Raw genomic sequence first — 72,089 nt, 5'->3', positions numbered from 1 at the left:
CATGGGTTCAAATCCCAGCTCTGCCAACTGTCAGCTGTGTGACTTTGGACAAGTCCCTTCACTTCTCTGGGCCTCAGTTACCTCATCTGGAAAATGGCGATTAAGACTGTGAGCCCCCCGTGGGACAACCTGATCACCTTGTAACCTCCCCAGCGCTTAGAACAGTGCTTTGCACATAGTAAGGGCCTAACAAATACCATCATTATTATTAAACAGGCAACTGAAGTAGTTTAAAGCACTTGGACAATGGGTGAGGTAGTGAGATACTGTGCCACCTTATCCACTCATCTTGGAAGACTTGGTCAAATAAGAGGGTTGTAGTTCACCATGATTGTAGTTCACAATGATGGCAGTCTTCTGAGGAATCATTTTACCCAATGCAACTTGCTGGTATAATAATAATAATGATGATGGAATTTATTAAGCACTTACTATGTGAAAAGCACTGTTCTAAGCGCTGGGGGGATACAAGGTGATCAGGTTGTTCCACGGAGGGCTCACAGTCAATCCCCATTTTACAGGTCAGGTAACTGAGGCACAGAGAAGTTAAGTGACTTGCCCAAAGTCACACAGCTGACAATTGGCGGAGCTGGGATTTGAACCCATGACCACCACGGGGGCAGTGTAGCCCTTCTTTTTGTAATGGCATTTGTTAAGCCCCTACTTTGTGCCAGGCACTGAACTAAGCACTGGGGGAGATACAAATGAATCAGGCTATACACAATCCATGTCCCACACGGCACTCCCAGTCTTAATCTCCATTTTACAGATGAGGTAATTGAGGCCCAGAGAAATGACTTGCCCAAGGTCACACAGCAGGCAAGGTGGTGGAGCAGGGATCAGAACCCAGGTTCTGCATCCCTGGCCTGTACCACACTGCATCTATTCACCCAAGAAAGCCCATTATCCACTTATCTCTATTAGCTGGCTTTTAATCCACACCTACAAATAGTCCTTCAGAGACCCCCTTCCAGATTTACATAACACAATCACTTTAGTCCAGCTATCCTGTAGTTAAAAATAAATAAATAACACCCCCCCACACCTCACCCCGCACAAACCCACACTGAAATTTACCCAGGACCAAATCTGAAACATCGTAAGGGGATGAGGAGAGGAAAAAAAGAACAGGAGATTTTTGCTTTTCCCAGTCACTTTCAGTTCCGAGAGGAAGTCTCCATCCCGCTACTCTTTGGGGATTTCAAACATGCAGAGGCTCTTGTCTTTCTGCAATAGTTCATTTCTGGTTCGGACTTGCTCCCTTAAACTCTGTTGTTGCTGTTCTGGACTCAAGTTAATGCCAGGCATTGTGCTGATCACTTTTCGCATTTCCTGGAACTTAGTCTTCAGGTTGCTCAGTTCCTGGTGGATATCAGGACTGTCCTTGTCAATGCTTTTGATGATGTCGTGGACGAGGGGCAAAAATGAGTAGCTCTCCTTGTTGTCCTCCTTCAGGCCCGGGAGCGGCGGCCATCCCAGTGCTTAATGAGTACTAGGAAAATACCAGTACAAATACCGCAATTACTGTTTTACCCCCACTTTCCTCTGAAGACTGCTACAAGTTCCTCTGGTTCCGACATCCAGAAGATTATTTCAAGAAATGCGGCCCTGCTTCCTTTAATCACCTCGCCCTTCCCCAGCCCCTCATGGCAGATTTTGCAGATTGGCATCCTGGGTCTATAGCTAGGGGATAACATTAAGACTCCAAATTGGCAGTTTTGTCACAACTCTCGATAGGATGAGCTTCAGAGTCAGAAGCAATAAACTGCCAAATTGGGAAATTTTAGCATTTATGTCCTTTCTTCCAGCAAATGCCAATATCCAGTGAGGTCACAAGTAGTCACTCAATTTAAAAATTAGTTGGTAGATAAACTATGATATGAATACTCTCCACTGCACCTTCTGCATTATTCAATCTGTCCATACGTCCACTTTACAAAAAAAAAAAGTAACAAGGCAGAGTGTTCAGCCAAAGACCTGGCCATGTGAAAATATTCAATTTTGAATGCTTTTACCTTATTTTAAAACCCTCGTGAAATGACTTTAATGGGAATTGCAATCTGATTGGCTGCAGGACTCTGGCTCCTAGCTAATTACCTCCTCAAAGTCAACATAGATCAGGATTCCAGGCACTCCGGATTCAATAATATCACAAGGCTGTAGATTGGGGGTAAGCAAGGAAGTTTTTTGCCCAGGAATTCCTTCCTGTCACAATATTCTGTTTTCTTACACTCAGCTGGACTGTTGCTTTAACTGGTTTTGTGCAGAATGTGATGGCAGAATTGGTGAACACACATTAATGGTGGTATTTGTTAAGTGTTTACTAGGTGCTAAATGACTGACTACACACTGGGAAGAGACATAAAAATCTGATTGGACATAATGCCTGTTCCATAGGAGATGTTCAGTCTTATTGGGAGGGAGAACAGATATTATTTAATCCCCATAATAGTAATACTAATACTACTACTAATAATAATAATGGCATTTATTAAGCACTTACTATGTGCCAAGCACTGTTCTAAGCACTGGGGAGGTTACAAGGTAATTGGGTTGTCCCACAGGGGGCTCACATTAATCCCCATTTTACAGATGAGGAAACTGAGGCCCTTAGAAGTTAAGTGATTTGCCCAAAGTCACACAGCTGACAATTGACAATTGGGAAGCAGCGTGGCTCAGTGGGAAGCAGCGTGGCTCAGTAGAAAAAGCACGGGCTTTGGAGTCAGACATCATGGGTTCAAATCCCGGCTCCACCAACTGTCAGCCGTGTGACTTTGGGCAAGTCACTTAACTTCTCTGTGCCTCAGTTACCTCATCTGTAAAATGGGGATTGAAACTGTGAGCTCCCCTATGGGACAACCTGATCACCTTGTAACCTCCCCAGCACTTAGAACAGTGCTTTTCACATAGTAAGCGCTTAACAAATACCATCAGTATTATTATTAATTGGCGGAGCCAGGATTTGAACCTACAACCTCTGACTCCAAAGCCCGGGCTCTTTCTGCTGAGCCATGCTGCTTCTCTGATGAGGAAACTGAGGCACAGAGAGGTTAAATGACTTGCCTAAGATCAAACCACCGGAAAGTGGCAAGAGTTGGATTTAGAACCCATATTTATTGAGTGCTTACTGTGTGCAAAATACTACACTAAGCGCTTGGCAGAGAACAAGAGCCCGTTTCTAGACTGTGAGCCGGTTGTTGAGTAGGGGTCCTCTCTATATGTTGCCGACTTGTACTTCCCAAGAGCTTGGTACAGTGCTCTGTTCACACTAAGCGCTCAATAAATACGATTGAAAGAATGAATGAATACAAGGTAACAGAGTTAGTAGACATGTTCCCTGCCCACAATAAACTTACAGGCTCTAGGGAAGCCACACTGCTTCCTTCACTGTAAGTGACTTTCTGTGTGGGTTCTGTTCAGTACAATAGTGGATGAAATCACTGTGCTCAAGTCTGGCATGTTGCTTCCAAGGTGAGCAGTACAACCATTTTCCTTAATGTGGAGTTCTGCATGAACACAGTCCTTGTTTCATGGAATTCATAGGAGTAAGCATCTCCGTGAGATTGCAAACTTTTTAGGCTGGGGGATTGTATCATCCAGTAGGTGTTCAATATATGGGGTTGACTGATGAGAAAAGAGTAGGGGGAAGTAGGAAAAGAAAGAGGATGATTGGTTGCTAGCTAAAGTTGGGTGGGATGTTTGGAAGAGGGCAATAGATCACACCCCACAATTATTAGATTAGGAAATAGGACTGAGAAAAGCTTCTCTGTTCTGCAAAATCCAGACAAGAAGTAGGTGAAATACGAAGCGAAGATGAGCTATAAGAAAAACCCTTTTTCACACCCTTCTCTGTCCTAGAGTGCGTTAACGTGGCCAAGCCCATAGGTGAGAATGGACCAATCCAAATGGAAGCTTTAGTAGATGGAAGGTGCCATTGTTGCATTTTCGTTCTGGAGGGCTGGTGTCTAGATTGGACTATCCTAATTTTTTTTAAATGGTATTTGTTAAGGGCTTATTATGTGTCAGGCACTGTACTAAGCTCTTTTGTAAATACAAGCTAATCAAGTTGCAGAGAAGCAGCATGGCTCAGTGGAAAGAGCACAGTCTTTGGAGTCGGAGGTCTTGGGTTCAAATCCTGGCTCTGCCAATTGTCAGCTGTATGACTTTGGGCAAGACACAACTTCTCTGTGCCTCAGTTACCTCATCTATAAAATGGGGATTAAGACTGTGAGCCGCACATAGGACAACGTGGTCACCTTGTAACATCCCCAGCGCTGAGAACAGTGCTTTGCACAAAGTAAGCACTTAATAAATGCCATCATTGTTATTATTATTAAGTTGGACACAGTCCATGTCCCACATGGGGCTGAGAGTCTTAATCCTCCTTTTACAGATGAGGTCACCAAGGCACAGAGAAGTTAAATGATTCGACCAGGGTCACACAGCAGACAAGGGGGAAGGCCGGGATTAGAACCTTCTTCCTTCCAGTTTTGTGCTCTATCCACTAGGCCATGTTGCTTATGTAGCCTTCTTCGAGGTCTTAGGTGTCCCTCCGAGGACTTGGAATTCAACCATTTGTGCGGATGTGCCTTATGTGTTGTCAACTTGTACTTCCCAAGCGCTTAGTACAGTGCTCTGCACACAGTAAGCGCTCAATAAATACAATTGAATGAATGAATGAATGGTAGCCAGCTAGCAAATTCCCCAACATCAGGAACGCATATTGGTGTTCGAAGCAGAATTGTGTGAAGTACTTGGTCAATCACCATACAAGTTTAAACAGATTAAAATAGATGCATCGACTATTTAAATCTGTGACAGTACCAGCACAATGGCTGACAGGATTCAATGACTACAGTTAGTCATAATTATTGAGCACTTACTCTGTGCAAGCGCTGAGTTCAGTGCTCTGCACACAGTAAGCGCTCAATAAATACGATTGAATGAATGAATGATGCATCTCCAACTGGTGACCGTTATATGCACTTTCATCCTTAATTGGGATATTTCTTGAATGTCGGTTTCATGCAACCATAATAGAGTAAAAGAAGAAACGTGATTGGAAATATGTCAATTAAGAATTCCCATAGGATACGACTTTGACATTTTCAAGCACCAAAGAAGAAAATCATTGTATTAGATTGTGTATAGTTAGACATGGTATCCAAAAGGGATATGATTCAATTCCAGATGGAATCCTTCAGTTGGCTCTGGTTTCACTATTTACATCGTGGCATCGTAAAATTGATTAAATTGAATTTTAAATATCTCTATGTAAATAATATCACGGAAGCTGACTGAGGAATTTTGTCCAGAATTCAATTAAGTTCCTTTATGATGGTGTAAATGGTATCAAATTCAATTCCAATAATCTGTTAAGGTAATGGTTCCTTTAGTTCTTCTAATGTTACAGAGTTATTGAGAGGAGCTATATATTTGTTGTCTTCCCTGTCATTCCTAAAAAGGAAATTATTGTGCCTCAGTTTCATCAAACAAAGGAATAAAACATCCACTAACAATCAAGGTCTGCATTTAAAGTCTGTAGTATTACACTCACTGAAATTCTAACCAATTCTTTTGGGCTGAAAATCACTTGATATTTAATAACTCCAAAAATGAATGCAATTTGTTCTGCAAGTGATCTAGAGAGGCAGGATCATCTAGTGGAAAGAGCACAGTTTGGGAAGTCATGAGCCACAATATACCCATTCCTTATCTCCTAAACACTAGCATGATCACATCTCTCCCTAGCACATAGGTACATACTTTCATACTCCTACCTGTAAGCACTCAATAAATACCATTGATGATCTCTCCTGTTAGATTAAGTGCTTAGGACAGTGCTCTGCATACAGTAAGCACTGAATAAATAGGATTGTCTTACTGACCAACTGCAAGATCCTCTAAAGCTGAGATCAGCGATGCTATTACACTCTCCCAAGCACTTAATACAGTGCTCTGGACCACCTACCTTACACTGGACAGCCCTCCAACTCAGAGAGACTCACTGTCTCGAAGAGTGGGAAAAAAGTTATTTTAGCACCGTTCTTCAGGCGAAAAAGTGAGGCACAGAGAAGCTAAGTGACTTGCCTAAGTTCACCCAGCAGGCACATGTGCTAGAGCTGGGACTAGAAAACAGGTCTCCCCTATCCCAGTGCCATTCTCTTTACATTAGAACACATTGATTTTGCTTCATATTCACGACTTAGATCTGGTTACGCAGGCAGTAAATCACAGCCAAGTCAGGCTGGTTTCACCTCTGCTGGGGAAAATTAAAAAAAAAGGTAGAGTTGCCTCCCTTCACTCCCTATCACCCCTGAGCTGTGGATTAAATAGGGTAGATCAAATGTGGAAGGCCCTTCTCTCTCAGGCAATGGCTGTCTTGCAGGCAGTGATGGTGATGCTCTATGGGAATTTACTTCAAGAAGCCCCAGTGAGTTCCAACCTGGTAGCCTTGGGTCATTAAGAGGCAGTGAATCTGCCTTCAGGTAAAGCAAACTGCCATTTAATGCTATAAAGAACAGGTCAGTTATAGATTGGATTGGTGCTCCCACATGCTGTGTGAATGTGTGTGTGTGTGTGTGTGTAGTAGAGAATATCTGGTAAGAAAGGTTTAGGGCTAAAATCTTTCAAAAAGCCCACCTTGAAATGAAATCGAAGAACGATATTTTACCAACAGGGCACAATTCAACACAAAATTCCATTATTTCTAGCCATAAAGAGACAAGCATATCTACTCTGAGCAGCCGTGGGCTGAAAATCACCTATAAAGGAAGAAGCAAGTGGCAGAAAACCATCCTGTTTTTGAAAATGTTCAGAAAAAAATCACAATCACTATCCTTAGTGGATGCAAAATGTTCTTTTGTTCCCCCTTTATGCTGAAAGTAACCAATGAGCAAAGATATGGGACTTGGGATATTCTGTTAATTTGCAATTTGACGGAAGCACATCACAATTCTTATTACATGACGTCTTCCTAACTCTCCATGGTCCTGACCTTCAATTCTTGGTAAATTATCTTTTCAGAACACCTTACCCATTAAAAAAAAATAAAAAAAATAAAACTAATACTTAAAATCGACAGTTCACCTTTCCCTGAACAAGTGTGTTCCCTAAGCCAATCAATACACATTTTTCAAATGGCAGGAAAATGCTCAGCTGCCAAACTAGAGCACCACAGCCGTACCAAAAAGATGTTGGAATTTACAGTCAGTTCTTGATCATTAGGTTGAACAGAAATAAAGTATTGGTACAAGATATTCAGTAAAGCAGGAGTGGCACATGGGGTGTGAAATGAAGATGGTTATTCTATCTTTGATTTTCTTTCTCCCCCCGAGTCCCAGAGCACTTAAACTCCTTCCATAGGTCTTCGTCAGTCAGATTTTAAATTTCTGCTCTAAAGTCCAAAATCACTTCCTCTTGTTTTAAAAATGCTTTTGCTCTGCTTCTGAATGTGCCCCTAGACAAGGGTCTACTTTTTTTTTCCTGCAGAGGTTCTTTAATGTTATACTTAGTGGAGGTGATTTTCCACATCAATTCCTGTGATAGTCATTCCTTCCTCACTTTTTTTTTCCAGGTACTCTTTGTTTGTTCTTTCACATTTTTTTTCCAAACTCAACTGTACACTCGGTCTCTATCACCCAGCTCCGGGAAGCTGTCAGTCTCTTGTTTTCAATTATTCTGATTTCATCTTCAAGTCCCATTGTTGCTTTGCAATTGAAGCGGTTTCTACTTTGTTCTGGTATTAGTCTGCAGGAGGATTGGTCCAAGGTGGGGAATATTTTAAAATATTCTTACTGTTGATACTTGTCCCACTGCCTTGCTGGGTTTTATCTCTTTAAAAATGCTTTTTCCGGCTCTCTCAATGCCCCTGGGTTTACAGTATGTTGTCTCTTTGGGGAAGAGGGACTTTTAGGAACCTATACTGCAGGTTTTTCAAAATGACAGATATTAGTGATGAAAAATATAGCAACAGGGAACTCTGCAGGCATTGCCTAGCATTACACAAGTAAACACGGACAATTTCCCATTCCATCCCTCAGCTTTGTCTGATCCATCTTCTGCTGCAATTCTGCTGTATCTAGGGCACATCCTTTCTTTTGTTCTCATTGCTCTAGCTGATTGACCATAAAGTCACCTACCTATGTAGGTGAAGGATAAGAGTTCATGGCAGGGAGGTAGGTCAGCTGTTAAGTGCTTTAAGAGATAATCTGAGTCATCGCATAGCTCCAAACATGAATTTTTTCCCTCCTATTTAGATTGTGAGCCCCATGTAGGAACTGTCTGACCTGATTGATTGGTGTCTGCTGCAGTGATTGGCACATAGTAACCGCTTAACAAATACCAAAAGCATAGTGATTGTGATTGTTATTATTATAATCATGACATGGAAGTGGTTCAAGCTGTAATTTAGCAAAAATAAGGTTCAGTAAGTAATTTTACAAGCCCTGCTCCCCAAGCAGCGTGGCTAAATGGAAAGAGCCCGGGCTTGAGAGTCAGAGGTCATGGGTTCAAATCCTGCTCTGCCACTTAGCTGTGTGACCTTGGGCAAGTCACTTAACTTCTTTGTGCCTCAGTTACCTCATCTGTAAAATGGGGATGAAGACTGTGAGCCCCACGTGGGACAACCTGATCACCTTGTATCCTCCTCAGCGCTTTGAACAGTGCTTTGCATATCGTAAGTGCTTAACAAATGCCATCATTATTATTATTAAAATGGACTGTTGTGACTTCCTTCCTTGCCCTCTCAGGATTGCACCTGGAGGGCTTCCAGGCCTCTACTGGTCCCGGCTATGGGAGGGTGAGTCAAGCAGAGGCCTACTCATTCCATTCCTACCTTGGGCAGTGGCTAATGAGGGGAAGGCAATCCGTTACAAGTCAAACATCACCTGTGCTGGGCAGCAGTAGCAAGAGAGAGAGGCAAGGACAGAGACTCAAGTCTACTGAGCAGAAGAAGGAAACGGTAAACCACTTCCATATTTTTACAGAGAAAACTCTATGGATACACTGCCAGAATGATTGCAGATGGAGAGAGAGGTGTGCTGGGAGAGATGTGTCCATGGAGTCGCAATGGGTCGGAGATAATAAAGGCGGTATTTGTTAAGCTCTTACTTAAGCACTGTTCTAAGCGCCGGTGGTGGTGGTGGGGGAATACAAGGTAAGCAGGTTGTCCCACATGGGGTGCACAGTCTTAATCCTCATTTTACACATGAGGTAACTGAGGCACAGAGAAGTTAAGTGACTTTCCCAAAGTCACACAGCTGACAAGTGGCGGAGCCGGGATTAGAACCCATGACCTCTGACTCCCAAGCCCGTGCTCTTTCCATTGAGCCAGGCTGGAGATGACTCAACAGCATAGGGCATGACAAGACTTTCTACCTTACAAAATTATTATTATTGTACTTGTTAAGAACTTCTTATGTTACCAAGCACCATGCTAAATTCTGGGGTAGATACCGGTAAATCAGGTTGGACAGGTTCCATGTGGGGCTCACAGTCTTGGTAGAGGGGTAATAGGATTGAATCCATGCTTTTAGATAAGAACGTGAGGCCCAGGGAAGTTAAGTGACTTGCCCAAGGTTATACAGCAGGCAAATTCATTCATTCATTCATTCATTCATTCAATCGTATTTATTGAGCACTAATGGTGGAGCTGGGATTGAAGCCCAAGTCCTCTGACTCCCAAGCCTGTTTTCTTTCCATACTGGGACAAGGTAAATAAATTTCTTTCAAAATACCTACTGCCATTTGGTGTTATCAAGTTCCTAACTTATCCCAACACTAGCTCTATTTCCTTGTCCATTATATACCCATTTCCATTTCTCCTCATCGGGTCTCCTGTAGTTGCTACCTTTTCTGTTTTTGTGGTATGAAAACTGAACCTATTCTGTCAGCGAGACCAGTCTCTGAGTAAGGCAGAACAGAGGTGGACATGTGAATAGTCTCATGAAACTGTGCTAATTTTTGACTCCTCATACATTATTTCTTGTTTTTCAAACCAGTCCTCTTTAATTCCTAAATCCATACATTTCACTGGACTGACCTGTATTGAAAAATGGAGAGGGAAGTGGTGATGACGGGAGTGATAAATGCATGAAATTTTCCATATCAGCCAGTCAAGATAACTATTTCTTCCAGCATTCTTAAGGTGATATGTGTCTTAGAATAACTAGTACCTATATACATGTAAGGATATGATCTTGAAAGAATTTTTTATAAGCATTGAGTTGATATCTTATATCCGTAAATATATAAAGTACTTTATTAAAAAATATTCCATGACTTGAAATAATAACTGTGGTATTTAAGTGCTTATATGTGCCAAATACTGTACTAAGCAAGAGGGTAGACAAAAATGATCAGAATGGACACAGTTCCTGCCTCATATGGAGCTGAAAATCTAAGGGGAAGGGAGACTGGGAATTTAATACTCATTTTATTAATGAGGAAATTGGGGCACAGAGCAGTGAAGTGATTTGCCCCAAATCATATGGCAGGCAATATATGATATGATATGTGTCTTAGAATAACTAGTACCTATATACATGTAAGGATATGATCGTGAAAGCCTTTTTTGTAAGCATTGAGTTGATATCATATCCATAAATATATAAATTAAAGTACTTTATTAAAAAATATTCCATGGCTTCAAATAATAACAACTGCGGTATTTGTTAAGTGCTTATATGTGTCAAGTACTGTACTAAGCACGAGGGTAGACAAAAATGATCAGAATGGACACAGTTCCTCCCTCACATGGAGCTGAAAATCTAAGGGGAAGGGAGACTGGGAATTTAATACTCATTTTACTAATGAGGAAATTGAGGCACAGAGCAGTGAAGTGATTTGCCCCAAATCATATTGCAGGCAAAGTGGCAGAACCAGGATAAGAACTCAAGTCTTCTAACTCTCAGGCCACTGGTCTTTCCACTAGGCCACATTTAGAATATCTTTGGAGAAGCCAAATTTCCTGGTAGATTTACCAGTATTCTGCTGTCCTTTGCCCATAGCTGTGCTCAAAATCATCGACCTCGTTTATTATAATTGAAGACTGGAGAATCCAATCAGTACAAATGAACTTTATAGAAGGAGGAAAATGTCCTGTAGTGTTTTCCCTAATGTAGGAAGACTCTCCAGCAGCAAAATCCATCAGATACCCCAATCTTACCCTACTTTGCTTCCTTCCCTCCTCTCCCCTCTCTCCCTAGGGAAATCATAGATTAATAGGTTATGGATTTGCTCAGGAAAATCTAACAAGCTTTCAGTCCAGTACATTTGAACATAAAGGAAACAAGAGGATAGGATGACTAGTAGCTAGTCAGACTGCAAAAAAGCTCAGGAGACCTGGGCCATTGGTATGTGAAGTGGCCAGCGAAGACAAAAGATGGATATACCAGACCTGACTTTCCACTCTACCAGAACAGAAAAGCTTTGCAACTCCAACCAAAAAATCTCCACTCTTCTCTTCAGTCAACACTTAATCAGCTCCCTTTTTCTACCTTGCTTCCTCAGGCCATACACTTCATTCATCTATTGTCAACCTATTCACTGTACCTTGAGCTCATCTCTCTTTATGTTCATTCATTCAATTGCATTTATTGAGCACTTACTGTGTGCAGCTGAGCTCTTGTCCACAACCTCCCATGGGCTTGGGACTCCCTTCTCCTTGACATATGACAAACACCACTCTTCCTACCTTCAAAGCCAGAAACAACCTTCACAGCCACATTAAAATTGATTGATTGATTGATAGATAAAATGATATTCCTGCCTAGAGGCCTTCCCTATGTAAGCCCTCATTTCCCCTCCTCCCTCTTCTACTATGTCATGTATGCACTTGAACCTGTTACTTTTAAACAATTGATATTCACCCCACCCTCATCTCCAGAGCACTTATGTGCACACCAAAAATTTATGTTAATGTCTGTCTTCCCCTTTAATAATAATAATGATAATAATAATAATAATGGCATTTGTTAAGCGCTTACTTTGTGCCAAGGTTACAGGTGCAAGGTTAACTAGTTGTCCCACTTTGGGCTCACAGTCTTGATCCTCATTTTACAGATGAGGTAACTGAGGCCCAGAGAAGTGAAGTGACTTGCCCAAAGTCACACAGCTGACAAGTGGCAGAATTGGGATTAGAACCCATGACCTCTGACTCCCAAGCTCGGGTTCTTTCCACTAAGCCACGCTGCTTCTCTAGACTGTAAGTTCCTTGTGGACAAGGAACATATGACACAACTCTAGTATGTTGTACTTCCGCAACTGCTTAGTACAGTGCTCTGTACACAGTAAGTGTTCAATAAATACCATTGATTGAATGACTGATAGCATCCCAATACCTTCATCAACATTCATTCATTCAGTCAGTCATATTTATTGAGCTCTTATTGTGTGCAGAGCACTATACTGAGTGCTTGGGAAGTACAAATTGGCAACATATAGAGAGGTCCCTCCCCAACAATGGGCTCATGTATTTGTTTTCTTGTGAACTGCTTCCCATGATGCATGGCTTCACAAAAAAAAATAGGAAACTGAAGGAAAAGGGCGAGTATGCCTTTAGGGAGACTGATGAATTCATTCATTCATTCATTCAAAGGTATTTATTGAGCGCTTACTGTGTGCAGAGCACTGTACTAAGCGCTTGGAATGTACAAGTCATCAACATATAGAGACGGTCCCTACCCGACGACGGGCTCAAAGTCTAGAAGCGGGATGATTGATATCAATAAAGTATCAATGTCCATACCAAACTGAAGGTAGACTGTAAGGTTCTTTTGGACAGGGATCATTTCTACTAATCCTGTTATATTGTACTTTTCCATTGTACCTTGCTCTGCGAATGGTTAACACTCAATAAATGCCGCTGATTGATTAGTTGGTTATTACCTAACTATGGGAGGAGGAGGAGGAGAAGGAGCAGTGAGTTCCCACTTGAAGTGGTCAAATGTATCAGGGGCTTGGGAAGTACAGAATAAAGATGGGAAAAATTGCCTGCCTTCATGAAACTTACACTCTAACCTCAGTGACAAACATAAAAAATATTGACCACAAGAGTGGTCGAAATAAATACTCAAGTAGTCATATATACCTGAATCCCAAGGAAGGTATAAAAAAATTCATATGCTTATTACATGTGCTAAGTACAGAATAAAGATGGGAAAAATTGCCTGCCCTCATGAAACTTACACTCTAACCTCAGTGACAAACATAAAAAATATTGACCACAAGAGTGGTCGAAATAAATACTCAAGTAGTCATATATACCTGAATCCCAAGGAAGGTATAAAAAAATTCATATGCTGATTACATGTGCCAAGTATAGAATAAAGATGGGAAAAATTGCCCGCACTCAGGAAAATCCCAAGGTATAAAAAAATTCATATGCTTATTACATAGGCTTAGTATAGAATAAAGATGGGAAAAATTGAATGCCCTCATGAAACTTACACTCTAACCTCAGTTATGGGGCATGATTCATCACTGACCCAGAGCCTTGGGAGATGTGGCTGTTCCTCAACATCCCCTGCAGTGGTGGGAGGCCTTCCCAGACTGAGCCCCTTTTTCCTCTCCTCCTCCCCATCCCCCCGACCCTATCTCCTTCCCTCTCCACAGCACCTGTATATATGTTTGTACAGATTTATTACTCTATTTATTTTACTTGTACATATGTACTATTCTATTTATTTTATTTTGTTAATATGTTTTGTTTTGTTGTCTGCCTCCCCCTTCTAGACTGTGAGCCCGCTGTTGGGTAGGGACCATCTCTATATGTTGCCAACTTGTACTTCCCAAGTGCTTAGTCCAGTGCTCTGCACACAGTAAGTGCTCAATAAATATGAGTGAATGAATGAATGAAAGTGACAAACATAAAAAATATTGACCACATGAGTGGTCGAAATAACTACTCGAGTAGACCCATGTGCCTGAATCCCAAGGAAAAAACATAAGCGCTTAGTACAGTGCTCTGCACACAGTAAGAGCTCAATAAATACAGTTGTATTTATTGTAGAATGAATACGCAGATTGGAAGACCAAAAAAACAGATTAGAAAGCAGCGGCAAGTGTCAAAACCCTGAGCCCAGCAAGGAATACTATCAAGAAAAGTATGGAATGGGGATTATTCAGATCACCAAAGAGGTTTATCAGCCACACTCCCATACCTGGGCAGGATCTCATCATCAGGGGTGAAATCATCAAATCCAAAGTATAGCACTGCCACCTAGCACCACTGCTATTTCGTTCATTCATTCATTCAGTCATATTTATTGAGCACTTACTGTGTGCAGAGCACTGTACTAAGCAGTTGGGAGGTACAAGTTGGCAACATACAGAGATGGTCCCTATCCAACAGCGGGCTCACAGTCTAGTTTTCATCCTGTCATAGAGAAGCAGCATGGGAGAGTGGATAGAGGCATGGACAGGGGACTGAGAACATCATGGGTTCTTATTCCACTTCCCCACTTTTGTGCTGTGTGACCTTGGGCAAGTCACTTCACTTCTTTGAGCCTCAGTTAACTTACAGTTAACTGTTATCTGTAAAATGGGGGTTAAGACTATGAGGCCCATGTGGGACAGGGACTGTGTACAACCAGAGAAGCAGCGTGGCTCAGTGGAAAGGGCCTGGGCTTGGGAGCTAGAGGTCATGGGTTCTAATCCCAGCTCTGCCACATGTCTGCTGTGTGACCTTGGGCAAGTCACTTAACTTCTCTGAGCCTCAGTTCCCTCATCTGTAAAATGGGGATTAAGACCGTGAGCCCCACGTGGGACAACCTGATCAATTTATATACCCCCCTAGCACTTAGAACAGTGCTTTGCACATAGTAAGCACTTAACAAATGTCATTATTATTATTATTATGACCTTGTATCTACTCCAACATTTAGAACATCGCCTGGAACATAGTAAACGCTTAACAAACACCATCATTATTACTATTATTATTACTGGCTTTAGTCTTCTCAGTACCTGATGTGATGAATATGGAAACTACACTGTATTCTAGACTGTGAGCCCACTGCTGGGTAGGGACTGTCTCTATATGTTGCCAACTTGTACTTCCCAAGCGCTTAGTACAGTGCTCTGCACACAGTAAGCGCTCAATGAATGCGATTTAATGAATGAATGAATGAATGAATGAATGGATTCAAAATGCAGGATCATTGTTAATATGCTTTTTGGTTTAAATATTGTTAAACAAGTGGCATTTTGAATGTGCCTATTTACCCAAGCTCTCCAGACTCTTCTTGTTCCCACACAATCTGCCTCAGAGCATGTTCTAGCAGAAATACCTGGGTTCTAATCCCGGCTCTGCTACTTGTCTGATGGGGGACCTGGGGCAAATTGCTTAACTTCTCTGTGCCCCAGTAACCTTGGCTGTAAAATGAAGATTGTGATCCCCATGTGGGTCAGTGACTGTCCAACCCTATTTGCTTGTATCCACTTCAGCACTTAGTACAGTGCCTGGTACATAGTAAGTGCTTAATAAATGCCACAATGATTGTTATTGTGATCATTATTCCAATAATAATAATAATGTTGGTATTTGTTAAGCGCTTACTATGTTCAAAGCACTGTTCTAAGCGCTATGATCTATCCGCTATGCCATTATATTACTGTACCTTTCCAGCATATAGTAGAGTGCTTAGCACAAAAGCACTTAAATACCATTATCGATATCATCATCATCCTCATAATTAAGGACCATTGTCCCCTCTAGACTGTAAACTCCCTCTAGACAGTAAGCATGTTGTGGGCAGGGAATATGTCTCTCAACTCGAATAATAATAATAACAATAATTATGGTATTTGTTAAGCACTTACTATGTGCCAAGCACTGTACTAAGCACTGGGTGAATACAAGCAAATCGGGTTGGACACAGTCCCTGATCCACATGGGGCTCACAGTCTTAATCCCCATTGTACAGATGAGGTAACTGAGGCACAGAGAAGTCACCCAAAGTCACACAGCAGACACGTGGCAGAGCTGGCATTAGAACCCATAACCTTCTGACGTCTAGGCCATGCTCTTTCCGCTACACCATGCTGCTTCTCCGCTATGCCACTGGTATTGTACTCTCCCAAATGCTAATACAGTACTCTGCACATGGTTAGGGCTCAATAAATCCAACCGATTGATTGATTGTCCTATTTTTAAGGCCATTTGCAGAATGTCGGTAGTTTAACTACTTCCTTAGCTCTGGTCCCTTGCTTCCCATAACATGGAACAGGGAAGAATTTCCCCAACTTCCCCCAGGAACAAATGGAATTTCACACCCTTGAGGTATGTTAGCATTCATCAGAACCAAAATGTCCCAGACATTAAGGAGAGAAAAAAAAAACCCAGTACAGATGTTTACTTGAGAGAGCTAACACCAGAAGGAAATAATCCAGCTCTCTAGATAAGTATTCATCAATGGAAAACTGCCACACCATTAGGTTTTTACAAAGGACAGGGTGGAATGTGTTGGAAGATTAGAATAGAAAACACGCTATATAAAGCACAGATATTTCACAGAAGAATGGGGAAAATAACGTGGTCTGTTAGTCGTCAGAAAAGTTTCAAATGCATCTCTGTGCTTAGAGGAATGAAGAGAACAAACAGAAGGAAAATAAGAGCTTCAGTGCTCTACTAAACTTTTTACCCTAGTTAGAACGGACATAATTTTAGGTGGTCCTCAGGAAATACCTTCCTCTTCAATGCCGCAGTAATGCTTTCAATTTAGAACTGGTTATTTGATTCTTCTTCCCTTCATATCATAACTTCCACATTTATTGCTTACATCTATATTAACTTGTCTCACTAAGATCACAGGATAAATGGACTCATTTGGTATTTGGGTTACAAATGAAAAATGTGTCACGTTCATTAGTTGTTTATCAAATGTATTTGCAGTCCCAACATTTAGGCATAGGAGTAAGGAGTTGAGAATAGTCGGGCACGCAGGTGAATCATCTTCCCTTACAGCCATTTGTGATGTCCCTAGCTGCCTGAAAGAAAATGCTCTTCAAAATGGTACCCTTAGCCATAAGCAAAGGGGGATGAACATTGTAAGATGGTGAACGAAGACTGTTAAAACTGTGGTACAGTGGGGCAACCTGATTACCCTGTATCTACCCCAGCCCTTAGAACATTGTTTGGCACATGGTAAGTGCTTAACAAACACTGTAATAATAATTAAAAGGAGTCAAGGGAGTCACATGTTTTGCCAGTGTGGCAGAGAAGTAGTGAAGCCTAGAAAAATAGCATGGACTAGTGGAAAGAGCACGGGCCTGGAAGTTGGAGGATCTGGGTTCTAATCCCGCCTCTGCTGGTTGATTGCTGTGGGAGCCCAGTGTGGGACAGGGACTGTGACTCACCTAGCACTTAGAACAATGTTGGACACATGGTAAGCACTTAACAAATGCCATTTAAAAAAGGGTGAACATTTTTCTCTCCATCCACCTCTGGGACTTTCCCCTTCCCCAATCAATTTAAAGTTAGAATAGGTTTAGAATAGTTTTAGAATAATGTCCAGGCTGAAAAATCGACCTGCTCTCCCTACCCATTAGATTATGAATCAGGTGCAGTGTCTGATTGGATTATCTTGTATCTATCTAGGAGAAGCAGCGTGGCTCAGTGAAAAGAGTCCGGGCTTTGGAGTCAGAAGACATGGGTTCGAATCCCGGCTCTGCCAATTGTCAGCTGTGTGACCGTGGGCAAGTCACTTCACTTCTCTGGGCCTCAGTTACCTCATCTGTAAAATGGGGATTAAGATCGTGAGCCCCCCGTGGGATTATCTGATCACCTTGTAACCTCCCCGGCACTTAGAACAGTGCTTTGCACATAGTAAGTGCTTAATAAATGCCATTATTATTATTATTATTATTATTATTATTATCTACCACCTCACTGGCTTGCACAGTGCTTTTCCACAAAATATACATATATGCACATATGCACATATGCATATGCACACACGGACATATATATATATGTGTATGTGTGTGTGTGTGTGTGTGTTGTGTGTATGTGTGTATACATATAAACATATACCATTATTATAACAAGGATTTGAAAAGCTCCTGTGGGCAAGGAACGTGTCTACCAACTCTGTTATATTGTACTCTCCCAAGCACTTAGTACAGTGCTCGACATGCAATAAATGCTCAATAAATATGGTTGATCGTTGTGATACAGCAGTCAGCCTACAATTTAAATGTTAATCCTCTACCCCTCCCTCCAATGACTTGACAAAGTATGCCCATGAAGCCCATTTTCTGGTGATCTTAGCATTCTTTTCGTCTGATATTCTCTGAATAAAAATCGACCCTTTTGAGTAATGTCTTAGTGATGGAAAGTTCATATTCCTACTTCACCTTCTGTGGTGAGAGAGTTAAATATCAGGTCACACCTGGGGACCCTATTCACACGCTATATAGTCTAATTCTGGGGTCTGTACTGAAAGATGAATGAAAATAAACATGGTAAGAGAGTGATAAGGATCTTCTGGACTGTAAGCATCCTAAAGGCAGGAATTATATCTTCTAATTTGATTGTATTCTCTCAAGCAAGTACATTGCTCTGTCCACAGTAGGTGCTTACTCAATACGATTGATTGTTAGGATTATGTGTTGAAATAGAATTATGAAGCTATAAGTGTCCTTAAGCAGGTCTTGATAAACCTTAAAGCTAAAGTGAACTTCACTAATTCCAAGCATTTGAGAACCATCCTTCAATTTTAGAGACTTCCACTGAAGTGAAAGCCACAGCCTACCTCACAGTGTTTCATTCCTGTATTTCTTGGCTTAGATGACATTGACTACTTCATTATAATAATAATAATAATAATGATATTTGTTAAGTGCTATGTGCAAAGCACTGTTCTAAGCGCTGGGGCAGTTACAAGGTAATCAGGTTGTTCCACGGGACAGTTTTAATCCCCGTTTTACAAATGAGGTAACTGAGGCACAGAGAATAATAATAATAATGACATTTATTAAGTGCTTACTATGTGCAAAGCACTGTTCTAAGTGCTGGGGAGGTTACGAGGTGATCAGGTGGTCCCATCGGGGGCTCACAGTCAATCCCCATTTTACAGATGAGGTAACTGAGGCCCAGAGAAGTTAAGTGACTTGCCCAAAGTCACACAGCTGATAAGTGGCAGAGCCGGGATTCGAACCCATGACTTCTGACTCCCAAGCCCGGACTCTTTCCACTGAGCCACGCTGCTTCTCTGTACTGTAGACAGCACCACCATCCTCCCTGTCTCACAAGCCCGTAACCTTGGTGTTCTCCTCCGCTCATCTCTAACCTTCACAAAGTTGCTAAAATCCTCCCCATCCTCTCCATTCAAACTGTTATCACGCTTATCCAAGGACTTATCCTCCCCCACCCTGTTGATTGTACCAGCCTTCTCACTGACCTCCCTGCCTCCCGTCTCTCCCCACTCCAGTCTATACTTCACTCTGCTGTCTGGATCATTTTCCTACAGAAACATTCAGTCCATGTTTCCCCACTCCTCAAGAACCTCCAGTGGTTGCACAGGAGAAGCAGCGTGGCTCAGTGGAAAGATCCCGGGCTTTGGAGTCAGAGGTCATGGGTTCAAGTCCCAGCTCCGCCAATTGTCAGCTGTGTGACTTTGGACAAGTCACTTAACTTCTCTGGGCCTCAGCTACCTCATCTGTAAAATGAGGATTAAGACTGTGAGCCCCCCGTGGGACAACCTGATTATCTTGTAACCACCCCAGCGCTTACAGCAGTGCTTTGCACATAGTAAGTGCTTAATAAATGCCATTATTATTATTATTATTATTATTATTATTATTATTATTATCCACCTCTGCATCAAACAGAAGCTCCTAAACTTTAAACTTTAAGCACTAAAGCTCCTAAACTTAAAAGAACTCAATCATCTTGTCTGCTTCTATCTTACCTCAGTGATTTCCAACTGCAACCCAGAATGTTCGCTTTACTCCTCTCACCCTAAACTAATCACTGAACCTCGATCTCATCTATCTCATCACTGATTCATTGCCCATCTTCTGCCTCTTGCATGGATCTCCCTCCCCCTTCATTTGAAGACTAAGCCCTCATTTCTCTTACTCCCTCTCCCTTCTGCATCTCCTTCACACTTGGATTTGTACTCTTTATTTACCTAAACCTTATTCCCCAGTATTTACATATGAATACATAATTTATCTTAACGTCTCTAGACTTTAAGCTCTTTGTGGGCATGGAATGTGTCTACCAACTTGTACTCTCCCAAGCCCTTAGAACAGTGATCTGCATACAGATCTGCAAGCTGTATAGAAGCAGCATGTCCTTGTGGCAAGAGAATGGGCTTGGAGTCAGAGAACGTGGGTTCCCATCCCTTTTCCACCACTTGTCTGCTGTGTGACCTTGGGCTAGTCACTTAACTTCCCTGTGCCTTAGTTAGCTTATCTACAAAGTGGGTATTAAGACTGTGAGCCCTATATGGGCATGGACTGTGTCCAACCTGATTACTTTGTATCTACCCTAGTGCTTAAAACAGTGCTTGGAACACAGTAAGTGCTTAACAGATACCATCATTATTATTACAGAAAGTGCCCAATGAAGATAATTGATGTTTATCCACCTCCACAAAAAGGTATTCATTTGTTATTCATGTATTTAACTGAGAAGTAGAGTGGCCTGGTGGAAATAACACAGACCTGAGTATCAGAAGATCTGGGTTCTAATCATAGCTCTTTCCCTTGCCTGCTGTTTGACTCTGGGCAAGTCACACAACTTCTCTCCATTTCAGTTTCCTCCTCTGTAAAATGGTGATTCTGTTCTCCCTCCTACTTAGTCTGCGTGCCTCATGTGATATAGATTCTATTTATTTACATATCTATTCTATTTATTTCGTTAGTATGTTTGGTTTTGTTCTCTGTCTCCCCCTTTTAGACTGTGAGCCCACTGTTGGGTAGGGACTGTCTCTATATGTTGCCAACTTGTACTTCCCAAACACTTAGTACAGTGCTCTGCACACAGTAAGCGCTCAATAAATGCGATTGATGATGATGATGATGATATAGAGACTTTGTCCAACTTGATTATCTTTACCACAATGATTGGCACATAGGTAATAGGCATAAGAAATGCATACAATAATAATAATTTTGGTATTTGTTAAGCGCTTACTATGTGTAAAGCAATGTTCTAAGTGCTGGGGAGGTTACAAGGTGATCAAGTTGTCCCATGTGGGGCTCACAATCTTAATCCCCATTGTACAGATGAGGTAACTGAGGCACAGAGAAGTTAAGTGGCTTGCCCAAAGTCACACAGCTGACAAGCGGCAGAGCCGGGATTTAAATCCATGACCTCTGACTCCCAAGGCTGTGACCTTTCCACTGAGCCACTGAGCCACTGAGTTTCTTCTCAGTAAACTTAATAAATACCACTCAAGCACTTAATAAATACCTTAATTATTATTGTGTGCATTTCTTATCCCTATTCAGAACAGTTTATTAAGCACTTTCAGATTATATTGCACTGAACAAAGCCTTTGGGAAGTCAAAGACATGGTCCCTGCCCTGAAAGGGTTTAGAATCTAATGTGAGGGTTAGGTAGACACAAATACAACCTTAATCTGAATATTAGTACATAGACTCTTCACTGTGTCAACTGAGGTCTCTCTCATTAGATTGAAAACTCCTTCTGGGTAAGGATTCTGCCTTTTTCTTTTTTGTGTAGTCTCCAACTTCCCAGTACAGTTCTCTGTGCATTATTTACATGCAATGCTCCCAGTTAATTAGGTTTTTATACTAATTTATCTCCAGTTGCCTGTGATGTTTCATGTTTTGGGGAGCTTATGAAAGAAAATTTAAGAAAGTACGCCATCAGCTCATGGGGCTAGTCATTTGGAGATCACAAATGATTGCTGCACATTAAAATGCAAAGATTTTTCAATATATGTTAAAAAAACTTTCTGCTGCGACTTAATGTTCACTCCTCTCTTAGTAATGTCATATCTGACTCAGTTAAGTGGTGAATACTTGCCCATACTGACATTTAGAGAGGGGAAATGGGCCGGTATAAAAAATTGAATAGTTTGAGATATTTGATCTCTGGGCACATTTTAGACTCAGATTTTTAACTTGCATAGTGAGCACCGCTAATACAGAATGAGGCAATGACCAAAGGGGAGAAGGTCAATTGGTTAGAAAAAGTTACCTGAGATATTTGGTTTTAAGTGGCTGATAACCTTCCTTGCACCTTCCTACACTAAATCACCTTCTCTGAAAAATGTCATAACTTTATGGTTCAGTAACACCAAGTATATATGGATATGAATTGCTTCAGTAAAGAGGCAGGAATGGAGCATCTCCCTCTTTACAGGGACTGCTCATAATCCTGTCAAGATAGGGTTTGTCTTCCTATTCCTTTTTTAATACAACGGACCCAGTTAAGGGACTGTCTCTAAACATTAACTTCAAACCAAGTAACTAATTCAGGGAAGCTTTCCCAGATCTTTCCATCTCATAGAATCAGAGTACTTTTGTCCCTGAAAAGTCTTCCTTGATGAGGAATTCTCAGAGATTAACTGAATTGCATTGCTTCACACAACTTTTTTTTTTCTTTTCCTCGGACACAACATTCATTCATTGGTATTTATTGAGCACTTACTGTGTGAAGTGCACTGTACTAAGCGCTTGGGAAGAACAAGTCGGCAACATATAGAGACGGTCCCTACCCAACAACGGGCTCACAGTCTACACAACAGTGAAGCAGGGCTAAATTAAATAAGCAACCCTCAGTTGTTAATTTTAAATACTTCTGCAATAAAAGCAATGGGACAGAGCTGGAGTTGTAGATCACGGGATTCATTGTCAGGAGACTAATGTGCCTCTTTGACTTTAATTGTCCGGATCATGAGCAGCCATTTCTGACTTCTGGGAAAAGAGGGCCTTACCCTGATCCTAAACCCAACCCTCGACTCTTCCGTACCTTGTGATTCCAGTTGCCCCGCAGATATTCATCTACCAAGCTAAATGTCTAAAGTTCAGTTCATTTGTCAGTTTCTTTCTGTCTTCCCTGCTGCTAAAGTGTGATTATAATAATGATAATAACTGCAGTATTTGTTAAGTTCTATGTGCCAAGCACTTCTGTAAGTGCTGAGGTAAATACAAGGTAATTCCTTCAATCACATTTATTGACCGCTTACTGTGTGCACAGCACTGTACTAAGTACTTGGGAAGTACACATGGGCAACATATAGAGATGGTCCCTACACAACAGTGGGCTCACAGTCTAGAAGGGGGAGACAGACAACAAAACAAAACATGTGGACAGGTAATCAGATTGAACACAGACCCTGGCCTACATGGGACTCCCAGTCTTAATCCCCATTTTACAGATGAGGTAACTGAAGCACAGAGAAGTTAGGTGATTTGCCCAAGACGTGTGAAGGAGTCAGGATTAGAACCCACATCCTCTGATTTCCAGACCTGTATTTTTTCCACTAGACCACACTACTCCTTATGAGTCAATCAGTCGGTTGTACTTTTTGAACACTTACTGTGTGCAGGTCACTGTACTAAGCATTTGGGAGAGTACAACCCAACAATACAACAGACACAGCAGACAAGTGATGGAGTAAGATTAGAACCCATGACCTTCTGATTCCAAGTGATTCGCCCAAGGTCACACAGCAGACAAGTGAAGGAGTAAGCATTAGAACCCATGACCTTCTGACTCCAAGTGACTCGCCCAAGGTCACACAGCAGACAAGTGATGGATCTTTTAGACTGTGAGCCCACTGTTGGGTAGGGACTGTCTCTATATGTTGCCAACTTGTACTTCCCAAGCGCTTAGTACAGTGCTCTGCACACAGTAAGCGCTCAATAAATGTGATTGATTGATTGAGTAAGCATTAGAACCCATGATCTTCAAACTCCCAGGCCATTTTTCTATCCACTATACGATGCTGCTTCTCCATGCATGATGTTATTATGTTAAACCTTGCCTCCCAGGAAAATAATCACAATAATAGTAATAATAATTGTTGTATTTTTTAAAGTGCTTACTTTGTGCCAGTCATTATACTAAGCACAGGGGGGAATATAAGCAAATTGGGTTGGACACAGTCCCTGTCCCACCTCAGGCTCACAGTCTTAAGCCCCATTTTACAGATGAGATAACTGAGGCACAGAAAAGTGAAGTGACTTGCCTAAGGTCACACAGCAGACAAGCGGCAGAGTCAGGTTTAGCTCCCGTGACTTTGTGACTCATTCATTCATTCATTCATTCAATTGTATTTATTGAGCGCTTGACTGTGTGCAGAGCACTGCACTAAGCACTTGGGAAGTACAAGTTGGAATCATATAGAGTCGGTCCCTACCCTACAGCAGGCTCACAGTCTAGAAGGGGGAGACAGACAACAGAACAAAACATATTGATAAAATAAATAGAATAGTATAATATAGTAAATAGAATAGTAAATAGAATAGTAAATAGAATAGTAAATATGTACAAGTACAGACAGTACAGTACAGACAGACAGGTATAGACTCATTCATTCATTCACTCAATCATATTTATTGAGCGCTTACTGTGTGCAGAGCACTGTACTAAGCGCTTGGGAAGTACAAGTTGGCAACATATAGAGATGGTCCCTATCCAACAGCGGGCTCACAGTCTAGAAGGGGGAGACAGACAACAAAACAAAACATATTAACAAAATAAAATACATAGAATAAAGATGTCCAAATAAATAAATAAATAGAGTAATAAATACGTACAAACATACATACATATATACAGGTGCTGTGGGGAGGGGAAGGAGGTAAGGAGGGGGGATGGGGAGGGGGAGAAGGGGGAGACTCCCATGCTCAGGCTCCATCAACCTGGACTGAAGTGTTAGAGGTACCTAGCTTGGGCACCTTAGGAAGGGTTGGCCATTTTTCTCCCACTAAAAATGCTTTGCACATAGTAAGCGCTTAATAAATACCATCATTATTATTACATGGAGATCAAATGTCCGATGCTCGCAATAATAATAATAATGATGGTATCTGTTAATGCATTTACCATGTGCCAGGCACTGTACTAAGTGCTGGGGAGGAATACAAGCAAATTGGGTTGGACACAGTCCGTGTCCCATATGGGGCTCACAATCTTAATCCCCATTTTACAAATGAGGGAACTGAGGCACAGAGAAGTGAAATGATTTGCCCAAGGTCACACAGCAGACAAATGGCAGAGCCGAGACTAGAACCAAGGTCCTTCTGACTCCCAAGCCCATGCTTTATCCACTAGATCATATAATGGGTAGAGTTATAATAATAATGGCATTTATTAAGTGCTTATTATGTGCAAAGCACTGTTCTAAGCACTGGGGAGGTTACATGGTGATCAGGTTGTCCCACGGGGGGCTCACAGTCTCAATTCCCATTTTCCAGATGAGGTAACTGAGGCACAGAGATGTTCTGACTCGAAAGCCCAGGCTCTTTCCACTGAGATTAGCGGCAGGAGAGTGGCCAGAGGTGCTCTTTCATTGACTTGGGAAGGCTTGCAGGTGGCATTAGGGCCTGGGCAAATGCCCAGTTTGCCCAACATATAAAGCAGCTGGTCACACGGACGGCAGAAAAATTAAGCCTTCCTGCTCACATCTTCCCCTACATCCTGAAACTCTCCCCCACTTCATATTTGACAGATCATCACCCTCCCTATCTTCAAAATCCTTCTGAAATCTCCTCCATGAAGCCTTCCCTTATTATTTCTACTTTCCCTATCTTGTATCCCCCAACTGATGCATCAGTATGTTAGCTCAGCAGTAAACTACATTCCTTGCACCCACTGATGCACTTACATGCAGATCTTTAAACCCTAACGCTTCCTCCTATCTTTTAAAGAGTTGGTATTCACCCCACGCAGAGTCCACAACACTTATGTACCTCTCTGTTCTTTTTATTTATTTATATTAACGTCTTTCCCCCCCCAGATCGAAAGCTCCTTGTGGGCAGGAAACGGGTCTACCCAACTCTGTATTGAACTTTCCCAAGTGCTTAGTCCCGTGCTTTGGACACAGTAAGTGCTTACTAAACAACAGTGATTGATTTGATAGATGCTACCTGTAATTTATTTTAATGTCTGTCTCCCCCATTAGATCATAAGATCAAGGGCAGGGATCATGTCTCCTAATTCTATCTGCTCTGCTGTGAGTTTAGGACAGTGCTTTACACAGAGGAGACACTGCTTATAATAATAATGATTATGATGATATTTATTAAGTACTTACTATGTGCCAAGTACTGTTCTAAGTGCTGGGGTAGATATAAGGCAATCAGGTTGTCCCACGTGGGACTCACATTCTTCATCCCCACGTTACAAATGAGGTAAGTGAGGCACAGAGAAGTTAAGTGACTTGCCCAAGGTCACACAGCAGACAAGTGGCAGAGCAGGGATTAGAACCCACATCCTCTGACCCCTAAGCCCATGCTCTATCCACTAAGCCACGCTGCTTCTCATAAATTCTGTTGATTGATTAAGAGCTGGCCTAGACTAACAGATCCTTCTTATTTCCCTCTGCCTCCTCCCCAGGTTACATTGGATGGGAAAACTGGACTCGTTACGTGAATTTCCCTTTTAATTCTGGCAGTTCAATGTCATTGAATATTATCATCCTGGACATAAGTATTTTTGGACATCCAAATTCCCATGCACTAGACCCAAGAAGCCATTTTTACTCTTCATTCTTTGTGTCTTCATCCTTTAATTACTTTAAAAGCCAGAACTGAGAGATCTGTAAGCAATTGATACAGAGCTTTGAGTTTGTGACCAGGTAGGGTTATTAAACACTGAAATTTGCATAAATTAAGCATGCAGTTAATTCCCTTTCTTGTTTCAGAACCAGAGCGGCAGCCTTTCAGTCTTTATTGCTGTTTAATGTCAAAGGAACCTCTGCCTAGAATTACAACGTAATTCTGTCCAGTTGGGAATACTCACAGTTAAGAATTTGGGTAAATTTAACCAATGAATCCAGATGAAATGAAGCACTGGTAAGGCCTATGAGCGATACATTGTAGATTTAGAGATTAAAAAACATTAGCCCTATTTCTGACATTTTCTCCTCTAGCATTAAGTGTTTATCAAGGCTGCACACGGCAATAATGGTGACTAATGTTGCATGTTATAATGGAAGTGATTGAGTGAAATATTATAGCATTAGCCACATATCTAAGTGTGTACTTAACAGCTTGGCTGGTTTTAATGCATGCTATAATTATATATAGTAAGCTGTCAGTTTTAGCTGAAAATGGATAAGAAAGTAATCACTGAAATAGAATGCAACATGCCTAAAGTCTTTCATCTTAATAGAACTTTCCCCCAATTATTTTGCACCACGTAATAAATCTTTGGACTTTGGAAAAATGAGTTTGATGGCAAAACTTCAATGATTTCTCCCACCTGAGTTGAATTTTTCTTGAAATGAATAAGCTCTATCCCTCCTTCTAGCCCGGTGTGGGCAGCGATTGTTTCTATTGCTGAATTGTACTTTCCAAGCGTTTATTACAGTGCTCTGCACACAGTAAGCGCTAAGTAAATAAGATTGAATGAATGAATGTAAGCTCATTCAGGGCAGGGAACATGATTACCAACTCTTTTATATTATACTCTCCTAATTGTTCAGTACAGTGCTCTCCACACAGTAAGTGCTCAATAAATAGAATTGATAGAGTGACTGATGCCTCAGCCCTTGATGGTGTGCTTTTTTGTAGTCTTTTCCAGCTACCATCCTCTGCTTGCTCATCAGAGAAGCAGCGTGGCTCAGAGGAAAGAGCCCGGGCTTTGGAGTCAGAGGTCATGGGTTCAAATCCTGGCTCTGCCAACTGTCAGCTGTGTGACTTTGGGCAAGTCACTTACCTTCTCTGCACCTCAGTTCCCTCATCTGTAAAATGGGGATTAAAACTGTGAGCCCCTCTTGGGGCAACCTGATCACCTTGTTACCTCCCTAGCACTTAGAACAGTGCTTTGCACATAGTAAGTGCTTAACAAATACTATTATTATTATTATTATTATCTAAGCTATCAGGATCCCCTTTCAGCCATTGTCTTCACTTAGCCCTGGTAAGAGGAGCTTATCTTATTCATTCCTAATTTCCCAACCTAGTGTCCCCAACTTCCACATCAGTACATTAGCTCAGCAGTAATGTAAGAGGAGCTCCCCTGATCCTGTCCCAAATCCATTCCATACATCTTACACCACCATGATTGGAAAACAAACAGGGCTGTTTTGGAGGTTACTTTCATTTTCTTTGCATCATCTGGGGTAGCTTTTAATGACAATAATGATGATGGCATTTATTAAGCGCTTACTATGTGCAAAGCACTGTTCTGAGCACTGGGGAGGTTACAAGGTGATCAGGTTGTCCCACGGGGGGCTCACAGTCTTAATCCCCATTTGACAGATGAGGTAACTGAGGCCCAGAGAAGTGAAGTGACTTGCCCAAAGTCACACAGCTGACAATTGGTGAAGCCGGGATTTGAACCTATGACCTCTGACTCCAAAGCCCGGGCTCTTTCCACTGAGCAACGCTGCTTCTCTTTTAACTACTGCAATGGGATTTGCTGGATCTCTGGATTTGTTGGATTTGTTCCATCTCCCTCCTCTCCAAACTCCTGGAGTGAGTTGTTTATACCCACTGTCTCCAGTTCCTCCTCTACAATTCACTCTTTGTAAGCTTATTATGGGCAGGAAACGAGTCTGCTAATTCTGCTATATTGTACTCTCCCAAGCCTTTACCACTACAATCCAGCCTTTTCACTTTGCTCATCTAATGCTAACCTATTCACTGTAGCTCGATCTTGTCTATCTCATCACTGACCTCTCCCCCGGGTCCTGTCTCTGGCATGGAATGTTCTTCCTCTTCATATCTGACAGACTATCACTCTCTCCACCCTCAAAATCATGCTGAAGGCACATCTCCTCCGAGAGACCTTCCCCAACTAGACTGTCATTTCCTCCCACTAACTTCCTTCTGCATCACCCTTGTACTTGGATTTTCACCCTTAATAATAATAATAATGGCATTTATTAAGCACTTACTATGTGCAAAGCACCCCTCCTTCAGCCCCATCTGTCTCTACCTCTAGACTGTAATAATGATGGTATTTGTTAAGTGCTTACTATGTGCAAAGCACTGTTCTAAGCACTGGGGGGATACAAGGTTATCAGGTTGTCCCACGTGGGGTTCACATTCTTAATCCCCATTTTCCAGATGAGGTAACTGAGGCCCAGAGAAGTGAAGTGACTTGCCCGAAGCCACGCAGCTGACAATTGGCGGAGCTGGGATTTGAGCCCGTGACCTCTGACTCCAAAGCCCGAGCTCTTTCCACTGAACCACGCTGCTTTTCTGTAAGCTTATTGTGGTCAGGGAATGTGACTGCCAACTCTTTTATAGTGTACTCTCCCAATCGCTTAGTACAGTGCCCTCTGCCCAGTAAGTATTCAATCAATACAATTGATTGATTGATTGGATAAGAGATTCAACGCTTGTGAGTTCAGGAACCAAAGTCCTTTTTTCCATCAGATGAAAAGTACCGCATTTGTGGGCTTTGGGGGGAATCCAGAATAGATGTGATTGCTTTATGTTACTCGTTAAGTGCTTACTATATTAAATGAAATTGTAGAGTCAGTGTAATCAGGGTTGACACAATTTGGGTCCCACATGAGGCTCACTGTCTAAGTAGGAGGAATTAGGATTTAATTCCTGTTTCACAGATGAGGAAACTGAGGTACAAAGAAGTTAAGTGACATGCCTTAGGTCACACAGCAGAGCTGTGGTGGAGCAAGGAAAAGAATGTAGTTCTTCTGACTCCCAAGCTCCTGCTCTTCCCACTAAGCCATGCTGCTTCCTATTTGGTTATGCTACTATATATATATATATAAAAGTGCTAATTATGCATTTTATGCCAAGTTAAAATATCCAGTTAGATGCAGTGTTGAACAAAACATGCTAACCCTTCAGTGTTTTCAGGACAGGTAGTTAGCACTCTTCTCTGTTTAAACTTCAAAGCAAGCTTGTTAACAGCCCACAAAGACTTTGTGGGTTGGAAGGAGGTGGGGAGTGCTAAACTTGAAAAGTTAAGAAAACATTGGTTGAAGACACAAAGCAAATGTTCAAGACCATGAGAGAAACTAATCTGAAGCTAACCTAATTCAAGCTTTTACATAAATAACTCTATCCAGGGCACCCGAGAACCAGAATTATTTGAGATTAAAGGATTCTGATGCATATCGTAAATGGAAAAGACTCAAATGAGATTAGCTTGAGACGTTTTAGGTATTCTCTGGCATCTGTCCATGTGAAAAAAGAATTTCAGACAGTGGTTTGCTAAATCTTTCTGCCTAGGGACTCCCTCTGGCATCTGGCATAATGTCTGTATGCCAAGTTTAACTTTGACACAGTTTCCTCCCATTTTGCCCCAGTGGCTCTCCAGACTTTTCCCCATAATGATAATGGCATTTATTAAGCGCTTACTATGTGCAAAGCACTGTTCTAAGTGCTGGGGAGGTTACAAGGCAATAAGGTTGTCCCACAGGGGGCTCACAGTCTTCATCCCCATTTTACAGATGAGGTAACTGAGGTCCAGAGAAGTTAAGTGACTTGCCTGAAGTCACACAGCTGACTATTGGCAGAGCCGGGATTTGAACCCATGACTTCTGACTCCAAAGCCCGTGCTCTTTCCACTGAGCCATGCTGCTTCTCTCCCGATCTCTCCAAACCTTGGCCACATCTCCAACTGCAGCCTCTCACCTCCCTGTGGGTCCCTCATTTCTCCACCATGACCCTTGTGAACTAGAAGATCCTAATTTGGGGCCCACCAACCTTTCACTTGTCTCCAGATTCCAATTGTTTGAAATGATGATTTGAGCACTGGAGGTTTAGATTATCTCCAAAGCAAAGCTGTGTGAACCTTATCTGTGCTTCAGTTTCCTCTTCTGTAAAATGGGGATTAAATACTACTCCCTCCTGCTTAGAGTGTGAACCCCACTGGACAGGGACTATGTCCATTCTGATTATTTTCTATCTACCCCAGTGCTTACTACAGTACTTGGCACGCAGGAAGCGCTTAACAAATACCACCAACATAGGAGAAAATGAAATAGCAGGAAACATGAAAATGGGCTAGGCAGAGACCACCAGCTCTGATCCTGACCTGAAATCTTCAAAGACAGACAATTAGAACAATTTTGTTTACATATGCTTATTACCTCCTCTTTAGGTCCTCCGCCACTATACAGCATTTACCTACTTGTCAGTAAATTATTTATTTATATTAATGTCTGCCTCCCCCTCTAGACTGTAGGTTTTTGTGGGCAGGGAACATGTCTACTAACTGTGTTGCGTTTTACTCTCCCAACAGCTTAGTGTAGACCTCTGCACACACTAAGCATTCAATAAATATCATAGATTGCTTGATTGATTCCTTCCCTAAAGAACCTAAAATCCACTGAGGAAGACAGATATGAATTAATAATAAATATTCAATAGTTTAAAAGCACATGGGGGTTAATATAAATGAGTGATTGAAATGGATAGGTAAAAATAAATGAATATGCATTGATTTATTTCCCACCACTTCAATTACCATTTCTCTGCAGATGATTCCCAAATCTACTTCTCCAACCCCTGACTCTCTCCTTCTCTGAAGTCTTACATTTCCTCCTGACTTTAGGACATCTCAATTTGGATGGCCTATCAACACTAAAATTTAACATGCCCAAATCAGAGCTCCTCATCTTCTTACCCAAACCCTGTCCTCCCATTGATTTCCCCGTCCATGTAGACAACCCCACTATCTTCCTTGCCTCAAAATTCCATAAGTTTGGAATTATCAACAGCTTATCTAATAAAAATAATAATGGTGGCATTTATTAAGTGCTTACTATGTGCAAAGCACTGTTCTAAGCACTGGGGAGGTTACAAGGTGATCAGGTTGTCCCATGGGGGGCTCACAGTCTTAATCCCCATTTTACAGATGAGGGAACTGAGGCCCAGAGAAGTGAAGTGAGTTGCCCAAAGTCACACAGCTGACAGTTGGCAGAGCTGGGATTTGAACCCATGACCTCTGACTCCAAAGCCCAGGCTCTTTCCATTGAGCCATGCTGCTTCTCTCTCATTCAAACCATATATTCAGCCTGTAAGAAAATCCTGTCAGTTCTTCCTTCTTAATAGCTCTAGGATTTGCCTTCTCCTCTCCCTCCAAACTGCTACCTCTCTGATCCAAGCATTCATCATCCCAACTACGGAATCAGCCTTCTCGCTGACCTCCCTGCCTCCAGTCTCTCCTCACGCCAGTCGGTACTTCACTCTGTTGCCCGGATCATTTTTCTAAAAAAGAGTTGAGTCCAGATCAATCAATCAATCAATCGTATTTATTGAGCGCTTACTATGTGCAGAGCACTGTACTAAGCGCTTGGGAAGTACAAATTGGCATCACATAGAGACAGTCCCTACCCAACAGTGGGCTCACAGTCTAAAAGGGGGAGACAGAGAACAGAACCAAACATACCAACAAAATAAAATAAGTAGGATAGAAATGTACAAGTAAAATAAATAAATAGAGTAATAAATATGTACAACCATATATACATATATACAGGTGCTGTGGGGAAGGGAAGGAGGTAAGACGGGGGGATGGAGAGGGGGACGAGGGGGAGAGGAAAGAAGGGGCTCAGTCTGGGAAGGCCTCCTGGAGGAGGTGAGCTCTCAGCAGGGCCTTGAAGGGAGGAAGAGAGCTAGCTTGGCGGATGGGCAGAGGAAGGGCATTCCAGGGATGATCTCCCTCCTCCTCAAAAACCTCCAGTGGTTGCTCATCCATCTTCTCATCAAACAAAACCACCTTAGTATAGGCTTTAAGGCACTAGATCAAGTCTTCCCATCCTACCTAACCTTACTAATCTCCCACCACAACCCAGTCCACAAATTTCACTCTTCTAAAGCCAACATGCTCACTGTACCTCAATTTCAACCATCTCGCTGCCGACCCCTTGCCCGCATCCTCTCTCCAGCCTGGAACCCCCTCCCCTTTCATAGCTAACAGACTACCACTCTCCTCATTTTCAAAGCCCTACTAAATTGACCCCCTTCTGAAGAAGACTTCCCTAATCCCTCATTTCCCCAACTACTCTCCCTTCTATGTCACACTTGCCTCATTACCCCTTAAACCCTTTAATTCTCTTTCCACCTCAGCCTCACATCACCATTTGACATTTTAATATTCACCCCACCCTGACCCCACAGTACTTCTGTATACTATCCACTGTACGTTTGTCTTCCCAACTCGATTGTAAACTCCTTGAGGGCAGAAATCGTGTCTACCAACTCCATTGCATTGTACTCTCTGAAGTGCTTAGTGCAGTGTCCTGCACACAGTAGCATTCAACAAATAAGTATAGGAAAATAGGATAACTTTGTAGATTAGATTGTTTGGATCAATGGTGTTTTTTCACCTTGAGCAATGGATTAACCTCTCTGTGTCTCAGTTGTCCCATCTGTAAAGTGGGAATGAGATACAGACTTGCCGTACCTCTTATATTGTGATCTTCATGTGAGACAGAGAATATATCCAAACTGATTATCTTGTATCTACTCCGGCATCTAGCACAGTGCTTGGAATCTGCAATGTGCTCAGAGATAATAATAGCACAAGCATCTACCATTATTATCATTACTACTAATGATAAATATATCATCATAATTAAATATGACTCAAGTGTGTAGGACCACTGAAGTGGCTAATGGGAGTGTGTGAAAAGGATAATGAGAATGTTATTCAGAAAGATTCCTGGATGAAGTGGGTTTTGAAGCTTGCAGGGGGCAACTATTTTAGTGACGGTGACTAGGGATAGGCATTGGAGGCAGGCAAAAAGGTATGATCAATTGGCCAATTCATTCAATTGTATTTATTGAGCACTTACTGTGTGCAGAGCACTGTACTAAGCGCTTGGGAAGTACAAGTTGGCAACATATAGAGACGGTCCCTACCCAACAGTGGGCTCACAAGGTTCGCTTGGAGGAGTGAAGAATGCAGGATGGGGAATAGTGGGAGAATAGAATATATGGGTAAGCAGAAGTCATCTGGGGTTGAAGCAGTGTGTCCTCCTGGAAAGTTCCCAAGGCTGGGAATCAGAGGCCCTGGGTTCTAGCCTCAGCTCGGACCCCTCCTGCCACCTGACTTTGAGCAAGTCACTTAATTCCTCCATGCATCCATTTTCTCATCTGTAAAATGAGGATTCAATACCTCCTCTCCCTCCTACTTAGGGACCGTTTCTGCCCTTATTAGCTTGTATTTACACCAGTGGTTAGCACTTAACAAAAACCACAGTCATTATTATTGGAGATCTTAGAAGCCTCTGATTATTAGTTTGTACTGTGTGCATGAAGCAATAAGGAGTCACAGGAAATTTTTGAACAGGATGAGATAATGTTCTGATTTCAAAAAAGTGACACAAGCAGTTGTACCTCAGCTAGTGCTTTTCTCTAGTCCCTGAGCTTGTGTCTTCCAAGTGCTTTTGGAATCACACAATTCAAAGGTCAACCCATCCAAGGTTATCAATAGTTCTGACTCCAATCTGCCTTTAAAGGGTAGACAACACATTATGAAATCATAGTATACAAAGACCCAGATAATTCACAGTAAAGTAGGAGGTCAATGGCAGTAGAAGACAGATGAGTTTTTCGGTACAAATTTCAATCAGTTCCATGATTTCTGAAAAGCCAAGATTTAGAAGGCTGATGGCTTCATTAACTCCTAAAAGTTTGTCCAGCCACTTAATAGAGGGTTGGCTGTTGCCTTTTGCTTGTGAATTATATTATTAAATGCTCCATAATAACCGCCTTTGATTGAATCCACTTCTATTATGGATAGTATGATTCTGCTCCCAGATGTTGAGTGGGAAGTTCAATTAATAGATAAGAACACTCATAGCAGGGAATGTAGTAGCTGATCAGTACTCGTCTTTCTTCTTCTCCCCAATGCCTCCCTCCTCACCATCTTTCCTTGATTCTCACTTCTCCCTCTCCATTTTTTAATGGTAATAATATTATCATATGACTATAATCATATATGATCATTATATGCTTGTGTCTTCCATATTATCATATAATAATCATATGACTATGTGCCAAGCACTGTACTGAGCAGTGGAGTAGATACAATATAAGCAGACTGGTTACAGTCCCTGTCCCATATGGGATCACAGTCAAAGAAGGAGGAGGAGCAGGTATTTTATCTCCATTTTGCAGATGAGGAAACTGAGGACCATAAACGTTAAGTTGCCCAAGGATGCTCAGCAGGCAAGGGATGAAGCTTGGTTTAGAACCCAATTCTTCCGACACTCATCACTACTCATTTCTTCCCCTTTTCCCTTTCTTTTTGTTTCTCACTCTTCTGGCTCTCTGTCTTGCTGCCTTTCCAGCTCCTTCTGCTCCATCCTTTAACTCCGGCCTGGGCCACACTGAGCTCCCAGCTGATCTCATTTCAGACTCTAACATGCCGTCTAGCATTTTCTCTATTTCGTGATGATGGCAAAGGCAACCCCGAGGACCAGCGGCCACATGATGTTGTGTTAAGACATTGGATCACACAGGAAGAAAACCAGTCAAGTGTGAGGAGCAAGCAGAGTTGGTGACTGGGGTGAGAAGGAGAGACCTGATGCACTGCACCTGTGTACTACTTTGGAACATAGTGGGAAGAGAAGGAGGGAACCTTATGTCTGACCTGATTGTGTACCCTAGTGCTTGGCATATTGTAAGTACTTACATACCACAATTACCAATTTCCTCCAGATTGTAAACTCTTTCTGGGCAGGGATTGTGTCTACCAACTCTATCATATGGTACTCTCCCAAGCCCGTAGTACAGTGCTCGAGACTGTGGGCCTGTTGTTGGACACAGACTGTCTCTATCTGTTGCCAAATTGTACTTTCCCAGCGCTTAGTACAGTGCTCTGCACTCAATAAGTGCTGCATAAGTGATTGAATGAATGCTCTGCACACTATAAGTGCTCAATAAATATCATTGATTGATTGGGAGGGAGCAAAAGGAAAGTCTGGAAAAGCCCAGGTCTAAGTTTCATATATAAATTCTTATTCAAATTCATACTTATTGCATGACTTTGAAATCCACTACATGCCGCCACTCACTGATCAAGAAGTATCTCCTGTAATTAGTCTAAAATCAACAGGAAGGGGATTGTGACCAGAGCTTTGGAGGTTTTTTTCCTTTTATTGACTGACCTTATGTAAAATATAAATATTTATCCTTTATACTCAAAGCAAGCATCATTGACTGTGAATTTCACCTATGGTGTGGGTGTCACTGAAAAGGCCAATGTGGGCAGTGTGGCTTAGTGGATGGACACTGGCCTGGGATACAGAAGGACCTGGGTTCTAATCCTAACTCTGCCACTTGTCTGCTGTGTGAATTTGGGAAAGTCACTCAACTTCTCTGTGCCTCAGTTACCTAATCTGTAAAATGGGGATTAAGACTGTGTCCAACCTGATTAGCTTGTATCAACCCCAGTGCTCAGTACAGTGCTTGGCACATATTAAGCATTTAGCAAATACAATTAAAAAAAGCAGCGTGGCTCAGTGGAAAGAGCACGGGCTTTGGAGTCAGAGGCTGTGGGTTCAAATCCTGGCTCCACCACTTGTCAGCTGTGTGACTTTGGGCAAGTCACTTAACTTCTCTGGGCCTCAGTTCACTCATCTGTAAAATGGGGATGAAGACTCTGAGCCCCTTTTGGGACAACCTGATTACCTTGTATTTACCCCAGCACTTAGAACAGTGCTTTGCACATAGTAAGCGCTTAACAAATACCAACATTGTTATTATTATTGTGCACAAACAAAATTCTGATCCTTGTTGTGCTGTCATGTTGCTGTGCTTATGGCCTGCAGTTCCTGGCACTGTTTTCCCATTTCCCTCTGTGTTTCCTCATCGTTACTCCAATGGAGTTGTTCATTTCTTCATTGCGATGGGCCTCGCAAGTCCATCTGTTGACAACTGACTCCAAGCTTTCAGCTGAGTTGCAGCAATGTCTGGTGCTTCATGCAAAACAAACGACTTCTCACACAAAAGACACAAAGGAGAGTGCCTTCCCTTAATGGCCTGCAGGTTGGACTTCCTAGATTTCCCAGAGGGAAAGATCTTGGAATGAAAGAACAGGTGTGGAACTCTGGGAAACGGCTCAAATGGATAACCTTAAGCCCCTCTGAACCAGAACAGGAGGAAAAAGGAAGACTTTCCCTGTTTGGATAATAGTTTTTAATTGAGCGGAGGGGAGCCAGGTGGGAGCATAAATAATCCTGAACATAAAGGCTAGTAACTTTTTCTCTGGATTCGTGGGAATGAAAACCTAATCCATAGCCCGAGAGCCATTTTGAAGCCAGGCAGTCAGGAGCTGATGCCCCTCGGTTGAGCTCAAGAAAACTTCCTTCAGCTGTTTTTGGTATACCCAGATGGAGGGATTCAAAACCTGCTTTGGAGGTGCAGGGTTCACTTAGGAAATTGCAGTGAGTTGTGGTGGTATCTTGCAGACACAGTCAAAGTATTTTTTTGAAGTTGTTATGTAGGCACACCTTTAGAGGCCATAACTTTTTGAAGTGAACAGATGGCTTTCTGCCTGTGTTTGCTCTAGAGATCAGCTAAGATGTGATTTTTGTCTTTCTAGCGTGTTTCCTTGATTTATTTATTGTGAGTACTATAGCACATAATCAGAAGATTAATAGGCTGTGGAGGTTATGGAGCTTATGGATGAAAGAGAGATGCTATATTATTATATGGTATGCAATTATTTATTGACTGGGGCTACATAGTGGGAAATCTGACAAAGAACCTGCAAACTAAAATCAATGCAGATCATAATTGCCTCTCAAAGGAGAAGTCTTGGGGGCCAAGGACGGGATATCTGGCTTTTTGTTTGGATTTTTTTGGTGTTAAATTGTATCCTACGTATTGCTTTTGTAATCGGCCATTTGTTCTCTCTCACCTTTATTGTTTCTATGCTTGCTTCATTAAATTCTTCTTTCTCAGTCAAATATACATTGCCCAAAGAATTGTCACTTTGCAAGAGGCAAAGTGAAAGGGGAGAGAATGAGCACAAACACACACACAATCTACCACCTGCTACTGATTTTTTTGTTCTGGTCAGGTATCTTATTGTAACAGTCCAGGACTGAAAGTGAATTTTAATCAGTCAGTATCTGTTACACACATACACACCCAGCTTCCCTCACGCCTCAATACACACACATCTATATATAGCCTGCTGTAGATCTTCCATTCTTGTCATCAGTCAATCAATCAATCGTATTTATTGAGCGCTTACTGTGTGCAGAGCACTGTACTAAGCGCTTAATCATCATCATCATCATGGTATTTACTGAGTGATTACCCTGGGCAGAGCAATGTACTAAGTGTTCTGGGGGAGAATTGGTAGACATGTTCCCTGCCCATAAGCTTTCTATCATGTCAGGTCTTTTACCACAACAGTTCTAGATTGGGTGGTAATCAGTGACACATGCAAATTCATTTTCTCTCCCACTCTTTTATAGTATTTATATATATATATATATATATATATATATATATATATATATATATATGTATGTGTGTTTGTGTATTAGGGAGTGCCAGGATAATGGATTGAAATTTCAGCATGAGGTGATAGATTTTTCCCTTTCCTCCACAGCTCTGCAACACTATTGTTAGTTACCTTTACTGTAAAGCAGCTGTTTTCAGTTGCCAAGGAAAAGCAGCTGGATGTTATTTATTTACCTGCATTAGAAAATGGTATTTGTGACTGTAGCGCGACTATTTTTCACTGGAAAAGACTTGTGAGGCTTTTTGTAGGAATTTAGCATTCAGAACATTCTCAGTGTGGTAATGCTTAAGACTGCAAGGGGACAAGGCAATGAGGAGCGTAGGGAGGTTTAAGGTAATAATTGGAATAGGTAGTTAAAATGAGGAGAGTTTAGTAGAAAATAGATACTTGGTTTTGGTTTTATTCCCTGTGGGAATGGGACCATCTCTGTATGTTGCCAACTTGTACTTCTCAAGCGCTTAGTACAGTGCTCTGCACACAGTAAGTGCTCAATAAATATGATTGTATGAATGAATGAATGAATTTACCAGGCTTCTATGGTTGGAAGAGGGAGAAAACCCAGGAAGAACTCAATAGTGTCATCAGCTCTGGGAGATCAAAAGCCTAGAGCAAGGAAGAGATAAATGGAGGAAGAGATAAATGGAGGAAGAAATTGTTTAATAAATGGGGGGATAGAGGAGATAAATGGAGGGGAAAAAAACTGCTCCTATCTACCATGATATGACTGCCATTTCCTTAATCGATTCATGGATATTATTATGACCTGCTGGGAAGGGAAATTTGAACAATAAAAGTAGTGATCATTGCCTCCCCCTCTCCATCCCCCCCCCCGCACCTTACCTCCATCCCCTCCCCACAGCACCTGTATATATGTATATATATTTGTAGGTATTCATTACTCTATTTTGTTAATATGTTTTGTTTTGTTCTTTGTCTCCCCCTTCTAGACTGTGAGCCCACTGTTGGGTAGGGACCGTCTCTATATGTTGCCAACTTGTACTTCCCAAGCGCTTAGTACAGTGCTCTGCACACAGTAAGTGCTCAATAAATACGATTGAATGAATGAATGAATTATGGTATTTCTTTAGCGCTTAGCATGTGCCAAGCACTACAATTAGCGCTGGTGGCAAATCCAAGATAATCATGTTGGACACAGTCCTGATCTGAAATGGGGCTCACAGTCTAAGTGAGAGGGAGGATAGGGACTTTAATCACCAATATACAGATGAGAAAACTGAGGCACAGAGAAGTTAAGTGACTTGCTCAAGGTCACAGAGCAGGCAAGTGATAGGGCTAAGATTAGAACCCAGGTACTCCGACTCCCAGGCACGTGTTCTTTCACTAGGCTGCTGTGCTTCTGTAAATAAAGGCAGGTCAGCATTATGTGAAACATTTAGAATTTGGACAACAAGCTTTTCAGTTGAAAGAGGGTCATTTCACTTGAAAAGCAAAGAGCTCTTGGATGTCTCTCCATCGAACTGCTTTCTAGGGTCATCATTATTCAACCTTCTCACTCATCCTTCAGCAAGGGAGTCAGAAGGATTTAGGTTCTAGTTTCGGCTCTGCCACTCGTCTTCTGTGTGACTTTGGGCAAGTCACTTCACTTCTCTGGGCCTCAGTTGCCTCATCTGTAAAACGGGGATTAACACTGTGAGCCGTATGTGGGACAGGGACTGTGTCCAACCTGATTAGCTTATATCTACTGCGGTGCTTAGTACAATGCCTGGCACATAGTCAATTCTTAACAAATGCCACAAAATAAATTCCCCAGTCAGATTGAACAATACTAATGCTCCTTGTTTTTGTTCAGTGCTTACTAATGTGCCAAGCACTGTACTAAGCAATGGGGTAGATACAAGATAGGTGGACATGAGAACAGTGCTCAGTGCTTGGAACAGTGCTTGGCACATAGTAAGCACTTAAACAAGTACCATTATTATTATTATGTTGAAGAGACTTAGTGGTTCCAGAAGCTCACAGGACATAAACCCTCTCTGCAGAAACCATACTTTGGAGGATGGAAAGGGAAAAAAAAAAACAATGGTAAGCATCCCACTAACTATACCCCAGTCATTATTTTGTAGGAACGGGAGACTTCCCACGGCCAAAGGTATTATCAACTGATACCATCACAGCTTCATGAAATGTATTCCAAACATATGGACTAAGCAACATGTGACTCCTTGCGAAGAGTAGTGATTTCACTGCCTTCAAGGATGGCTTCCCTTAGCAACCTCGGTTCGGCAAAATGTGATACAAAGAAAGACAATGGATTAGGATTCTGCAGTGTCAGAAACCAGCCACAGAATGCTACCAAAACTGAAGGCCCTCCTCCCAAAAAGAAGCAGGTTTGAGCATTCCTGATTACCCATGAAGGAATTAGCAACCTGACAAATCAGTCAATCATCCCGTCCTCTCTGGTTCTCCCCCTTACATTCTCAGTTTCTTCTGTGGGATCCTCCTCTGCCTCCCACTCCCCTAACTTTGGGAGCCCCTCAGGGCTCCGATCTGGATCCCTTTCTATTCTCCATCTACATCGACTCCCTTGGAGAACTCATTCACTCTATGGGTTCTATTACCATCTTTATTCAGTTGATTCCCAGATCTCCATCTCCAGCAGTGATTTCTCCTTCTCCTTCTCTGCAGACTTGTATTTCCTTCTTCCTTCAGGACATCTCTACTTGGATGTCCTGCCAACACTTCAAATTTAGCGTGTCCAAAACAGAACTCCTCTTATTCCCACCCAAACCTTGTCCTCCCACTGACTTGCCCATCACTGTTGAAGTACCACCACAGTCCTTGTCTCACAAGTCCATAACCTTGGTGTTATCCTCAGCTCGTGGCTCTCTTTCAACCCGCGTGTTTGATCGGTCACTTAACCCTGTCAGTTCAGCCTTCACAACATTGCTATAAATGAATGCTTTCCCCTTCATCCAAACTGCTACCAAGTTAATCCAAACCCCTCTTATTCTGCTTCGATTACTACATCAGCCTCCTTGCTGACCTCCCTGCCTCCTGTTTCTCTCCACTCCAGTCTGTAGTTCACTGCGCTGCCAGGATCGTTTTTCTAAAAAAAAAATTCAGTCCATTTTTCCTCACTTCTCAAGAATCTTCAGTGATCACCAAACGGAAATGCCTTACCGTCGGTTTTAAAGCATCCAATCATCCTGCCCTGTCCACTCTTTCCTCAGTGATTTCCTACTAAAACCCAACATCTTCGCTTCAGACTCCTAACAATGGACTCACTTCACCTCAATCTTTCCTATCTCACCGCCAAACACTTTTCCATGTCTTGCATTTGAACTGGAACTTCATTCCCTTTCATTCACAGATAATCACTCTCCCTACCTTTAAAGCCTTATTAAAATCACATCACATCTCATGCCCCTAATAATAATAATAATAATAATAATAATAATAATGATGATGATGGTATTTGTTAAGCACTTACTATGTGCAAAGCACTATTCTAAGCACTGGGGGGATACAAGTTGATCAGGTTGTCCCACATGGGGCTCACAGTCTTAATCCTCATTTTACAGATGAGGGAACTGAGGCACAGAGAAGTTAAATGATTTGCCCAAAGTCATACAGCTGACAATTGGCAGAGCTGGGATTTGAACTCATGCCCTCTGACTCCAAAGCTTGTGCTCTTTCCATTGAGTCACTCTGCTTCTCTGACCTAATGACCTGGCTGTGTATTTTATTGAAAAAATTGAAACCATCAGACATGATCTCCCTAAAATCTCTTCTGCTTCTCTGCAATCCCTTCCCCTAGCCCTTCTTCAACTCTCCCATCTTTCTCAGTAGCCTCTCGAGGAAATTTTCTGCTTACTCTCAAATCCACCTCCTCCACCTGAGCCTCCAACCCATCCCTTCACACTTTATCAAATGCCCACCCTCTACCTTCTCCCCTCTCTTACCAGCTTCTTCAATTGTTCACTCTCCAATGGCTTTTTCCCCAGTGCTTACAAACTTGTTCATGCAGGGAACATGTCTACCAATTCTGTTATTTTATACTTTCCCAAGCTCTTAGTATAATTCTCTGCACTCCATAAGCACTCAATAAATATGAAGATGATGATGATTATTATTACTAATCATCCTTGAGGAAGCCCTCCTTCCCCTCCCTTCTGTGTCACCCTTGCCCTTGAATTTGTACCCTTTATTTACCCCACTCTCAGCTCCACGGCACTTATGTAGATATCTGTAATTTATTTTAATATCTGTCTCCCCCTCTAGACGGCAAGTTCCTTGTGGGCAGGGAAAGTGTCTACCAACTCTACTGTATTATACTCTCCCGCATTCTTAATACAATCCTCGGCACCAATTGATTGATGTTTATTGATTACTTACTGCGTACTGAGCATTTGGAAGAAAACAATACTACAGAGTTAGCAGACATGATCCCTTCCCCAAAGGACCTTACGGTTCTGTCTTATGCCGTCTAGTCGTTTCCGAACCATAGCGACACAACAGACACATCTGTCCCAAAACGCCCCGCTCTCCATCTGCAATTGTTCTGGTAGCGTATCCAGAGAGTTTTCTTGGTAAAAATATGGAAGTGGTTTATCATTGCCACCTTCTGTGCAATAATCTCAAGTCTCTGCCCTCGACTCTCTCCCATGCTGCAGCTGCCCGGCATGGCTGAGTTTTGACTTGTAGTAGATTGCCTTCCACGCGCTAGCCACTGCCCAACCTAGGAATGGAATGGGTATGCCTCTGCTTGACTCTCCCTCCTGTAGCCGAGACTGGTACAATAAATCAATAAATACCACTGATTGATTAACTGCCACTAAGATTATTGAGCATCCTCTTGGGGCAAAGTATAGTTCCGAGTCTGTTACTGATGATGGTGGTGGTAAAATTTCAATTAATAAATCCTTCAGTGATAGTTATTGAGAGATTACTGTGTGCAGAGTACTGTACTGAGACCTTGGAAAAATACAGTAGAGCTGGTAGACATGATTCCTGCCCTCAGGGGGGAGAGAGACAATAAAATGAATAACAGGTAGCGATTGAGTATAAGGATATGTACATAAGTGCTGTGGGGGTGGGGTGAATTTCTAATTGATTAGAAATACAAAATAATCAGGTTGGATATCATGTCCCACGTGGGATTCACAGTCTTACTCCCCTTTTTCCAGATGAGGTAACTGAGGCACAGAGAAAGTGAAGTTACCTGCACAGGGTCACACAACAGACACGTGGCAGAGCGGGCATTAGAATCCAAGTCCTTCTGACTAAATGAACCAAGTCCCTCAGTAATTGTGGGGGAATCAATTGTTTGAGGGGTGAGGTGACAAAATGGGCCTTATAAAATCCTCCTTCATCCAATGATCCATTCCAGGCCTAGGTATTGTTCTTGACTGTACCTTCCCTTTAGATTGTAACGTGTCCATGAACTCTGCTATTAGTGCATTCTCCCAAGTATTTACTCTATTTATTTATTTATTTTATTACTCTATTTGTTTATTTTATTACTCTATTTTATTGCTCTATTTATTTATTTATTTTATTTGTGCATATTAATTCTATTTATTTTATTTTGTTAATATGTTTTGTTTTGTTCTCTGTCTCCCCCTTCTAGACTGTAAGCCCACTGTTGGGTAGGGACTGTTTCTATATGTTGCCAACTTGGACTTCCCAAGCACTTAGTACAGTGTTCTGCACACAGTAAGCGCTCAATAAATACGATTGAATGAATGAATGAATGAAAGTACTTACTCCATTGTTCTTCACACAGTAAGCACTCAGTAAAAACAATTGATTGACTGGGTGCCTCTCAGCTAGGAGTTCACTGTTTTATTGGCCTTTTTTGTGGTATTCCTTCAGTGTTTGTTACTATTTGTCAAACACTGTTCTATGTGCTGGAGTAGATACAAGTTTATCATGCAGTCCCCATCCCACATGGGGCTCACAGACTCGGTAGAATGGAGGAGGATTGAATTCCCATTTTATAGTTGAGGAAACTGAGGCACAGAGAAGTTAAGTGACTTGCCCATGGTCACACAGCAAGCTATTGGCAGAGCCAGGATTGCATGTATGTTCAGCACTTCCTACTTTAGCAGAAGTTCATTCATTCATTCAATCACATTTCTTGAGCGCTGTGTGCAGAGCACTGTACTAAGCGCTTATTCCTGTTCCAATGAAAGGAACCTCAGAATACTACCACCCCTTTATTATTGGCTCACAATCTAAGTAAGCAGGAGAACAGACATTGATTCTCATTTTACAGATGAGTGATGAGTGATTTGCCCAAGGACATGCCACAGGCAATTGGCAGGGTAAGGATTAGAATACAGGTCCTCTGACTCTCAAACCAGTGATCTTTCCTTTCTTTTTTTTTTTGGTTTGTTTGGTCTTTTTATGGCATTTGTTAAACACTTACTATGTTCCAGGCACTGAACTAAGCTCTGGGGTAGGTACAAACTAGTCATCTTGGACACAGTCTACGTTCCCTATGGGTTTATAATCTTATTCCCCTTTTGCAGATGAGGTTACTGAGTCACACGTAAGTTAAATGACTCGCCCAAGGTCACACTGCAGATAAGTGGCAGAGCTAGGACTGGGCGCAAGTCCTCTGTCTCCCAGGCTTACGCTCTATCCACTAGGCCTCACTGCTACGCTAATGAAAAGTCTCCATTTTCTGTCCAGTGAGGTCCAACAGATCAGGCAGTTCTCCTCTTTGGTTTTCAAACTCAGTTTTTCTGTTTTGTTTTGTTTTGTTACCCAAGCTTAGCTGATGCAGCTGAATGAAGGAGGCAAAGAGACTTTTCCAACAGAGTTATGGATTTTCGGACCTCTCCTGCCAGTCACCAGCTGCTGGGCAAAGAAGCCAGAGGCAATTGAACCAAATCCTTCTTGCCCTTGGTATTTCCCAAGAATCAGATTCTGAGGCAGTTGAAGTAGTACTTTAGTATACTGAGTGCTCGCAAAGAATACAAAGGTAGGAATTAGACATGGTCCCTGACACACCATCTAAGATTTGTGGCCTGGTGGAAAGAGCAGGCCATCCTGGAAGTCAGAGGATCTGGGTTCTAATCCCCCCTCTGCCACTTGTCTGCTGTGTGGTCTTGGGCAAGTCACTTAACTTCTCTGGGCCTCAGTTTCTTCATCTGTAAAGTAATAATAATAATAATAATGACATTTGTTAAGTGCTTACTATGTGCAAAGCACTGTTCTAAGTGCTGGGGGGGGATAGAAGGTCATCAGGTTGTCCCACGTGGGGCTCACGATCTTCATCCCCATTTTACAGATGAGGTAACTGAGGCTCAGAGAAGTTAAGTGACTTGCCCAAAGTCACACAGCAGACATGTGGCGGAGCCGGGATTAGAACCCATGACCTCTGACTCCCAAGCCCCTGCTCTTTCCACTGAGTCATGCTGCTTCTTGAAAGTAGGATTTCAAATACGTTATCTCCCTCCTACTTAGTCCCATGTGGGACAGGGACTGTGTCCAACCTAATTACATTGATTCTACACTGGTGCTTAGTACAGTGCTTGGAACATAGTAAGCACTTTACAAATACTGAAGGTGCACCTCCTCCAAGAGGCCTTCCCAGACTAAGCCCCCTTTTCCTCAGCTCCCCCCTCTTCCACATCACCTCAACTTGCTCCTTTTGATCTTCCCCCCCCTCCCGCCCCACAGCACTTATGCATATATGCATATATCTAAAATTCTATTTATTTATATCGATGCCTGTTTACTTGTGTTGATGTCTGTCTCTCCCCATCTAGACTGTGAACCTACTTTGGGCAGGGAGTATCTCTCTTTATTGCTCTATTGTACTTTCCAAGCACTTAATACAGGGCTCTGCACACAGTAAGTGCTCAATAAACATGAGTAAATGAATTGAATGAAGCAATTAATCATTTATTATTAATTATTTATTCTTTAATTATAATTAATTAATTATTCTAAGTGCTTGCCCTATTTTACAGGAGCTTAAACTTTCATAATAGTAATACGATGGCATTTATTAAGCGCTTACTATGTGCAAAGCACTGTCCTTTCTACGTCACCGATGCAGTTAATTCCACATCGCCTAATCAATTAGAAATTCACCCCACCCCTACAGCACTTATGTACGTATCCTTATACTCAATGCTACCTGTTATTTATTTTATTGTCTCTCTTCCCCCCTGAGGGCAGGAATCATGTCTACCAGCTCTGTTGTATTTTCCCAAGGTCTCAGTACAGTACTCTGAACACAGTAATCTCTCAATAAATATCACTGAAGGATTTATTAATTGAAATTTTACCACCATCATCATCAGTAACAGACTCGGAACTATACCCTGCCCCTGGAGGATACTCAATAGTCTTAGTGGCAGTTAATCAATCAGTGGTATTTACTGAGTGCTCATTATGCGCACAACACTGTGCTAATCTTTGAATACTAAATCCTTCCTTTACTACATAAATACTAATCTGGCAAGAACAGGAATTTATTTTCATTTCAAGTTTATCAGACAAGCTTTAGCATGACTGTGCTCCCCTTTTTTATATCTGAGGACTTTACTGCTGCTTTTATTACAGAAATTGTCAGCAGGTTTCCTTTCCAATGAAATATAATGACTACTCATTGGCAAGACAACTAAGCCACCTCCTGACCGTCTGCTAAGAAGAATGATTTTTTTGCGATGCGTTTAGGTGATTGTTGACTTTCTGAATGGATATCAGAGAGAGGGAATAGGCAGGAAAGGTTTTCTCAAAGGTAATGGACTTAGTAGTTCTTCAAAGGGCATTTATAATAAATGCACAGTGGTGATTATTTCTGCTGGAAGTAAGTTAGCTGTAGAGTCGTACTGATCTAAAGCATCTTGGTGTTCTTCTTCCTCAGTCTCCATTGTCTGAAGTTCTGTTAGGAGTTAAACCAAGAACCACAACATTTCAAATGTTGTTATCACTGTGATAGTAGGATTCTGATGACCATTGTATAACTCTTAGGGTGAATATAGTAATGGGAAAGCACTTTCCCATTCTTTCCTATGTATTGTTCTTCACAACTCCTTCTGGGCTTGGTGGATTATATTCATTTTGCAAATGAAGCAGCCTCAGAACTGCAATATTGACCTTCTAGGAACTGAAAAGAAGAATTTTCCCAGCAGCAATACTCTCTTCTTCTTCTAGAAACTCCGAAACAGTGATAGGCCTGATTAATGCTTCTCCTTCAGAGATGGGCTGAAAACACCCCTTCTCACAGCTTCTAAACTCTGCCCTTGTTCTGGAAGCCAACCTTTTCTTGCTTAGGAAGCCGCAGTCTCCAAATCTCTTCCTTCCATAGCAATAAGCTGCATCCTCTTTCCTCCAGGCAGTGAGCAAAAGCCAACATCCCTATTTGTGACACGGAGGCAATTTAGCTTGCATCCAGTGCCCTTCGCAATTGTAAAATCATTTGACAGTAACTTGTAAAATAAAAAATGCCGAATAAATTCAAAATAGAATCATAATGACGTTCATTTAGCACGTTAAATGCCAAGCTCCCTCTCTCGCTCTCTCTTTCTCTCTCTAAATATATATATATATTTAGATATGATATATGATATATGATATGATATGATATATGATATATTTATATATCATATATATAAGAGATACAGCTTGCCTTGTGGAAAGAGCTCAGACCTAGGAATCAGAAGATTCTTGGGGTCCCACTCTGCCACTTGTCTGTTGTGTGACCTTGGGCAAGTAACTTCACTTCTCTGTGCCTCAGTTACCTCATCTGTCAAATGGGGATGAAGACTGTGAGCCCCATATGGGACAGGGACTTTGTCCAACCCAATTACCCTCTATCTACCCCAGCACTTAGTACAGTGCCTGGACCATAGTAAGTGCTTAAGCGCTTAGTTCAGTGCTCTGTACACAGTAAGCGCTCAATAAATACAATTGAATGAATGAATGAATTATTGTTATTATCATTATCATTAATATTATAACTGGGCAGTAGGATTGATGCAATGTAAGAAGTTTGGACGCAGCCCCTGTCCCACATGATGCTCACAGCCTAAGAGGGAGGGAGAACTGGAATTGAATCCTCATAATGATTGGTAGTGATAGTTATTATTGTTCTCATCGTGATACTTGTTGAGCACTTACTCGGTGCCAAACACTGTATTAAATGTTGGGGAGAGTCATTCATTCATGCAGTCGTATTTATCGAGCACATACTGTGTGCAGAGCACTTTCCAAGTGCTAAAAAAAAATCCATGAAGAAAAGATAATCAGGTTGGATGGTGATGATGGTATTTGTTAAATGCTTACTATGTGCCAAGCACTGTATTCAACACTGGGATAGATACAAGACTATCATCTTGGTCACTTTCCCTGTTCCATGAGGGGCTTGCGGTATTAATAGGAGTGAGAAGAGGCACTGAATCCTCATTTTTTCAGTTGAGGACACTGAGGCACAGAGAAGTGAAGTGACTTGCCCAAGCTCTCATACAGCAGGCAGGTGGTGGAATAGGAATTAGAACACAGGTCCTCTGACTTTTCAGGACTGGGCTCTTGCCATTAGGCTACATTACCTGCCATTATTAAAGTTCTTATTTAATTTTTTTGTCTTCTACTAGACTCTAAACAGTCTAGCTATCTTCTGGCCCCTTCAAAGATGGAGAGTACAGATGGAAATGAAAGAAGAATATGTGGTAGAAGGAGGGAAGGACCCGTTGTTCGGTAGGAATTGTCTCTATTTGTTACCGAATTGTACTTCCCAAGCGCTTAGTACAGTGCTCTGCACACAGCAAGTGCTCAATAAATATGATTGAATGAATGAATGAATGGAAGAAGATTTCTTATGGTTTTAGGCTACTCTGTGCAATTTCTGTTTTTATCAGTTGGTGTATAGGAGCTGATATTGCTTCTGTGTTTCTGTGCGTGTTTATTTTGCCTGTATTTCTGTTTCTCCTCCTCCCCATCCCCCCCGCCCTACCTCCTTCCCCTCCCCACAGCACCTGTATACATGTTTGTCCAGATTTATTACTCTATTTATTTTACTTGTACATATTTACTATTATATTTATTGTGTTAATGATGTGCATCTAGCTTTATTTCTATTTATTCTGATGACACCTGCCCACATGTTTCGTCTTGTTGTCTGTCTCCCCCTTCTAGACTGTGAGCCCGATGTTGGGTAAGAACCATCTCTATATGTTGCCAACTTGCATTTCCCAAGTGCTTAGTACAGTGCTCGGCACACAATAAGCGCCCAATAAATACGGTTGAATGAATGAATGAATGTGATATGTGTGTGGATGGGGAAATGGGACAGTAGGAGTAATATCTTGGCAACGGCTTCCATTTATTTTTTTCTTCTAGAGCCCGGGTACAGTGTTATCAGAATTAGTTCACGAAGAATCTGGACTCCCACAACTTTGGGATAAACACATTCAAACTTTTCAGAAACCCAGTTTGGCTCATCTCTATTTTATGACTCAACTGTGCTATTCTTAGCAAAGTCCTGCTTTGCATGGGGATCTGGGTAAAAGGAATCCTATTATCTATAAAGGGTGCATCACATAAATTGAAAATAATAAAAATGACACTGAAGCAGAGGTCTTTGAGTAGAAAAAAAAAATCTCACCAAGTAGCTATTCGAGTCAATCCTGTTCCCTGTTTCAGTATGAAAAAGAGCTTTGCTATCTGCGACTGAAGCTGATCTTGTTCCAGCTCAGAGCGGGTCATGAGGCCTCCTCCCCTTTTACAGCCCAGTGGTTCCAATAAGAAACAGAAAATCTGTGAGGTCTCAGGAGAGAAAGGCAATTTATGCAGATAGAATGGTGGATGCTCAGTTATTCCGGTCAACCAGATAGATATATAATGTGCATTTTTTAAAAGGACAAGCTGAATGTTCATTTAATTGGCAGTCACCTTGGGAAAGTAGCTTTTCCTGCAAGTTTAAGAGTTAGAAACAAGTCTGTCCAGTGGCAGCAGCTGGTCCTGAGGAGAAGAAGGCTGAGAAAGGAAAGAGAAGATGTTTCTATCAGGCCCATTTGGATTTCCATGAGACAGTCGAACAACTCCCCAGATGCCCCAGCCCCTGGAAAAATATAAAGGATGAAATGCTTACATATCATCTTATGTCTCTTACCCTTGGAAAGTTTAAATGAAGTTTCCCAAATATGCTTCATGTCACAAAGTTTTAATTTGGTTTTCTGTTTTGTTTTGTTGTTTGCAGGAAGAATGGGTTTTGATATTTATTGAGGGCTTACTATGCACCAGAGACTGTACTAAGGTTTTAGAAGGGTACAATTAACAATATAGACAAATTCCCTGCCCATAAAGAGCTTACACTTACCTTCTCTGTGTCAGTTATCTTATAACAGCAGTATGGCTCAATGGAAAGAGCCTGGGCTTTGGAGTCCGAGGTCATGGGTTCAAATCCTGGCTCTGCCACTTGTCAGCTGTGTGACTTTGGGCAAGTCACTTCACTTCTCTGTGCCTCAGTTACCTCATCTGTCAAATGGGGATGAAGACTGTGAGACCCCTTCAGGACAACCTGATCACCTTGTAACATCCCCAGCACTTAGAACAGTGTTTTGCACATAGTATGCGCTTAATACATGCCATTATTATTATTATTATTATTATTATTATTATTATTATTATTATCTCTACAATGGGGATTTCAATCATGCCTTTCATATGTCTCCTGGGTCCTTTTCTCTGGGGTTGAACCCCGCAATGGGGGCAGAGGGATTGGTGAAGGGCATGTGTCTAGGGAGCAGACCATCTGTCTGGGTTGTGGGTACAGTTTAAAGTTGACCAGGGAGAGGACTGGGGATGCTCTGCATCCAGGAGGCCATAAGGGTCCCATAAGGCCATAAAGAAGCGGTGTGGCTCAGTGGAAAGAGCCCCGGCTTTGGAATCAGAGGTCATGGGTTTGAATTCCGGCTTCTCTACATGTCTGCTGTGTGACTGCGGGCATGCCACTTAACTTCTCTGAGCCTCAGTTGCCTCATCTGCAAAATCGGGATTAAGACTGTGAGCCCCATGTGGGACAACTTGATCACCTTGTATCCTCCCCAGCGCTTAGAACAGTGCTTTGCACATAGTAAGCACTTAACAAATGCCATCATTATAATTATTATTATAAGGGTGGTGGGGGACAGAGAGTCATTTCAGCAGGGGCAGGGGGACACACGCAAGGATAGTCAGAGCTCATGGGTTCTAATCCTGGCTCCGTCGCTTGTCAGCTGTGTGACCTTGGGCAAATCACTTAACTTCTCTGTTCCTCAATTATCTGTAAAATGGGGATGAAGACTGTGAGCCCCACGTGGGACAACCTGATTACTTTGCATCTACCACAGCGCTTAGAACAGTGCTTGGCACAAAGTAAGCACTTAACAATAATAATAATAATAATAGCATTTGTTAAGCGCTTACTATGTGCCAAGCACTGTTCTAAGCACTGAGGAGGATACAGGGTGATCAGGTTGCCCCACAGGGGGCTCACAGTTTTAGTCCCCATTTTACAGATGAGGTAAATGAGGCACAGATAATAAAAATGGCATTTGTTAAGCACTTACTATGTGCGAAGCACTGTTCTAAGCGCTGGGGAGGATACAAGGTTATCCCACGTGGGGCTCACAGTCTTCATCCCCATTTTACAGATGAGGGAACTGAGGCACGGAGAAGTGAAGTGACTTTCCCAAAGTCACACAGCTGACAAGCAGCGGAGCTGGGAGTAGAACCCACAACCTCTGACTCCCAAGCCCGGGCTCTTTCCATTGAGCCATGCTGCTAAATACCAACATTATTATTATTATTTGTCAGCAATGCATACGTGCAGTTTCCTCCACTGCACTGGCAAGTCGAAGGAGCTTAGTCCCAGCTCCTAGGGAGGGATCATGCCCAACCAAGGCATTTCCTTCCCAATCTCCTGGACACTGGGGTTGCTACCCCTTTAATAATAATAATAATAATAATAATAATAATAATAATGGCATTTATTAAGCGCTTACTACGTGAAAAGCACTGTTCTAAGTGCTTGGGAGTTTACAAGGTGATCAGGTTGTCCCACGTGGGGTCACAGTCTTAATCCCCGTTTTACAGATGAGGGAACTGAGGCACAGAGAAGTTAAGTGACTTTCCCAAAGTCACACAGCTGACAAGCAGCGGAGCTGGGAGTAGAACCCACAACCTCTGACTCCCAAGCCCGGGCTCTTTCCATTGAGCCACGCTGCTAAATACCAACATTATTATTATTATTATTTGTCAGTGATGCATACGTGCAGTTTCCTCCACTGCACTGGCAAGTCAAAGGAGCTTAGTCCCAGCTCCTAGGGAGGGATCATGCCCAACCAAGGCATTTCCTTCCCCATCTTCTGGCCACTGGTGTTGCTACCCCTCTAATAATAATAATAATCATGTTAATAATGGCATTTATTAAGCGCTTACTAAGTGCAAAGCACTGTTCTAAGCGCTGGGGAGGTTACAAGGTGATCAGGTTGTCCCACGTGGGTGCTCACAGTCTTAATCCCCATTTTACAGATGAGGGAACTGAGGCCCAGAGAAGTTAAGTGACTTGCCCAAAGTCACACAGCTGACAAGTGGTGGAGCCGGGATATGAACCAATGACCTCTGACTCCAAAGCCTGGGCTCTTTCCACTGAGCCACGCTGCTTCCTAGGGGACAGAGAGCAGAGAGGTGGCTTAGGCAGGGGTGGGGGGCAGAGTCCCTGGCACAAGGCGAATCATCTGGGTAGGGACGGTCTCTATATGTTGCCAACTTGTACTTCCCAAGCTCTTAGTACAGTGCTCTGCACACAGTAAGCGCTCAATAAATACAATTGATGATCTGCTGTGAACGTGTGTCGGGATCTTCAGGGAGGGTAGCAGGCTGAAGTCAGATTCCTTCATTCATTCAATCGTATTTGTTCAGTGTTTACTCTGTGCAGACCATGTACTACGTGCTTGAGAGAGTACAATGCCGCAGTAAACAGATACATTCCCTAATTGCATCATATGACTGGCAGAGTCCTAAGGGATGCATGTTGGGTCATAGTACAACCTGTATGTTTGTACAGATTTATTACTCTATTTGACTTGTACATATATACTATTCTATTTATTTTGTTAATGATGTGCATTTAGCATTAATTCTATTTGTTCTGATGACATGACACCTGTCCACATGTTTTGTTTTGTTGTCAGTCTCCCCCTTCTAAACTGTGAGCCCGTTGTTGGGTAGGGACCGTCTCTATATGTTGCCAACTTGTACTTTCCATGAGCTTAGTACAGTGCTCGGCACACAGTAAATGCTCAACAAATATGATTGAATGAATGAATGAATGAATGACCCCCTTCTACTAGAGACAGATAGGACGCTCAGTCAAATTCATTATCCAAACAGAATACAAGTCTCACCCCTGTCTCATCACTCCCGAGGCTTCAACCACAGATGATTCCCAAATCTACATCTCCAGCCCTGTTCTTTCTCTTCCTCTACAGTCTCACACTTCCTCCTGCCTTCAGGACATCTCTACATCTCTACCCCTCTTTCAGCCCTGTAGCACTTATGTACATATCTCTAATTTATTAATTTATATTTGTATCCATCTCCCCCTCTACACTATAAGCTCATTGTGGACAGAGATAGAAGAAGCAGTGTGGCTCAGTGGAAAGAGCACGGGCTTTGGAGTCAGAATTCATGGATTCAAATCCTGGCTCCACCCATTGTCAGCTGTGTGACTGTGAGCAAGTCATTTAACTTCTCTGAACCTCAGTTCCCTCATCTATAAAATGGGGATTAAGACTGTGAGCCCCCATGGGACAATCTTATCACCTTGTAACCTTCCCAGTGCTTAGAACAGTGCTTTGCACATAGTAAGCACTTAATAAATGCCATTATTATCATTATTAGATAAGGCCTGCAAACTCTGCCATATTGTATTCTCCCAAGCACTTAGTACAGTGATCTGCATGCACTAAGCGCTCAATAAATAGAACTGATTGATTTATTGTCACAGCTTTGTGGAAACTTTACTGATATGTCCACTGCCAACTTTCTTTCCGGGATGACACTGGCGAAAATGTGGTTTTTCATGTCACTCAGCGTTTATTTTGCTTTTTGGCCTGCACACATCAAGGTTAAAAATGAACAACAGCAGCAGGCACCAGATGTGATTTCCACTAGGAGTAAGTTGAATTGGATGTGACCTATGGGCACTAGAGTTACATTTTGAAGAAATTTTGGGGTATGCATTAGGAGCAATAGGTGTTTCCAATTTGACATTTCTGTTGTGTGCCAGAGTTGTTTTTGGAAATGTATCGTGGCAACATTCTGTGAATTTAATGCTTCACATGGCTTATTTTACAAGAAAGAAGAAAATAGTTGTAAAAATGTGTAGTTGCTATAACAACTGCATGCAGTTTTTTTGGCAACCACTTTGTCATCATTTTGAACATATTAGTTGCTATGACAACAAAATGAATTTAGCATTATATCTGAATGTTATCTCCAGTTATTTCCTTAGTTCAGTGAATCAAGGTCTTTCATTTTCCACCAAAAACATCAAAGCTATCAGGACAAATGAGACACAGAAATGTATGGAAGATCACCCTTTTTTCTAAAGAAAATATAGAAACTTTAGCGAGTGCAACTTTGTAGATTTGCCATTCCTGAATCATTCATATTTAGGCATGAATTTCAGTCAAACATTATACAATGAAATTAATGTAGCATATCTACCAAAGTCACGGGCCCAAATTCAGCCTCTTGGAATTCTATCTTTGTTTCCACATCAGCAATAGGTAATAACTTACTAATTCTTTATGTTTGTATAGCTTAACTCGCTCTATTTTATGTATTGGCGGACAGAACTGAGGAGAGATGTTAACTGTAAATCAGTTGGAAGGTGGAATTCCAAGAGTTCTAATTTGTCGTTTTAGTCTTTATCCACTAGACCATCCTGACTCTCTGGCTTAAGAAGAAAAATGAATATTTTTCTCTCTCTGATGTAGCAGATAAAACAGGCACATGCAATCTCATGAACAGGATTGGTTTTATTCTAAACAGAAAGAGGAACAAAACGTCATGAGTCACTGGCCTGGTTATACTGATTTATCTAGCTTGGCATGGTTTCACCCTTTCACATTACTTAAAGGAAGTGCTTTTTCTATAAAAAATAGGTCTGAGCCTGGCAGCGGAGACTCGGATGAGGATAAGATGCCTCAACAATGTTCCTTTTAAAAGCTCCTTCCTCCGCTTATCTTTCCCTAGCCAGGGGTTGGCTATGACTGAGTACCTTCTGCCTGCTTTTCACCTTCCCCGGTCACAAAGGGACTGAAATGCAGTTCTGATACATTGCCATGGAAAACAAAGGTCCTTCTTACAAGTTTTGTTCACCCTTTAAAGGAATGTTAGCAAGGGGGCCTCCGGGAGACTGCATGCTGAGAAGATTTAGGTTTTTTTGTTTTTTTTTTTATAGAAAGACACCAAGAATGGGCTGTAGAACATGGATGGAGGGCTACAGGTGACTGGAGAGCTCCTCTAAGCAGCAGATAGAGAAGTATTGAGGGGAGAAGAGGTTTGACTTAGAAGGACCGGGCTCAACCCTCATCACACTTTGCTAAACCCCCAAAACCCCACTCCCCTTAGGACCTGCTGAGCAGAGAAACCGGAGGAGACAGCACTACTGGGAAACTGACTCTAGACAGGATTTCTGTGAGATTTGTTCTGGTTTTGAATTAAGTAAAGAATATGCCCGGAGCGTTGAAATGAATTAACAGGATCTCTTTTTTTTAGAAGGCAAACATCGTTTAAACTTTACAAAGCATTAAAGCATCCTCTTGTGGAGTGGTTTTAATTATTCAGGTTGCTATTCTAATTGGGATAACTGTGTCAAAATAAAAGAAACTTGCTGATTTGCGAGAAATGAAATCCCCATGTGTTTGCCAAACTGGTTAATGGGATGATTCTTTTGAACGTCTTCAATGTCAGACTTGGAACTAAAAATGCCGCTCCGACACATTTGGAAGTCGTGATGGCAAAGATTACTGGAGTGCCAGGACTTCCAAGCAAGGGGTCTTGCATAATCCTAAAGCAGTTTACTCCCTTCCATTAGGAGTGAATGGTCGGCACAAAGTTCAAATTACTAGGAATTCTCAGGCCAAAGAGAAAGCTAGAGGAAGAGGGCAGGTTTAATAGAATGATAGAATTGTATTTATGTTTTGCACCGAGGAGTGAACTAAACACTAGGGTAAATAAACAATTCTGACTTGTACTTCCCAAGCACTTAGTACAGTGCTCTGCACACAGTACGTGCTCAATAAATACGATTGAATGAATGAATATTAAAACATGGTCCCATCTCATGGGATTCACACTTTATTCTTCATTCCTCCCTCTCTTTTAAGCCCCACATTAGAGTGAGATTAACCGGATTTAAACAAAACCATCAAAATATGATAAGCATTTGAATCTTAGTGATTGGGAATGCAGTGGATGGGAAAGAGTACTGTAAGCCTGTGGCAGAGAGGAAATGTGTCTACGAGCTCTGTTATATTCAGCAATGTTCTGCACACGCAGTAAACACTCAGTGAATGTGATTGATTCACTGCGAGAGTTTTAAACTACATTTTGTGGCAGAGAATAACTCAAATTTAGTTGATGTGGAGGAAATAGCCCTCAATGAGTCATTGAGAAACAGAGTGACCTAAATGAAAGAGCATGGGCTGGGGAGACGGGAGATCTGGATTTTAATCCAGGCTCAGCCACTTGCCTACTCTGTGAGTTTAGAAGTCACAGCTTTTCTGTGCCTCATTTCTTTCATCTGTAAAAGGGGAATTAAAATATTTCTAGGGCTAAAAATATGAGCCTCATGCAGGAGATGCTCTGTGTCCAACTTGATTTCATTGTATCTGCCCAGCACTTAGCAGTGTTTGGCACAGAGTATGCAATTAGTAAGTACCACAGTTATCATCATCATTATTATCACAATCAAGTGATCCATAATGTCACATTGTCAAGTTGAGCCATTGAATCATTCAACATCTTCCATCATTAGGAGTGTGAGATAATCCTTTCCTTGGGCTTTTTCCTTTTCCAGTAACAGTTTCAAAAAAAAATCTTTGGCAATGATAGCAATTATCCCCTCAAGAAGACTAGAATTAGTAATATTATTATAATTTATCATCGAGCAACATTAAGCAATTAAGTTGAAACAACTGCCAATTAGTTTTCTCAAAATATCATCCAGGGAAATGATTACAGTATTTAGTTGCTAATGTAATAACAACATATACAAATAGTGAAATTGTACTTTTCTAAATGATATGCTTTCTTAAAACCATTAGAAATCAGAATTATGGGCTCTATTGACAATGAGTATCATAGATCTTCTTCTTCAGGGAAAAATATAAACCAGTAAGGATTTCTAATTCAATTCATACATTTTGTGTATTCCTTTCTAATGTTCATAGTTAACTCAATAAAATGTCTTGGTATCTTACAGTGCATATATCATTATTATTATTCATATTTATAAATCAAGCACCTTTCCCTCAAGTATTTGGAAGTGATTTACAAACACTACTTGACAAAAATCTTATTCTTTTTGAAGTACATAGAGCTTAAGCCTCATTAATGATCAATTCCCTTCCTTTTCCTAATGAAAAAAACACAGACAACAGTAAAGTCAAAATCATCCTGTTAGAATATGCTGCTTTTAGCTGTCCAACGTTAGAGCGGTGCTAGACAAAATATAATAATAGTAAGAATAATGTTGGCATTTATTAAGCACTTACTATGTGCCACGCACTGTTCTACGTGCTGGGGAAGAGACAAGGTAATTGGGTTGACCCACATGGGGCTCACAGTCTTCATCCTCATTTTACAGATGAGGTAACTGAGGCACAGAGAAGTTAAGTGACTTGCCCAAGGTCACACAGCTGACAAGTGCAGAGCCGGGACTAGAACCCACGATCAGGTAGATACTTTCAGAATCACCTCCCTCTTTAGTGGCGTCAACAGGAGGCTTACTGATTTCAGAGGAGGATGGGGCAAACTGGAAGGTCAGAAGAAGGGGTTAAAGAAAGGAAACATGAACAATAAGGGTCTCTTGCCTGCCTGCTCAGAACTGAAGTTGCCTTGAGGAATTTTGTCTTGTCTTTCCTTATGCTGTCCAGTCATCTCTGACCCATAGCGATTCTACGGGCACATCTCTCCCACCATGTCCCACCTCCATCTGCAATCATTCTGGTGGAGTATCCATTGAGTTTTCTTGGTAAAAATACGGAAGGGGTTTACCGTTGCCTTCTTCCAATGCAATAAACCTGAGTCTGCCCTCAACTCCTTCCCGTGCTACTGCTGCTCAGCACAGGTGAATTTTAACTTATAGCAGATTGCCTTTCACTTACTAGGCACTGCCCAAATGAGGAATGGAATGGGTAGGCCTCTGCTTGACTCCCCCTCCCGTAGCTGAGACTGGTAGAGGACTGGAAGCTCTCCAGGTGTGATCTTGAGAGGCTGAGGAACCTAGCCAAAGTTAAAGTTGTGAAGAGCAGAGGTAAGGTAATGGATGTTACTAAATTTTGGGGTAGCCCATACTAAGTTCAAAAACAGTACTAGGCTTGGTAGTCTGTAGGGGCTAGGCCCACTCTCCAGTTCCTTCTTCCCCACTTCTTCTAAACCTGCTCAAGTCTCCCCTCTCCGAAAAACACTCTCTCTTGACCCCATGGCTCCCTCCACTTACCACCCCATCTCCCTCACATCATTCCTCCTCATACTCCTCGAGCGAGTTGTCTACACCCGCTCTCTCCTCTAATTCTCTTCTTGACTCCCTCCAATCCAGCTTCCACCCACTTCACACCACAGAAACTTCCCTTTCCACTTCTTATCAAATCCAATGGCTTCTACTCCATCCTAAACCTCCTTGAACTCAGCTGCTTCACAACTGTGTACCACCTTATTCTTCTGGAAACGTTATCCAACTGTGACTTCCCTGACACAGTCCTCTCCTGGTTCTCCTCATCTCTCTGGCCATTCATTCTCACTCGCTTTCACAAGCCCCTCCTCTGCCTCCCACCCCCTGGCTCTAGTTGTCCCTCAAGGCTCAGTTCTGGGTCCCCTTCTATTCTCCAGCCATGTCAAATCTCTTGGAGAACTCATTTGCTGTTATGGGTTCAGCTACCATCTCTAGGTAGATGATTCACAAATCTATGTCTCCTGTCCTGATCTCTCTCCTGCTCTGCAGTTTGTGATTTTTTTTCCTGTCTTAAGAACTTCTCAACTTGAATGACCTGCTGACATTGCAAATTAAACAAATCCAAACAGAACTCCTCTTATTCCCACCCAAACCCTGTTCTCCTCTTGAATTTCCTATCCTTTTTGACAGCACCACAATCCTCCTTGTCTCAAAAGCCCGTAACCTAGGCATTTTCCTTGATTTATCTCTCTCACTTCACCCACATATCCAATGTCACCAAATCCTGTTGGATCTACCTTCATAACATTGCTCAAATCCTTTCCTCTCCATCCAAACTGCTGCCCTGTTAATCTATGCACTTCTCCTAGCTTGCCTTGATTACTGCATCAGCCTCCTTGCTGATCTCCCAACTCCAGTCCATACTTCACTCTGCTGTCAAGATTTCATTTTTTGACAAAACCATTCAGTCCGTGTTTCCCCACTCCTCAGGAATCTCTAGTGGTTGCCCAACCACCTTCTCATCAAACAGAAACTCTTTATCATAGGCTTTATAGCATTCATTCACCTTGCCCCTTCCTATCTTACCTCCTTTGTTTCCACTACAACCCAGCTGGTACACATAGCTCCCCTAATGCTAGCCTTCTCACTGTACCTCAATCTCATCTAACTTGCCACCGACCATTTGCTCACCTCTGCCTCTAACCTGGAACATCCTCCTTCCTCATAAACAACAGACAACTGTCCCTACCTTCAAAGCTTTATTAAGAACACATTTCCTCCAAAGGTCATCCCAGAATAAACCCTCATTTTCTCTTCTCCCACTCCCTTCTGTGTTATTCTTACACTTGAATTTGCACCCTTTATTCACTCCTTCCCTCAACCCCACAGAATCTATGCATATCCTTAATTGATTTATTTATATTAATGTCTGTCCTCCCCTGTAGACTTTAAGTTCATTTTGAGCTAGGAATGTGTCACCAACTCTGCTATATTGTCCTGTCCCACATGTCCAGTACAGCCCACAGTAAGAGCTCAATAAATATGATTGATTGATTGACTGGAAGATGTTTTTTCCCAGATTGTTTCCTGCAGCAGCTGCTAGCAGCCACCTGCATAAACTCCAGAATCAAATCCAAGGCAAAATGTTTTCAGATTCTTTTGTGCATCTATGAATTTGGGGAACAGAGATGTCTTTACAGAACAGCTTGACAAAGTCTGTTAGTCAATCAATGGTAATGTAGAGTAAATCCTATTTTTTCTTGTTTCTGGATAGAAAATACGTAGCATTCTTTCTGTTCAAGGAGGGGAGGTAAAACTAATTAACTGTCAGTCCTATCTTTAATTCAAGTGTGAAAGACAACTATGTATGGGTGTTTGTGTCTGTGCATGTAAACACAGCTAGTGTGTGTGTGTAAACACAGCTAGAACTAGATGTCCCTATTCTGTACCTTTCCATAGAAAACGGAAGCCCACTACCAATCTATCATTTATCTATCTACTTATCATCTCTTGATAAAGTTGTAGCATATTTTTATCAATAATAATAATAAAAATGATAGCATTTATTAAGCACTTACTATGTGCAAAGCACTGTTCTAAGTGCTGGGGAGGTTACAAGGTGATCAGGTTGTCCCACGGGGGGGCTTACAGTCTTAATCCCCATTTTACAGTTAAGGGAACCGAGGCCCAGAGAAGTTAAGTGACTTTCCCAAAGTCACACAGCTGACAATTTGGCAGAGCTGGGATTTGAACCCATGACCTCTGACTCCAAAGCCTGTGCTCTTTCCACTGATCCATGCTGCTTCTCTAATACATACATGAGTGCATACACGTATGATATGATTAACATAAAATAGTGCAATTAATTTATGGTTATGTATAATTCCACATAATCCTTCTAATTATCTCATTATTTGTTCTAGATTTCAAGTTTTTGAGTGTACAGCACCTGAAATTCAAAAGCCCTAGATTGTGATTTCAGATGCCAAATTTATCCAATCATTTCTTTTCCATCAGAATCCGTGGAGACCATAAAAATCCTTCCCTAATTCCATTTTTAAGTGTTAGATAACCTGAAGATGCATAACACTAAGTTCAATTGCACAAAAAGTCAAAAAATAAATGGCTTATGTTGAGGTATTATATCCTAGTGTGAAATAACAGTTGTTGCAAAATGAATCATAAAAGATTCCAAGCAGAAGTAAATCAAATAAACTTAGCTATTTGGGAGCATTTTAGGGTATTGTCAAGAGACTGCTATCAATGGTTTTGAAAAATTCATCTATAGATATAAAATATTACCTCAGCCATGAAGAAAAGTTCAGAAAAATCTTTCATCAACAAAACACTTCCCTGTCCTTGGTCTATCCTCTTAGTGTCATGGTGATTATGCAGACATCCCACTGCCTCAAGCTCCAAACTTAATTTTTTTATGAAAAGTCTCATTTGTTATTTTTCTCAGGTCCTACACTAATGTGGATGGCCGAGATAAGGGAGAGTATTTACAGGAAAATAGATATGTAAGATGTTCTGTATTTAGCCCAGAGACAGAGTCCCATAAGGAGAAGCCATCAAGGCTCATTTGCCAGCAATAGTGATGTGTGGCCGTTCTTAACGGGATATCAAATCTTTACAATTAAAACTGTGTACCCGGGAAGTTTCTTAAATTATTCCACAAACCTCTTTTGGAATTTCAAAGTTGATAATGCATTAGAAAAAGCACTGTGTACCTCAGAAGCATTCATGTGAGCCCTTCATCAGTATTTTTCATCGTTAAAAAACACTTTAAGAATAATAAATATTGAGAGGAATGAATGCTCTCAAATGCTGCATCTATTTTTATTTTATGTGATCCATCCATTTCTAAAGAGCCAGAGGAAAATGAGGCTGCATCCAAAGTCCTATTCATGCTTTCCAAACCAGAATTAATAGCTTGTCATTTTACTTATGCAGTTCTTTCAATCCTGTTAATACGGAAGAACAGTTTTCTGATTTGTTTTTTCTAGTGTGGGCAGCTGATTGTATACTAGGGGTAGCCCACATTTGCCTCAATGAAAAATTGTTCCCGGGACATTTTGGGGTGCCTGGGCTTCCAAAGTCCAAAACAGTGTATCCAATTCAGGAAGAAAGAACAATGGGTGTGAATACTAACTTCTATAGTAATGCAAGCTTAGATCCCTTAACTGTAAGAACAGAATCTCTTTGCCCCTACTAAGGGTAACCATAGCTGATTACCATCTTATTATCATGGAAAAAAGAAAATGGAATGGGTACAGGTTGTCACAGGGTGGATTCTGATTCTGTATCTATTAATCAATCCATGATATTTATGGAATGCTTTATTGTGTGCAGGGCACCATAGAAAGAATTTGGGAGAATACAATAGAATAAGTAGACATGATCTCTGATCTCAAGGAGTTTACAATCTAGCATCTGCTTGGGTGAGGTCATTCATTCATTCATTCAATCGTATTTATTAATAATGGTATTTGTTCTGCACATACTATGTGCAAAGCACTGTTCTAAGCGCTGGGGGGATACAAGGTGATCTGGTTGTCCCATGTGGGGCTCACAGTCTTAATCCCCATTTTACAGATGAGGTAACTGAGGCACAGAGAAGTTAAGTGACTTGCCCAAAGTTACACAGCTGACAATTGTCGGAGCCGGGATTTGAACGCACGACCTCTGAATCCAAAGCCCGTGCTCTTTCCGCTGAGCCATGCTACTTTCCCCATTTATTGAGCACTTACTGTGTGCAGAGCACTGGACTAAGCACTTGGGAAGTACAAGCTGGCAACATATAGAGACGGTCCCTACCCAACAGTGGGCTCACAGTCTAGAAGGGGGAGACAGAGAACAAAACAAAACATATTAACAAAATAAAATAAATAGAATAAATATGTGCAAATAAAACAGAGTAATAAATACGTACAAACATATACATATATATAGGTGCTGTGGGGAGGGGAAGGAGGTAAGGCGGGGGGGGATGGGGAGGGGGAGGAGGAGGAGAGGAAGGAGGGGGCTCAGTCTGGGAAGGCCTCCTGAGGTCCTGGAATGAAGTCAGTCTACCAGCAAACAGAAAAGAGTCATCCCAGAGTAGTTAGGTGGCTTGGCCAAGGTCAAATCAACAGGTGAGTGGTGGAGTTGAGAATGGAACTAGGGTCTCCTGACTTTCAGTCCCAATATCTTTCCATTAGGCCTCATCACCTCCTCTTCTCAAATGAAATCACATTAGAAACGTTTTTAAGATACACTAATCATTAGACGGAATTCATCAAAAGCTCTCAGGATAATTACCTCCCTACATTGTTGTTTTTCTGTATTTCTTGGCCATTCCCCAGGGATTTTAACAGCAGTCCCATTTCTATGTAAACTGGATTCTCAATTTTAAGAGTCCATTTGCTCCAGCATTTTATTCCCCTCCTGAAGCTACAATGCATTGTTCTTGACATCATAATACATTGCTGTGGAAACCTGATTATGACTCCAGGTAAGGGAATAAACAGAAGACACAAATGAACACTTGAAGCAAGAATCTTTTTTCATGTAAATGGATCTAGTAATAAAGAAATAGTTAAGAATCCAGAAATTGTATGACGAGTGGGTAGAATTGTTTCCAAATTTAGAGCTTTCTAAAGTCCTTTGTCAGGCATCAGGCATTTACAATGCACCCAACTTGTTAAAGGCAAAGTCTATAACTGCTCCCTGTGCAAACAAGATGAATTTTCAATTTCAAACTTGTTGATGTTCCCCAAATTATTTTGTTTTTTTACTGCTAGTCCTCAGTTAGTATTGTTCTTTCTTTAGACTTCTTACAGACTTAGCTCCAAAATGCATAAAATTACTAACCCAAACTATTCAATCATCATCTTTCACGAGATATTCAATATTACCTGGGATTACCTGGGAGTATAAGGGCATAAATCTGATTTTTTAAAATTGCAAATAGAATGGCAAAATGATATCAATATTAAAAAACGATAATAATGAATTTGCATGATCAAAAGAGCACAGTACTGTATGTGAAGGGCAGCAACAACATTCCATGATGCAGTGAGATAACAGTATGTTCAATTTTCAATCAATTATATTTATTGAGCACTTACTATCTGCAGAGCACTGTACTAAGGAATTGAGCGAGTACATTGCAACAGAATAAGCAGATGTGTTCCCTGCACATAATGAGCTTACAGTCTAGAGGGGGAGACAGATATTAATATGAATTAAAAAGTAATTTGTAATATATAATTTAAAGATATGTGGAGGTGGGGTGAATATCAGGCAACCAAAGATAACAGATCAAAGTTCATAGATGACGCGGTAAGCAGAATTGATTTAAAGCCACTGGTAAGGAGTTCCTGTTAGATGCAGAGGTGGATGACAGCCAATGAAGGTTCTTGAGGAGTGGGGAGACACGAACTGAACATTTTTATGGATAAATGATTCATGCAGCCAAGTGAGGTATGGATTGGAGTGAGGAGAGACAGGAGGCTGAGAAGTCAGTGAGAAGGCAGGTTCAGTAGTCAAGGCAGATACTCTCAATTCTTGGATCTGCATGGTAATGAAGCTAGAAATCCAACAGGATTTGGTGACAGATTGAATATATGGCTGGAATGAGAGAGAATCTTCTGCATAGGCATAGCATTTGAAGCCATGGGAGAGAATGAGGTCTCCACGGAATGGGTATAGAGGGATAATAAAAGGAACTGAACCTTGAGGAACCCCTTCATCAGAGGGTGGGAGATATAGGCGAAGCCCCTGAAAGCGGCTGAGAAGGAGTGATCAGAGAGGTAGGAGGAGAACCAAGCGAGGACAGTGTCAGTTAATCCAAGGTTGGATAACATTTTAAGGAGAAGGGAGTGGTCTACCATGTCAAAGGCATTTTAGAGGTCTAGTTTAGTCCCTTTAACCCATTATTCTCTATCTTTCAGAAGGTTCAATCAATCAATCAATCGCATTTATTGAGCACTTACTGTGTGCAGAGCACTGTACTAAGTGCTCAGCACTGTACTAAGCGCTTAGCACTGTACTAAGGTTCAGGCTCCTATGTCAAGCATCGGGAATGGGAGGTTACTGTGGTAATTCCAGGGATACATCAAGTTGTAAAGTCAACCAAAGGAACATGCATTACAAATCTGATCACAGCGATGTGCCCTATTGAGATAATGAAATATTAATTGGTACCTTTGCAGAGACTCCAGGAGGCTCAGAGCTATAAAAGTGGAATTGAAAATAACTGACCAGCTTTATATGTCTGAGAAGGAAAGATACACGATTGGTTCTCTTTAGTTACAAGAAAGGAGAAACATGATAGAATATCTCTCTTAATTCCATCATTTTCTCCAACATAAAAGGTATGTGTTCCACCAAAAATATCCTGGGTGATGCAAGCTGTCTACTGATGGCAAAATTATAGAAACTTTTCCTAAGTCCCTGGAGGTGCATTTTGATTTTATAAGTTTATCCCTACAGTTCAGAAGCCATTTTTTAGAAAGTAATGGTCAGGGGATGTTAAGTTAACCCTCTATGCTGTAAACTCCCTGTGGGAGGGAATATGTCTACCAATTCTGTGGTATTGTACTCTCCCGAGTGCTTAGCATAGTGCTCTGCAAACAGTAAACACAATAAATACCACTGAATGATTGATCGACTGATCCAAAATTCCAGAGAATCTGATCACCTGGGTCAATATTTTCAAAGCTTCACTCTCTGAGAGAGATGGGATCTGGTAAAAACTGGAGATGACATAGAACACCCTCATTGTTAACTACCTTCAGCTTGGGTGGAGGAAGAGAGGCAGAAGAGGCCTCACCAAAACTTTCAGTTCTGCCACATACCTGCTATGTGACCTTGGGCAAATCTTACCTCTCTGTACCTCAGTTTTCTTATCTATAAGAAAGGATTCAATACCTGTTCTCTCTCCTACTTAGACTGATGCCCACATGGAATAGGGACTGCGTCCAGCCTGGTTATCTTGTATCTTATTATCTGATTATCTTGTATCTTGCATCTACAGTGCTTACTACAGTGCTTGACACATAGTTTGTACTTAATGAATGCCTGAATTTTATTATTATCTTCATTATCATCATCGTTATCATTATTATTATTAGTGTTACTATGTCACTGGCAGGTGGCATGGTATGGTATAAGGCAAGTGAAGCCCTAGAGTTTCATTCAGTATGGAATATCGTATCCGGTGTTATTCAAGTGATGCTCAGTATATAGGTATGAAATATGATGAAATAATTGGCAAGGTCTAATAGATATGAAGAGTTGATTCCATTTGAAACTCCTAAAGTACTAAATCATTTAGGTGGTTTTTTTTTAAGTTGTAAAATCAGGTTCAATTCACAAGTCTTGGGTCACTTTTGCCAAATAGCAGAATATTAATAATGGATGAAACTAGTCTCTTCAACCTGAAAAATCCACAAAGACTAGATTTTCCTTGACAATCTGGATTGGTCTTTTGAGAAAAGGGTCTGAAATTTATCCCAAAAGCCAGATATACAAAAGCTAGGGGAAGCTGAATATCATTTCTCCTCACACAATAACCTGAAAAATCCCCTTTCACAAGAACATAAGAAATCCAATCAATCGATATCATTTATTGAGCACCTACTGGATGCACAGCACTATACTAAGTGTTTGGGAAAATACAACAGAATTAGTATACATGATTCCTACCCTCACAAAGCTTACAAATCAATGATCCATTCATCTTAGTATTCTGTTTTCAACAGAATGTATAGGACGGTTGTAGGTAAAATACAACATATATACTTATAAGTTGCCATCTGATATCCTTAACGTTTCTACATACATTACTAAAACTTTCCCTCATAGACTTCTCATCCATGATTTATTATATTCCAAACCCTTCTTGAACCTGAGTGTATCTTCAGTTTGCCCAATTTCCTGAGACAACAAATTCTACAGTCTTATAACCAATGGGTAAAGAGACATTTTCCACAATTGTTAGTTGTCCAGTGGTCCATTTAGACTGTAATAACAATATTAACTGTGGTATTTGTTAAGAGCTAACTATGTACCAGGCACTGAAGCGCTGGGGTAGATACAAACAAATCAGGTTGGACACAGTCTCTGGCCTGCATGAGGCTCACAGTCTTAGTCCCCATTTTACAGTTGAGGTAACTGAAGTACAGAGAAGTGAAGTGACTTGCCCAAAGCCATACAGCAGACAAGTGACAGAGCTGGGATTGGAACCCATGACCTTCTGACTCTCAGGCCCTTGGTCTATCCATTTCGCCATGCTGTTTCTAAGGGTTCGGACTAAGTCTCACTCTTCTCTTGCAAATTCTTTACCTTACCTGTTCAGCAATATATTTAAATACAAGGGATGGAGATGGATGGTGATGATCATAGTAATGATGATGTTGAGGAGGATAATAGGAAAAGTGACTTAAAAAGAGATTACAAGTATCTGAAAGATTTTTAAAATGGTGTTCGTGACCAGATGTTTTCTGTCTGTCTCTTGTCTTTCTGTCTCTTCCTCTCTTTCTCTCTCTTTCTCTTTCACTTCTCACTCTATCCTCTCTCTCTCTCTCATTCTTTTTCTCTCTCTCTGCTTCTGTCTCTCCGTTAAGAAAAAAATAAGAGGAAATAGGCTTCAATAACAACCGGATGGATTTATAATGCATATAAAAATTCCCTGTCAGAAAAGGTTGTTAAACTCTAGAATGTGTTATTGTTGTGGAATCTCTTTCCCTTCAGATGTTCAAGAGGAAAGAATGCATCCATATGTGTGGGGTGGTTAACGCCCTTCTTGCCTAGAGAAAGGGGAATGGCAGTGATATTTAGAGGGTCCATTTGATTGTACAAATCTATAATAGCCCAGATTTAGGTGTGAAATATGTAGATTATTCGAAGAACATATTTTTACTTATAGATAATTATAAGTATATATAATAATAAGGATAATAATAATAATATAATAAGGATTTGGGAATTATATTTTTGTTTGAATTAGCAGATACTTCAATGAAAACATTTTTTGACTTTGGATGGAAATGATTCATTGTAAAGTTAATTGATTAATCAGTAGCATTCATTGAGTGCCTACTGTGTGTAAAACACTACTAAGCACTTGGGAGAGTATATGATCAGTACACACGAATACAGATGGGAAGAAGAAATAGACTTTGAAGACTTGTATATGGACTATGGGAGTTGTGACTCTTTAAGTGCTTGGGTGATGCAGAAATGTTGAAATAACAATTGGGGTGGAGAGATGAGAAATCAATCGAGGAAGGCTGGAGGAGAAGTGATATAAGAAGGGTGATTTTCTTGTCTTATTCCGTCGAGTCGTCTCCAACACATAGCGATGCCATGGACGCATCTCTCCGCGAATATCCCACCTCTATTTGCAATCATTCTTGTAGTGTATCCATAGAGTTTTCTTGGTAAAAATATGGAAGTGGTTAACATTGCTTGCTTCCATGTAGTAAACTTGAGTCTCCACCCTCGACTGTCTCCCATGCTGCTACTATCCAACACAGGGGAGTTTTGACTTGTAGAAGTTGCCGTGCATTCGCTAGGCACTACCCAAGCTAGGAATGGAATGGGTAGGCCTCTGCTTGACTCTCCCTCCCATAGTCGAGACCGGTAAGAGTACTGAAAACTCTCCAGGTGCGACCCTGAGAGGGGGAAGAAGGGTGATACCCTCCTCCAATCCTCACTTCACAATTCACAAGTACTATTTGTGCAGCAACTTTAAAATTCATCTCAAAACTCACATAGCAGATTAGCAGCAAGTGCCCGGTCATCCAGATCCGTGTTTTCACTTGTTCAATTTTTAAAGCAGATTGTCTGGGCCCACATGCTCTATCTGTGAAGAAACCATTTATAGGACCAACAGTTATTGCAATTCCTTGAGGCAAACTGACTATAAACTTGTTTAAAAGTAAATGAAAAAAATGCTTCACCTTTCATGTCAGTTCAAGTTATTGGAGTTTGGTTCCAACATGATTCCTACTATATAAAAATTCAATCTAGACCTAAGGACGTTACAATGCAGTTGGTAAAAACCAACCATATAAAGTACCAGACAGCCCACGACAAGAGGCACGGTACAGAAAATGGTATCATGTCATTCTATAACTATTCATTACTTCAACCACAAGACAGATAGAAGCTTCCAGAATCATTTCACTGAAAGACTCTCCTCCTTTCTAAGACATAAAATGGGCTTAATTTTTACCTGAAAAAATGTTTTGCAAATACCCAGATTCTTCAGGTAATAAGCACCCGGGAGATTTTGTGAGAAAGAAACCGTATTAAACTGCAATTTATTGACTTCAGTCTCTATCTTGGGCACATTAGTGAGTGGTCTGTGAGAGACTTACAGTGGCCTTAATTTGGCCACCAGTGAATAAAAACATCCAAGGCAGGCCTACTGTTGTGGGTGTGTTTAAGAGAGTCCTGCATAGGACCGATATTAGGTTTGGAGCTAAGCTCACTCTGGTTTTTGTCTTTGCCTATATCACACAAATGGAGACTCAGAATCACACCAGTTAGGTCTGCCCTACATAAAGTTACCAAATATTTTTGAAGCAACATAGCCTAGTGGAAAGAGCTCAGCCCTGGAAGTCAAAGGACCTGGGTTCTAATTCCACTTCTACCGCTTACCTACTTAGTGACCTTGGGCAAATCGTTTAACATTTTCATGCTTTAGTTTCCTCATCTGTAAAATGGAGGGGGTAAATCCTACTTCCTCGTACGTAGACTGTTATCTCATTTGTAAAATGGGGATTAAGACTGGGAGCCCCATGTGGGACATGAAGGTGTCCGAACTGATTATCTTGTACCTACCCAAGTGCTTAGTACAGTGCCTGACACATAGTAAGCACTTTACAAATACCATCAAAAATATATGCATATACATCTGGTATATGTATATACATATATATGTACCTATACATATAGATGATGATAATATATATTTAGCAGTGATTTAATGGTATTTTAATTTTAATGCATTTAATGCAGTCCTTGGCACATAGTAAGTACTTAACCAGTACCATCACTAATACCATCATTATTCAAGAGGGACAGGGCATAGGATCCGTGAGTTGGAGCCTCCTGTTAGCAGGACTGAAATAGCAGGTAAAGCAAACATGGAGAGCCCGCGTTAACAAAGGAAGAAATTTTGACCGAAGGAAAGAGGCAGAGAGAAAGATAATCAGGTTGGACACAGTCCCTGTCCCACATGGAGCTCACAGCCTAAGAGAGAGAAGAAATATTGAGTCCCCATTTCACAGTTGAGGAAACTGAAACATTGAGAAGGTAAATGACTTCCCCAAGGGTCACCAAGCAGGCAAGTGGGGAGGACTGGATTAAGACTTAGGTCCCCTGATTACCAGGCTCATGCGTGGCTCAGTGGAAAGAGCACGGAGTCAGAGGTCATGTGTTCAAATCCCGGCTCTGCCAATTGTCAGCTGTGTGACTTTGGGTGAGTCACTTCACTCCTCTGGGCCTCAGTTACCTCATCTGTAAAATGAGGATTAAGACTGTGAGCCCCCTGTGGGACAACCTGATTGCCTTGTAACTTCCCCAGCACTTAGAACAGTGCTCTGCACATAGCAATTAATAAATGCCATCATTATTATTATTATTATTTCCACTAGGCCACACTGCATCCGAGAAGCTCACAGAGAAAAGACTCAATAGGGGAAGTGGATAAGGCATCTGTAAGACCTGGACTGAGCTCGAGTCCTGCGTCAGTGCTTGTTAACCCTGACTGATATTTAGCATTCTTGGGAGTAGTTGAACATAACGAGTCAGATCTACATAGAAGCACCACAGAAGCATTCTAGTCTTTGATAAAATAGTAATACTACATACTTCACGCCAGGGCTGTAAAGAATAAAGACCACTTACATACTTGCTCACACGTCTTCTATGGGTGCAGAGTTTTGAAAAATCTCTTCCTCTTCTGTTTTAACCCATAGGTTCCCTGGGTAGATTAAGTTGTGTATGCTTTTGAACAAATATAGTTCATTCATTCATTCATTCAATCGTATTTATTGAGCACTTACTGTGTGCAGAGCACTGTACTAAGCGTTTGGGAAGTACAAGTTGTGAGTCTTAGTTAAACATCTCTCCCTACTCCAATCCATACTTCATTCTTCTGCCCAAATCACTTTCCTACAAAAATGTTCAGTCCACGTTTCCTCATTCATTGAGAAGCAGCGTGGCTCAGTGGAAACAGCACGGACTTTGGAGTCAGAGGTCATGGGTTTAAATCCCGGCTCCACCAATTGTCAGCTGTGTGACATTGGGCAAGTCACTTCACTTCTCTGG

This window comes from Tachyglossus aculeatus, chromosome X1 (assembly GCF_015852505.1).
Source record: "Tachyglossus aculeatus isolate mTacAcu1 chromosome X1, mTacAcu1.pri, whole genome shotgun sequence".
NCBI lineage: Eukaryota > Metazoa > Chordata > Mammalia > Monotremata > Tachyglossidae > Tachyglossus > Tachyglossus aculeatus.
Note: the sequence above shows the minus strand (reverse complement) of the source record.